Raw genomic sequence first — 62,949 nt, 5'->3', positions numbered from 1 at the left:
TTTCAGATACACAACATCCCAGCGAGGCGAATTAAATTGATGACCTCACATATCTTAAACCATTTCTTTGACCACCAGAAAAACAAAACAATTTTATCATCATGAATTTAACTCGTTTTCATATTTAATTGATCACTACCACCTATGTTTTCGTGTTTTTTATTCAATGTTTTCTTATTTTTCATATTCTTTCTTGTTATTTCTATTGTCAAATTTTGTGGTAATCGTCAGTCATCATTATTTTTACCGTCTGGTTCTTCGCTATACTCTTTTTGTTCTTCTCCTCGTCAATTTCTTCACATTCTTCCACTAAAAAAAATTTTTTTAGACTACCACACAACTTATTAATCCATCAAACTCCAAGAACAAAATGATTTATTTTCTCATAAAAATAAAAAATAAGATAAGTTTGAACCTTTAAAAAGTTTCAATATTTATAATATTTTAAAATTTTAAAATTATAATATTAAAAAAAATTTAAAAGCTAAGAACTTTAAAAAGTTTCAATATTTATAATATTTAAAATTTTTATAGTTTTTTGAAACTTTTTAAAGTTTTAAGTTGATCAAATGAAAAACTAGATCAAACCGAATAAAACCTATAAACTTGGACGCCTGATAAATCAAGCTTTCCTGCTCATTCGTTGTTGAAAGCATATTAATCTTACTTATATTGGTTCTGAATCATTGTCTAAAAAATTTCTAGACCGATATGGGATATTGTATATAGTTCTTTTATTTCCATAAATTTAAAATTTTCCTTTTTCTAAAAAATTCTGGAAATTTTAAAAATGTTAATGAATGACATGTCAAATCCTTATATGTTGTTTAAAACAATTCTTAATATAGAAAATTCTGAAGATTTTTTAAAATGTTAATTAGTGAGGTGCCTAATCACTATTGGTGGTTTTAAAGTTTAGGTGGACGCGTGAGTTTATTAGATATATTTTGATAAAAATTATATATGATTGATGACGGTAGTAAAACATTATCTTATTAAAAAAAAATTAGTATTATCATTTTCATTGTCAAAATTGTGGTAATTTTCATTGTTACTTTTACCGTATGGTTCTTCGTTATACTCTTTTTCTTCTTCTTCCTCGTCAACTCTTCACATTCTTCCACTGAAAACTTTTTTTTTAAGACTACCACACAACTTGTTAACCCATCAAACTCCAAGAACAAAATTTTTTATTTTCTCATAAAATTTGTGAAATTCATGAAGAGCAGCATAGTCAACACATGCATCCAATTATTGATAATTTTATCCATATGCTTATTTTGTTTTAGATCCACACGTTTAGAATCTTTTCCAACCAAAATCCTTACTTGGTTTATAATAAACATAATAAAATATACTAATAATAATTTATTTAATATGAATCATATGATATATAGAAATATGAGTATACTATAAGAACATATTAAGTATAAATAAAAATAATATCAATTATATTATATTATCAAATAATATCAACTATATCATATTCTCAAATAACTGTAACCGTATATAACCATAACCGCTTGAACCGGAACCGTATTTAAACCTAACCGTATAACCGTTTATTAAACGATTATATAGTTAAGGTTAAACAAAATTTCTAACCACAACCGATGGTGAATAAACCATAATCGTGACAACCATAACCCTGGTCATGTTTATGTATAGCTAATAAAACATGTGTGTTTGTCGTCCATCTTTCTTCTTTAAACTCCAAAACTTGACTCAAACATAAAATCAAGGTCTTGCAATGTCAATCCTTCTTCCTTAGACCCAAAAATTAAAAATTAATGAAAAAATATCAACTCATCTATAAAATCATACACAAAAATATGTTTTATAGTCATAAGAAATAAAAAACACAAACGTAGATAAATAAGATAATTTATGTTTTACATCAATATTTATAGTATTTTAATTTTTTAAAAGGTTTTGAAATATAAGATTTGAACCTTTTAAAAAGTTTCAATATTTATAATATTTTAAACTTTTAAAATTTAAAAATTATAATATTTAAAAACTTTTTAAAAGCTAAGAACTTTTAAAAGTTTCAATATTTATAATATTTAAACTTTTAAATTTTTTTAAAAATTATAATATTTTTTAAAAACTTTTTAAAGTTTTAATTTGATCAAATAAAAAACCAGATCAAACCGAATAATTTTTAAACTTGGACGCTTGATAAATCAAGCTTTCCTGCCCATTTGTTGTTGGAAGCATATTAATCTTATTTATACTGGTTCTAAACCATTGTCTAAAACTTTTTTAGCCGATGTGGGATATTATGCATAGTTCTTTTATTTTCATAAATTTAAAATTTTCATTTTTCTAAAAAATTCTGGAAATTTAAAAAAATGTTAATGAATGACATGTCAAATCCTGATAGGTTGTTTTAAAATAATTCTTAATATAGAAAATTTCTGAAAATTTTAAAAAATGTTAATGAGTGACATGTCAAATCCCGATAGGTTGTTTAAAATCCTATGTGGACAGCCTTAGAAGCTTATAACTCCTACTTTTATTTAGTATAGATTGGCTTTAAATTGAGTCATATTTTATGAATTGCCTAGCCATAAAATATAACCTTGTTTTAAAACTTTGTGTTACATAATATAAAATTTCGATCTCCGAGAGATCTACACCTTTTTTTTGCTTCTTTCTGGTTATAATTATATTTCTGATGTAAAACGTTTACATCAAAAGAGAGAAGTAAACAACTTACATCTACATCTACTATAATTAAAATAAGACAAGTATAAGTGCAAACTAAATGAGGCCAAGAAAGGAGACAAAAAACGTTTGAGATGGACCCAAAAACACTGTAAGCATTGTCCCAGAGATCACCCATCATGGTGTGCCCACCTGTTTAGCCCATCCTTATTAGAGAAAAAAGAGAAGAGAATTTCTTAACAACTGTCCTTTGATTGTGTAACTAAACCATTACCAAATAATCATTTTTTCTCCCTTTCTCAACTCTTAAAAAAAACACATATCTTTGCCTTGTCTTAATCCCTTCCTAGATATGAATATTTAGTTAGTTTTCATTATCAAAGTAAAGTTACTTTTTGGAAGGATAAAAAATAAAAATAAAAAGAAGAAGAAGATACAAAAAGACATTGGAATTGATTATTCCAAGACGAATGCGAAAGCTGGGCTAAAAGCTAAGAAATTAAATTATTTCAGTGTGTTATATTTTTGTAACAAATTTAATGTAAATGCAAATACATAAATAAATGGATACTAGAATTGGGGGTGAGTGTCAGTTTGGTAGATGGTGAAATGAGAAAGACGCCCGATTTTTGTAAATCTCAATCCCGAGAAACCAACCAAACACCTCTTCTCTTCGTCCCCTCCTTGGAAACATATAGTATCATTCATCATCTTTAGTTCTCTACTCTCCCTGCTCCTCCTCCTCCTCCTCCTCATCCTCCTCCTCATCCTCTTTTATTTATTTTGTCTTGCATCTAAAAATCAGAAATTTGTTTTAGTGTTGTTTATAAAAATAAAAATAAAAAATAATCTTAACCATTAAATCGTATTAAATCTTCTGTTTTTACTTAGCAAAATTAAGATGTTATCAGTTTTCTTTTAGTATAACTTTTGTTTCACAATAAAAATTTAAAGCCTCATATGGTATTAATACTAAATCCGGAATTAATCAATACTGAGTAACATTTATTATAACGGTTTGATGTATTAAGATGTAAGTCGTATAACATGATATCTCTATTAATATAACACTATATTCGAATCCAATAACATTAACTTCCTTGGCTTTCTTCTTGTTTTTTGGCCGTTTAACAAAAACAAATACTATAGATACATATATTGAGATTGTTGTTTATTCATGGTTAGAATTATGGGAGATGGGGGTCTTTTTATTACATAAAAAGAAAAAGAAAGAAGAGTTGACAAAAACAAATACTCCATTTGTCTCTAAAAAATTGAAATGATGTTTAGAAGCTTTTAGACAGTTTAAGAAAACAATAATTACTGAGTTTAAATATATTTTTTCTTTGACTAAAGAGATATTATTTAATTTTAAACTAATAACAATTCAAAATTTTAAATATTTTCAATGATTACTTTTTGATTTTTACAAAACATTAATCTTTGTAGGACACAAAAATATTTTAAAACATCCGAGTAAAAAAGATGAGAAGACATATTTAGGAGCTCAGTGAGGTGGGGACCCAAAAAGAGTGCCACGTGGCCACCATGCCCAATAGATATCATGTGGATGTGATCCCTTTAGTTAGTAGGATTAGATCCTCCCCTCCTCAATTGTACGAACTAGGAACTAGTTCACTATCTATCTATCTCTTAAAAGAGTATCTATCTATCTGATCTCGATCTCATCCCATCTACTATATTACTTACAGTCTGTAATGTGTTATCTGTAATGTGTTATTAAGGAGACTAGAAGAGAGGAGGAGGAGGCACATGGGAATGGGGCTTCGAAGATGGAGATATTCATGTGAGCGCACATGTGCTCTCTCCTTCTCTTTCTTTTCTTTTCTTTTCTTTGGTTGTGTGGATCCCATTTCTCTCTCCCTTGTTCCCATGCACCTGTCCTACTTGCTGGATCCTTTCTCCCCTTCTTATCTCCACGCGCGTCGTGCTTTAATTTTTGTATCGTCCGTACTACGTTATTTACTAGCTTCTACTTATTTATACTATACCACTACTACTACTACGCACCACCCGAATGGCCTATCTATAACCATAACTGCATAACTAGCATTTATCGTCGTCTAATTGATTTTGTGTAACCTAAGCTCCTTTTTCTCTTCTTTTACACGTATGATAACTTAAAATCTGTAGTAGCTCCTTTCAAGTTATATAACGCTTAAACAACGTATAGCTCCTTTCAGTATATCACTGTTAAGTGTTAATAACACAAAATAACGTATAGCTTTTTTTAAGTTCTCTTTCTTTCACCGTCGTTTAATTTTATGGTATATTATATGAATTATTTGCTTCGTTTTCATGTGTCTTCATATATTCATGGCTTAGCCTAAACGGGATGAAACTTTAGCAAGATGTGTTAAGAATAACAACACCTTCTCTTAACAACACATATGGCATAAATACAAATATTGAATCATTGATGTATAATTTAGTAGATCAAACCTCAAGCTAGCTATTAGTAAAACAAAATAGAAAAATAGAAATACAAATATAAAATCTCATTTATCAAACAGAAAATAATCCAATCTACATGTGAGCGTGATCCACTTAAGTGAGTGACGTGTCCACTAAAGTCTCAAACCAGTCGACATGGCGCGTGAACTATCATGTCTCTTCTTCAAGATCCAAATCTCTGGAAATGGAACCCCAAGTAAAAGCAAAATAAAAATGAAAAAGAAAAACCTCCAAAATCCGAAACACGAGGATAATAAAAATAAAAATTAACGTACAACTGGACCCAGCTTTGATGGCCAATACCGCCCATTAAACCAATTTTTCAATTTCTAAAAATAGAATTTATTTTATCGACTTTCACAAATTTACATCGTTATATTTAGACAAACCAAACCACAAAATTCCTTCATAACCGAACCTTCTTCACTAATGTATTGTACACCCCAAAAAAAATGTAACATAAAAAGCATAAACAAACCAAACCATAAGCAATAATAAACCAAAGTAAAATCAGGTTAAACCGACTAAATTTAACCATACGCCATTTTGTCTATCATCATCATCACTCAAATAATATATATACAACACACACTTTTACACACATCCACATTCCTAACTTCTTTCATTATTCTCTCAAAACTACTCATCATCATTCCTTCCTCTCTCTCTCTCTCTCCTTCAATGGAAGAAACTCTAGCCACCCCCGACACCACCAGACGCTCTCTGTCACCGTCTTGCTCATCCGCCGTGAAATCACGCGCCGCTGGTTTCGAGCGCAGAACTAAACGGAGATTGTCAGAGACTAACGCAACCGTACGTGAAGATTACCAAGAAGAAGAAGAAGAAGACGAAGTTAAGGAGAAGATCGAGGCTTTGCAGAGGATTATTCCCGGAGGAACGGCGCTTGGTGTTGACGCGCTCTTCGAAGAGACAGCTGGTTACATTATGTCTCTACAATGTCAGATCAAAACTATTAAAGTTCTCACTTCGTTTCTCCAACGCTTAGATCAAGAAGACATGAAGTTCGGAGGTTGAAGATGACCGACCACATCAAAAGATTTGTTCTTCTTCTTTTCTTCGATTCCCCAAAACAAAAACAAAAAAAAGGAAAAAAAAAACCACATTGATCTTTTTTTTTTTTTTTTTTTTAATTAACATGGTCTTTTTTTTCTATTTAGCTTTGATTTGATATACGAGGAAAGAGATCTCAGCATTTTTTTTCTTGGAAATCTTTTTTCTTTATTAGGACTATATTATTAAGTTCTGGTTAATTTAAGCCGTTTCGTAGTTATGAGAAGTGTTCCCTAACGAAAATTACCATTAATGTAGGGAACGATCAGTGTAGTTACATAACTTATTTAGTTGTTGAGGCCATCAAGATATTAAATTGGATCACGAGGTAGCACTTGCATTTGAGATTTGGCATTAATGATATTGAGAAAGTTTAGTTAATATAACGCGTGGCCCATTTTTAATTTTGGATGAGCTCATTCCACATGCTTTATAACAAAGATTTCCAAAGTCGGTCGATACTTATTTTAAGCTTATGATGATGAACATACTGAATTTGAGTTTTCCCCTGTGGTCCAGTCGAAAGATAGAGAGTTCATGTGTACATTATTCCTTGTACATACAAGACAATCTTTTTAGTCGTGTAAAAGTACTAGCTAGAGAGCTACCATCTACCCACATTTTTTTTTAAGTTAACCGCTAACAAAAAAAAAACATTTGGATAGTTATAGGATTCATTAGTACGTACATATTCCTCTGACTTTACAATACTATTACATTGACACTATTGACCTCTTCAATAGTGTCAATACTATTACATAGCACTATAGTCAATAGTGTCAATACTATTACATAGCACTATAGCAGGAAAATATTAATTTCTTACTAACCTTATTTATTCAAATTAAAAATATTCTTGAATCATCGAATTTTTATACAAAAAATCATTAATTTGGAAAAGCTCACAAGACTTACTTAAAAATTAAAATCATTGATAAAGTGAGTCATAAATCGTATAAGTTCTGTATTAGATGAAGTTGCTATAACTAAATAGATACGTAGTTTACTTTTAAACTCTTAACACATACGTATTAGATCAGTGTTACATTATAATTAGGTTTATAAGTTATAACTAATCACCAAATCCTGCATGGCTAGTTAGTTTGGCTACAGCTACAGACTACACGACTCAAAACGTTTTGCTTTAGTTATGTTTTTACTTGGGCTTAATGTAACTGGGCCTGACCCTTAAATTGTATAGTTGGAGTCTCTCTTTAACTCTTTTAACAACGCGCGCGGCAATATTTGTCAACTACCCTCCGATCGATCGTCAAATCATTCCTCAACCGTCCGATTTCTCCACTCAAAGCTAAAAAAAAAAGAAGTAAAAACCCTAAAAAGTCGATTTTTATTTTTGTAAGGAATTCGAATTCGAATTTGATTTCTCCTGGAAAATTAAAAATCTCGTACTGTGGAATGTGGATTATGAAGCAGAGGTTCGAAGAGATTGAAAGTGAGATGTGGAGATGAGACGGCGGTGGAGTTGAAGAAAGGGTTAACGGATAAAGGTGAGAGCTTTGAGAGTTATGAGAAGGAAGTGGAGACTTTGTGGAAAGCGAGATTTGAGATTGAGAAGGGAGAGTTACTTAGCGATTTGGATATGGGATAATTGGGGTTTTGGAAGTGAAGGATATGGAGGAGAAGAGTGAGGAACTTAAGAGTAGAAGAAGAGGTAAGAGAAAGGTAATTATAAAGATGAAGAGATATACAAATTGCAGAGGAAAGTCTCTGGCTTGAGACTGCAAGTTAGTGATGGATATGGGAGAATTGTAAGTTCGAGAAGAAGCAGACAGAGGACTCGTTGCAATGGAGATTGAGTTAAAGAAGGTTGAGTTGTTGAAGAAGAAGAAAAAAGGTAACTTTATCGAACGAGAGGATTTTTGGAGCCTAGTAATGGAGTCAGAGCTACAAAGGTTGTAACTTGTTATGGTGACCGAAAAAAGTTTCTTGGAAGGAGAAGTATCAGTTGGAGTTGCTGGTTTGGTGGCAGCGAAAATGTTCATATGCTATTCAGAACGAATGTGATTAGATAGTATGGAATGAAGGATTAGCTAAAGACCATAACTTTTGGAAGTTTCAGGGTCATCTAGGTCCCTAAGATTTTGCCTGGCTTTCGTTGAGTTTGTGATGTTTCTGGTTTTTTTATTTGTTTGACGTGATCGATGCATCCTTGGCTTTTAGGTTGTGATATGTGAATACATTTCATACCGGCTTGTCATCAGTTTGCTGTATTTCTGTTGAATGAATAACAAAGAGACACTTGTTGCTAGATTGCTTGACAGTGCTTCGTTACACTTACACACATTCTAGCCATTGCTTAGAAACTTAAGAAAATGAAGAACAAGAGCAACTTGCTAATAGAAACCATGATGTGATGAGTACTAGAACAACTGTGTCATATCTCTATCTGCTATGAATATGTCGCTCTGGCCTCTAGGGTGTAGTGCTTATTCCGTTTATTCCTTATATTCTGCATAGATCTATTCATTGCAGAATCTTGGTTTTCTCTGGGTCAACTTTTTTTGGTGTCTGAATATTATGGATTAGCTGCCCGGAGAAGCTGAAGGAGTCCACAACAATTCTTCCACGAAGTTAGTTGCTGCATGGGGTGCTTACGACGCAGTAGAGGCATCTGAAAAATGTAAGGATAGTGTTTTAATATGCAAATGAGAGAGGGTAGAGCTACAACTGAATTGGTGGTGTTTATGGAGAACGATGTGTCATAAACTTGTTTAGTTTGAGTTGCGAACCTGATTTTCATCTTTAGGTACAGTAGATTCATCTTGATGGGTATCAAATTCTTCGACATAAGTCGAAACCGGTAAGGACCCATCAAAATAATACTTGGAAAGGCTGGAATCAAGGTCTGAGTTACTGGATGATTCATCATCGATATCCTCACTTGAAGCTGATGATGACTTTCCTTCTACTACTTCCTGTGAATTCAGATTGACTTCACCAATATCGGAAATCTCACTGCTATCTTTCAAACTGTGGAACACTAAACTTGTTTGTTCTGTTTCTGTAGGATTGTCTTCTTGGAACTGAAGTATCATCTTTTCAGACTTGTTCATGGATGGGAAGTTGTTTCGCTCGGTGACCTCAGGTATCAAACCACTATGACGTCTGAAAAACGCGAGAACCTTCTCTTCGTCCTCCGTATCAGATTCATTGAAATCAGGATCAATAGAGGCGACAGTGTGTGCGTTAGATGGACCCGTGGAGCCTTCTTTAGAATCTACTGGATCAACTTGATCAGCAGCTGTACCTCTGATATTTTCAGCTTCCTTATCACTCCTCGTCTCGTCATCGTCTCGTCAATTGAATCGTTTGCTTCTTCAGTGGTCCTCTCCTCATCTTCACCTACCTTTTCCATTCTTCTTTTGGTATGTTTCCTCTTTCTCTATCTTTTGTTCTACTTTGAGCTGCTACGGTATGGACTCCGTTCACGGACTCAATATATCTTGAAGGCTGCTTCATATATTAGTTGCATTGTTATAGTTCAAAACTATAAGTTGAAAAGTAAAACCAAACAAAGAAGATAAAGAAGAGAAAAAGAAAATCTTATGATGAAAACTTTGAAGAGTAGTTGAGAGATGAAAAGGAATGGCTGATGGAATAAAGGAAGAAACATTCACACTTTTTGTTTTTGACTGGTTGGTTCAATGTGAAAACAAGACTTGAGCAACTTTAGAAACAAATTTTCGTGTGGACAAGCAGATTGGATCAGATATGTAGTGGAACTTAGAGATGATCTTGTTGAACCGTTGGTTGAGAAGAGGTTTAAAGCCTGTACATCATTATTTGCTATCTGATATGATGCAGTGCGTTAAGGATCCATAAAATTCGTAAGAAGGATTCTCGCTTAGCAAAAGCATTTATACATACACATATGGTACTTGTGCTAGTTACACTGAAATAAAAAGAGTCAATACAAGTCTAGCACTTGTGGTGGACTTTGAAGATTGCATACATACACAGGGTATAACATACATACTCATGTCTATTCTATGACTCCTTGGAAGAGATTTTGATTGGCATTCCAAGGGTCGGAAATGGGAGAGGATCCATGCTGATTGTCTCATCTGGGTAAACTAAGGACCAATCGTAATTGGTCATGACGAAATGCAAGAAAACGAGAATGCTGATTTTTGCTAGTTGGTGACCTGCACAAAGCCTTGGTCCACCTCCAAATGGAAGATATGTATACGCTTGTATTGGCTTATCAAATCTTGTTGGATCAAAACTCATTGGATCTTGAAATATTTCAGGATTGTAATGAGTTCCATAAGTTGTCCATAGTATCTGCATTCAAAAAAAGATCCGGAGGTTTATTTTATTAGCATTTCTTGAAAGAACCAGAGTGTTGATTAGAAATTAAAGAAGCTAGGGGGAGAACGGAGATGAATGGATGTCTTATACTTATACCTTCCAGCCTTTGGGGATTGTGAATCCTCCATAGTCAATATCAGCAACTGCTTTCCTAAAGGAACCGAAGATTGGAGGAGATAATCTCATTGTTTCACGAACAACTTGCCAACTATACTTCATCCTTTTCACATCGTCCACTGTAAGATGTTCTCCTTCCCCTTTGTTTGCTTTTATCCGAACATGTTCTGAGAGATGAATCAAGAGAGAAATTTAGAGTTGACTTTTCTGATAGTGAAAAAAAAATATATATATATATATATATATATATTCTGAGATTTATTTGATTGTTACCTTGAAGGAGAGTGTCACGGCAAGTTGGGTGCTGAGCTAACATCTTGAAAGTCATGGCCATGGCGTAAGAGGTTGTGTCATGAGCTGCAAATACTAACAAAACCATATTATCTACAACCTCTTCTTCGGTTATCAGGCCTTTGATCAACTCTTCTATTAGCCTTGAGAAAAGCGTTGTTGTGTTTGGCTTCTCTGCTTCTTCTTCCATTTCTCTTCTCTTGTCTCTAACCTTGGCAACAAGAAATGTCTCTATCTCTAGCCTTGCCTTCTTCGCTCTAGCAAACTTAGAATAAGGAAACTCAACCGGCATAGCGAACACTCCGTCTAAGACCTTCTCAAAGATCTCTAACATCCCAAGCTCCACTTTAATCCCATACAAACACTCAAAGACTACAGTGAACGTAAGTGCTTTTGCAGAACGGTAGAGGCTAATCTCTTTCTTGCCTCGCCATTCAGTTTCAAGATAAAACTTAACGGTGTCACAGAGCTTAGGTACTATGGACTCTAACCCGTTGTAGCTAAGGCTATTAGCTACAATCCCTCTAAGGACACGATGCTTCTCGCCTTGCTTAGCCATGATGCAGTTCATTCCCATTAGCTGAACAGAGGATGAAGGCCATGAGCTCACCACCAAGCTAAACTCATTGGACAATATCAGCCTATTTGCTTCAGCTCCATTGACTACTATTGTTGGTGATCCCATGATTTTTGTCTTGAGGATGTTCCCATGTTTGATGATCCTTGGATTTACGAAATCCTCAAACACTCTGTTGCTTTTTTGAGCTTTGTAGAACTCCATTGTTTCGCCAATCCATGGAAGCCCCATTTCTCCAGGAGGAAGCTTCTTCGTCTTCTGAATCTTCTTTGATATGAACCGGTGATGTTTCTTGCGGAAGAAGAAAAGTGTGCTGGAGACTGTTGCAGCTATGCATAAGAAGACCCATGAGAGAACGAAGTTTGGTTCTAAAACCATTTTTTGTTTGTTTACTTTACCAAATGTTATTAATCAAGTTTTGCATAATACAGTATTGGATTATGAACTGAGTATTTATAAGTAAGATATTTTTTTTTTTGAAGGTTAAGGTCAAACCAAGTGGTATTATTCTAATTCCCTTACTTTGTTATTAAATTTTCATTCTTGTTCGTTCTGAGTTCTGACACATGATTGATCTTCAAGATACAGTTCCTTTAGAGCTCAGACTACAATATCTTAATACATTGGTTTGCAGCAGACGGTGATACTAAACACATGATTAAACAAAAAAAGTCGGTGATACTAAACATATTATGCATATGCATACAAACTAGATTTTAACCCGCGGTACACCGCCAAGACAATTTTTTAACTAAAATTTTTAAACTTTATTTATTTATTATTTTTTTTTCTTTTTTTGTATTTATATTGTATAATTGTATTTTGAATGTTAATTCTAGAATTTCACCCGTATACCACACAAAATAATTTGTTTTTTACAGTCGTAATTAAATCAATTTTATTTACTATTTTTATATTCAACCGTTAATACATATACAATAAAATATTAGTCTAGTTACAGGAAAAAAAAATCCTAAATTATCATATAATTACATGATTATCATGCTCACATATTACTCTATTAAATCATTACAAAGTACATAGAACATTTAATAGTCACTTTGGAATCAATTAAACAATTATCATTCAACAAATACTTTGAACAACTTCGCCAAACTCATCTCTTTCTTTTCTCCTCCTCCAACATATTTTCCTCCTTTGTGGCCTCAACATAGGCCCCCTTTAATTTACTCCCAATTGTTTGAAAAGATATACAAATGGATCAAAGCAAAATCCTGGGGTGTACCAAAAACCGAAAAGCTTAGTAAGTGCAAAAGAATAGTATATATACAATAATAAATATAAAGAGGATACCTAGAAAGGTGAGCAGCTCACCGTGTGCTAAACTCAGACTGGTTTCTTTCTCAACATGCATTTGTGACATAAGTACATAACTACATGAAGTCCAAAACAAAAAATTAGTGTAGATATGAAATAAATCAAGCAAAAAATATATTGATTATCCACTAACTGGAAGGTTGCATGTTCACGTGAAACCAAATCTTCTTTTTTTTCAAATAAATGGATTTTAAACCATCTAAGATAAGAAAAGAAGGGTATTAGAGATGAAATAAAGAAAGTATAAACATTTTGTACCAATAAATTAATAAAGGAACAAATGTGCACCTGTTTATCGCCAAAACCAAATCAAGTGTCTCAACCGGGAAGGTTACTTCAAATGTATGAATTGATACATTTTTATATTGCTATTGAGACGTTATTTATATAGTCCTTTGAAGATGGTAAATTAGATGTGATATGAGATCGAGAATATATTGGTAAGCAAGCAAAAAATCTAAAAATATATATGGCAATTTTGAATTAATGCAAAAGGTTTACCATCTTGTGTTTAGCTATGCGGATGTAGGTTTTGGTTGTGGGTGTTGTGTTTTTCTTTTGAAGTTGATATTTATAATTGAATAAATGTTTTGCTGAGCAAGGTGTCAAACGATCCTTAGCAATAAACACGAGATTTTTCTGTATGTCTAATGGAGTTGTGAGAATATTGCAGAACTATTTTTAGTTTCTAAAAGAGATATGTACAGAAATAAATGTAGTTCTTGCTTACAAAGTTATATATTTGCTAAAATGTGATTTCCTTAATTTTTGTTCTCGTGTTTAAGGACGTTATCTACGTCATAATAATCTTTGATGTTGTAATCTTTTATTTCTCAAAATGGGTTGATTTACATTAAACATATCATAAAGATGTATTAAATAAGTTTTGAGCATTTATTCTTGATATCTTAAATGATGGTGTCATGCTATGTATGGCAATAAGCATTAATAAATTTGAACCATTCCTATAGTTCCATTAATTGAGTTAATTCGAAATGTTAGTTTAGGAAAATCTGTAGAGATTAATTAAGTAGAAATGTTATTTTAAGAAAATCTGGAGGGGTTAATGTTGTAAAAAAAACAAATTAAATAAGTTAAATTTTAAGGGCATAACTTCAAAAATGTTAATATAGATGGTTTGCTTCATATGTTCTCTAATGTACATATCTTCTCTTTGGTATCTTCTTACTTAAAACAGAAATATTAGGAATTAATAAATCTGAATACGTATCCTTAAAAACTTTAGACGAGAATAATGTTGAAACAACTAGGTGGTAACTGGGAAAAAAAAAGCCAAAAAGTAAATTAAATTCAAACCATAGCTTAAATTTTATGTTTTATTGGTATAACTCCAGTATTTCCAAAAGAATATAATCCATAATTTACGTTTAATTAAAATCTATATGAATTCATCAAATGTCTGATTAATAAAGAACTAACAAAGCTTATATGTTGACTTCCGAATATTGAAAAATAATTATGTTGTAGTAGTATATTTTATTTTCTTCTATTGTTGAATTTGGGTAAGAAAGAGGGAGATATATAGAGAGAGACAAGTGCATGTGCTTGGAAGTTGGAATATGCTATATAACCAAGATTTGTAAATGAATGTATCACAGATGAATCTGATCCCCATAATCTGCCTCTTAAATAATTTCGTAATACTGTGTATCTTTTTTTTTTATTTGTTCGTGATAAATATGACTATATGTAAAGACACTTGCTGACGAAATTTTCATTAGAGTAATATTATACTTTGGAAAAATAAAATTAAAAATTATACGTGAATCCCTAAAGATCTGCTGTGGCCGGCTGCCTCTGTTATGTCCAAGTTACGTTGCAAACTGCGTCTGAGAGATTGGTGTGTATATCACATACATTAAACTAATCTTACGGTATATAGACGTCCAAATAATCGCATAATCTTTAGTCCTTTGTGTATACTTTTGGGCATTTATCTTTACATATATCACTCTTGAACGTTACATTATTTCAAAATTTACAAATTATGTGGACGGTATTAATTATTGAAATTTGGACTATTCATTTTTTTATTGTTCATGCACCTAAGATAGAATTTTCTAATTTTGCTCGCAAGTCGCAACAGTGAGGATAATTTCGAATAAGGAATAATTGGTTAAGAAGTCGCTAGTTATAGAATCCTTGTGAAAAAACGTCTTATCATATCAAACGAATTTTGGAGAGTTATTATTTATACTGTCGCAGGCCTCGCGGCATTAGGCATATATGATGCACTTTACGTCGTCGGTTTTGTTATTAACTTGCATAACAAATTAACCTCTCATAGAAACAACAAAATAAGAAAAAGATTTGTTTAATAAATTAAGCTATGAGCATCTTTTCCTTTTTTTCTTTTGATCAACCAAATTATGAGCATCTTAAAAAATAGTTTCGCTCTTGGAAACTAGATGCCTAAAATTAGGCATCATTACGATGATGATGATGATGATGATGTTGACATTGAAAACAACAATTTATAAACGTATGATGGTCGTCAATCATCATCAATGGTATTGTTGTATATATATGATCGTTAGCGAACATTAGTATATTTACATATTAATAATTGCTAACGTTTTACTCCAAAGTATAAATGTATAATTATAGCTTTTGCATATACATAGGCACACACATGTATTTGTATGTCGAGACATGTTTAAGTTTTATACTTATTTGATAGTTTAAGACATTGATTCTTTCAATGATCGGGACTATTAGTGCGTTTGGTTGGTCGGATCGCCTTGAACGCTAAAACAAACAGACAATTTGGTCCATATGTGTTACCCTAGTTTTGGAGTAATTTATTTTGGACCGTTTTAGCCATTACTGGAAACCACCTAATTCTTTCTATCAAATATTCCTTATTGTTGCACATACGGATACATTTGATCCGTAACTGATAGAAAACCTTGTGTTCGTTGATTCTCATGAATAGCCGAACAGAGGAGTTTGTCTTGTGTCGTTGATTCAAAGAATACCGAACAAAAGATAAGCTTGTAGATCGTTGATTCAAAAAGAATAGCCGATAAACAAGGAAATAGAAAAGTTTAAAGCTCTGAATTATTATTCAGTAAAAGTTGTCTTCCTCCTTCAAGCTAAGAGGATATTTATACAAAAGAAACAAAGAAAAAACCCTAGGTTGTAAACCGACTAAAACAGAGCAAAAGAAAACGTAAAGCCCAAGATAAACGTAAACGTAACAAAGCCCACAAGAGAAAAGAAAATAGAAGACGAATGCCTAAGATGCGCTGCATCAGGTCCCTCCGAGTAGAAAAAGATTCGCCTCTAAATCTGGTTCGTCATTGTCACCGTGAAACTTCGAGAGATATTTGACGTTAAACACATTAGAAGTCTTCATATGAGGAGGCAATTGAAGACGATAAGCATTATCATTGATACGTTCCAACACCTCCATCGGACCAATTTTACGGGACCGAAGCTTATTGTATTCATGCGAAGGCATACGATCCCTAGTAAGAACAACCCACACCTTATCACCTGGTTGAAAAACTAACTCCCACCGTTTGACGTCGGCTTTGTCCGTGTAGCGTTGGGAAGAGAGTTCCAATTGTTCACGAGCCTGCTGATGCGTAATCTTCAAGGCATCCATAAATTCTACCGCACGTCCATGCAAACGACGAGGATCCGGAACTGCCGTTAACTCCAAAGGACCTCGCAACAATAAACTGTAAACGATCTCAAAAGGACTAAAACCAGAGCTACAGTTAGCCGCGTGATTATGCGCAAACTCAGCCTGACACAAACGAGTTTCCCAAGAACGTATATTATCACCAACCAGACACCGCAACATATTACCCAAAGCAAGGTTAGTTACCTCTGTCTGCCCATCGGTTTGCGGGTGATACGCCTTACTCATGTCAAGAATGGTATGTAACAATTTCCACACTGACCTCCAAAAAAGACTTAAGAACCTCGTGTCCCGATCAGAAACAATGGAAGTAGGTAAACCATGCAAACGGTAAATCTCTTGAAAGAAAAGCTGAGCAACACGTACCGGCTGAGCAACACGTACCGCATTCGTAGTACGTTTACATGGCACAAAATGAGCCATCTTATAAAACCGATCCACGACCACGAAAATAGAGTCATTACCACGTTGAGTGCTAGGCAAACCCAAAACAAAATCCATACTCACATCCGTCCAAGGTTGAGTTGGAACCGGTAAAGGAAGGTACAAACCAGCATTCGAAGTCGTTCCTTTAGCAAGTTGACAAGCACGACAACGTTCCACAAATCTTTCCACATCACGATGTAAAGTAGGCCATTAGTAAGACGAGGACACAAGCTGAAGAGTGCGATCACGACCAACATGTCCTTCCACATGTAACTCTTCAATCATCTTTAAACACAAACTACAATCTGGAATACAAAGTTGGACCCCACGGAAAAGAAAACCCATCTGTTATAGTAAAATCAGACCGTACTCCTCTCTTCACATCAGCCAAAATAGTACTGAAAAAGGGGTCCATCTCATAAAGATCCGAAAAGGATGCAAAACCCGGAACCACTACATGCAACGTCAAGAGCAACGTATGGCGACGACTCAACGCATCAGCCACGCGATTCAACTTTCCTACCTTATGACGAATAGAAAACGTAAACTGCTGCAAATACGCAATCCAAGAAGCATGACGAGAAGAGACTTTAACTTGAATCTCAAGATGTTTGAGAGCATCATGATCGGTAAATAAAATAAACTCCCGATGCACAAGATAGTGTCGCCAATGCTTGATGGCTTGAACCACTGCGTAGAACTCCACATCATACGTACTATAACGACTACGAGCACCGGATAATTTCTCACTAAAGTAAGCCACGGGACGAGACTGTTGACTTAAAACGGCACCAATCCCTAATTTAGAAGCATCACAATGGAGCTCAAACGGCATTTTCAAAATCAGGAAGTATCAAAATTGGAGCGGTCGTCAACTTATGCTTTATCACGTCAAACGCGTCTTGTGCCGCCACATACCAAAAAAATTTACCCTCCTTCATACAGTCTGTTAATAGAGCCATTAAAGAACTGAAATTAGGCACAAACCTTCGATAAAAAGACGCTAAACCGTGAAAACTACGGACATCTGTCACCGTCTTTGGTATTGGCCATGACTTAATCGCTTCGACTTTACCCAAATCCATGGATAAACCCTCGGAAGAAACCACATAGCCAAGGAATAATACACGATCCACCCCCAGCTCACATTTCTGTCTTGCCACATAAAATGCTTCCCGAAGTAAGACTAGTAAAACCTCTCGGAGATGATCTTGATGTGCCGTAAGCGAAGAGCTAAAAATTAGAATATCATCAAAATAGACCACCACAAAATTGCCTATGAATGGCCTCAAAGCTTGATTCATGACCCTCATGAAGGTACTAGGGGCATTCGAAAGACCAAACGGCATCACCAACCACTCAGACAAACCTTCTCTAGTCTTAAATGCTGTCTTCCATTCATCTCCAGGACGAATGTGAATTTAATGGTAACCACTTTTTAAATCAAGCTTTGAAAATATTGTGGCACTCCCAATTTGGTCAAGTAGATCATCTAAACGCGGAATAGGGAAACGATAATGTACCGTGATCTTGTTAATAGCACGACTATCAATACATATGCGCCATGAACCATCCTTTTTTGGAATAAGGAGAGCTTGAACTGCGCAAGGACTCAAACTCTCACGAACGTGACCTTTAGCCACCAGATCTTCGACTTGACGTCGCAACTCTTCATGTTCTTGAGGACTCATGCGATAATGCGGTCGATTGGGAAGAGATGCATTGGGTATAAAATCGATTTGGTGTTGAATGTCACGAAGTGGAGGAAGTTTATGAGGGAGTTCATCCGAAAAAACATCAGCAAATTCAGTCAGCAAGTCCGTAATCCAAGGAGTCAACAACGACGGAGAATCAAGTGACGGAGTTGACGAAAACAACAACACCGCAAAACCCGTGTCTTGAAACTCCTCCTCAAAGGCAGATGCTGAGCAGAACAACACCTTGTCTCCCTGAGAGACCATGACCTCCTTTCCCACACTGTCTTGATCACAACGAACCAAAGGAGTAGAAATATTGTCTTGATTTGGAATCAATACAATACGTCGGTTATCAAAGACAAAACTGTAAACATTAGTTTTGCCACTATGAGCGACATCACAATCGTATTGCCACGGCCTTCCCAATATCAAATGTCCCACGTCCATGGGGACAATGTCACAAAAATTTTTGTCTTTGTAGTACTTGCCGATGGATAAGGACACCAACGCCCGCTGTGAAATACGAATATCAGTACCCTTGTTTAACCAAGTAAGCTTATATGGCTGCGGATGCACTTCTCGTAGTAGTCCTAACTTTTTAACAGCCTCCTTGGACAGCACATTGCGGCTACTGCCTGAATCATTAACAAAGCGACAAATCTTGCCTTTTATAGTACAAGTTGATTGAAAGATATTAGTGCGAAGCCAAGGCTCTTCAGCAACCACCGGTGCCAAGCAAACTCGAGCTACCAGCATAGCCCCAGTATCCCCTTCGTTTCGTTCTTCTTCCAAGTTATCCTCATCGCCCCTTGGCTCATCCGATTCATCCCACACAACATCCGAATTCTCCATAAGCAATCCCCGACGATTTTTCTGAGGATAAGCCGTCATAAGATGTCCGGGTTCCCCACAAGTAAAACCACGTAATGCATTTGGTCGTGAAGAACATCGTGGTTGTTGGGCTTCCAGTGGGGTAGTACTTGCCCCTCCTCCTCCAGCCTCAACCTCCCTTGAAACAGAATGTGGGTTTTTTCCGCCATCGAGGTTAGGTCCTCCTATGTTGCGTGAACGATTTGTCGTAGCCCAAGTAGTGTTAGCTTTAAATTGTTGCTCAAAAGCCAACGCCCTCCGATGAGCCTCTGCAATAGTTGTAGGATCAAATTGAGTCAACGAGTTCTGAATTTGAGGTCTCAACCCGCCAATGAAACGAGAAACCAATTGGATTTCACTATCAAAAATCTCGTTCCTTGTGATTAGCAAGTAGAATTCATCAGCATATTCACCGACAGTACGAGCTCCTTGTCGTAAATTTTGTAGACGAGTGTACATCGTACGTTCGTAGTTTTGCGGAAGAAAAGAAAGTCGAAGGTGTTTCTACAATTTTTCCCATGACTCAATTTTTTTCTTGCATGTACGTGATCATGTTGTTTTCAGCTGCGTCCACCACGACGCTGCACGTCCCCGGAATTTTGTAGCCACCAAAGCAACCTTCCTCTCTTCCGGAACATGTTTGAATTCCATCACTTCATCCACCGCGGTGAGATAATCTAAGAGCTCATCACCACGAATACCACCATGGAACTCCGGTAAATCAAGTTTAAAACTCGACTCCCACCGATTATCTTCACGATCTTGCTCTCGCCCTCCTCCCTTGTGATACCTTTGCTTTGGTTTGCAGTCATGAGCAAAAGGGTTATCACAACTTTCCTCCGAACTTTCATAGTCATCACCTTGATGTGGAAATTGGTTGTGCAAAAACCGTCTCTGTTAGGGCTTGGAAGGACTGGACGATGGTCGTTTGAATGCTTTCTTGCATCACCAGTAGTGTTTGACGAAGTTCGGCCGACTCGTTGAAGGGGTCCTCGTCACGTCCCTCTGTTTTTTTGGAGTTGCGAGCAGGAGCCATGTTCGAAGAATCTAACACGGGATGTAGGTCGTGTTAGGCTCTGATACCAAAACTGGCGCAGCGTAACTGATAGAAAACCTTGTGTTCGTTGATTCTCACGAATAGCCGAACAGAGGAGTTTGTCTTGTGTCATTGATTCAAAGAATACCGAACAAAAGACAAGCTTGTAGATCGTTGATTCAAAAAGAATAGCCGATAAACAAGGAAATAGAGAAGCTTAAAGCTCTGAATTATTATTCAATAAAAGTTGTCTTCCTCCTTTAAGCTAAGAGGATATTTATACAAAAGAAACAAAGAAAAACCCTAGGTTGTAAACCGACTAAAACAGAGTAAAAGAAAACGTAAAGTCTAAGATAAACGTAAACGTAACAAAGCCCACGAGAGAAAAGAAAATAGAAGATGAATGCCTAAGATGCGCTGCATCACAAACGATGCTATTTTGTTCGCACCAACTTCACCATTGTAAACGCTATTAAATATTTAAAATTTTGAAGTGTTGCCTTATTGGGGGATAAGTACCCAGTATATTTGTATATTCATGTAATTAACGAGACAATCGATTTCGTATTAATGCTTTCACGCATTACAAAAGTCTTTAAAGACTAATACAATAAGACACAAAGAAAATGATAAACATGAAAATATTCGGCATTTGTCCTAATAATGAAAGCAATCATCTATTTTACTAGCCAAAGGCATCTTTGACTCCCAAGTGTCAATGGTTTTGAATTGATAGACCAACTATATACAACTTTCAAATGTCAAGTCTTGACTCTTCACTCTTGTATTACTCTCAAAACCGGTAAGAATGAGAATATTCACGTGGTGTCTAGTGTCTACATAAGTAAAGGAAATTAATCAAAAATTTGTATTAACAAAATTGATTGCAAGTTTGTAACCCTATGGCCCAAACAAATCGGTCGGGCGCTACAATAGTCAATAGTGCGTCGGAATCCTAAAAGGCTAAAAACTGACTCAGACCAGCTTATGTCAATATGGTTAGCGCTTAGCGGAATAGTTGGCAGATTCAACTAATTCTGAATTCATAACATTTTATAGATGCTTTGGCGATTTTTAAACTAGAATGGTGAAAAAGTGGTTGAGTACAGAGTTTTATTAGTTTATTTGTTTTAAAAATAGAGAAATAAATCAAATAAAAAAGTTCCATCTATTAAAAAACGTCATAATTCCAACAAAAAAAAACTCAATCGCCAATATCATCTCTGGAAAAATTATTTACAAATGATTAAAGGTGAAATAAGTATTCACATTCGGAAAATATTGGAGAAGCCAGATCGAGGAGCAACTCCAGAGAAGTGAAAGTGTGTGCATTTGTTTTGTGAAGCATTGGAGCTGGTTCAGATTTCAGACCCACCAAAACCTACCGGACAATGTTACATTTATTTATCTCTCTTTTCCTTTTTTAAATCTCTAATCAAATGTTTCATCTTATTTTTTTATGTTACTTTGGTAGGTCCTCTTCGACCTCTGCATCTCACATGCTATACAAGTGGCATCGCTGTATGTATTATTTACCACTCTCTTATTGTTGTTACTCAAAACTTAAATGTCACTTGAATGCAAACTACTAGTATATATTTAGGTGAAAACCATATCAAAAATAGCCAAAGGTAAACCCAAATTTTTTGCTAATTAATTAAAAAAACTTGAAAAAAACACACTGTCTATTACAAATTGATTTTGATCCAATCTTTGGTTTTGCTTTCCATAAAAATGAAGTCGAGGGAGAGGGAGAGAAGTGAACCTTAAATGTAATAAATGCTGCTTGACTTCTCTTTTAACGTCAAGTAACCCACTAATTTAATCATCTCCTTAGCTATCTTAGCGCAGCAAGCACAAAACAAAAGGGTCTACGTTACTACCTAGATTCTTGATTTGAGTCTTGATGACCACTTGCTTCTTCTGTCTCAAGTCCTAAGAGTGGAAACTTACTGGATTAAATTAGCTTTCACATGATCTCAGAGCTAGCTTTGCATTTTAGATGCAAACATGTCCTGCAATAAACATAAGCAACCTACTGAGTCATTGATTGAAACGTGAATAGTAATACGGATTGAGAGATGAATCATTTCATATGGGAGACAGCTTTCTCATACGCGTCCACGCCTTCGCATGAAAAATTATTTAAGTAGTACATACTACTTTTCATTTTTCTAAAAAATATATTATTGCAGAATTCTAAGTGTTATTGCAATCACCAGTGGTATTAAATGGGATAGTGTAAATGCACCTGCAACATATCAACTAACCACACACTCCTCCACCTGTTTGTATTTACTTCAAAACTTTTCAAAAACCCTTTAGTATATGCTTCCTTCCCTCTATTTATAAACCTTAGTATCCGGTTTTTATTCTACCACCAAGGAACACACAACACTATTTGCAAAGTTCTCTTTGAGTCTATCATCAGTGAGTTTCAGAAATGAGAGGGATGAAGAGTTTAGCCATTTGGGCTCTCTTTGCTGCTTTACTCTCACAGCAGCTCTTTGCTTCTGTTGCTTCCATAAGGTTCGAGGATGCGAAAACATACTACTCTCCTCCTGACCCAAATGCAGGAACTCCTCCCCCTGGTAAGACAAAAAAAAACAGAACACATTGTAACATTTTTTTTATTCATTTGATGTAATAAGAATCTTGACTAAGCATTTCTTTTCTCATGCAGTCTCACATGGAACTCCTCCATCACACGGTGGAAGCTACACTCCAACTCCTTCGACTCCATCATACACGCCTCCTTCTAACTGTGGAAGTCCACCTTACGACCCTACTCCTTCAACTCCATCTCACCCTTCACCTCCATCACATACTCCAACTCCATCTCACCCTTCACCTCCAAAACATACTCCAACTCCATCTCACCCTTCACCTCCATCACATACTCCAACTCCTTCCACTCCATCACACACCCCTCCTTGTAACTGTGGGACGCCACCTCACGATCCTTCCACGCCTTCACATCCTTCAACACCTTCACACCCTTCAACGCCTTCACACCCAACGCCTTCAAATCCTCCTTCTGGTGGATATTACTCATCTCCTCCCCCAAGTACTCCAGTCGTTGTGACTCCACCAACACCCATTTGTTGACCCAGGCACACCCATCATTGGAGGAAGCCCACCAACTCCCATTATTGATCCAGGCACTCCTGGAACTCCTTTTGTTCCTGCTCCATTCCCACCAATCACTGGAACATGCGAGTAAGTGACAAACGTTCTCTCTAACACAAAACATCATAAGACAGATGATGATATCAACTATATCACACTTCATGAGTTTTGTTTTTGTTTTTGTTTTGTGTAGTTACTGGAGGAACCACCCTACGTTGATTTGGGGTTTGCTTGGCTGGTGGGGCACTGTTGGCGGAGCTTTTGGTACAGTCAGTACCTCCAGTAGCATTCCAGGGTTTGATCCTCACATGAACCTTCTTCAGGCACTTTCCAACACCCGCTCTGATTCCATGGTGCTCTGTACCGTGAAGGCACAGCGTCTTGGCTAAACTCCGTGGTCAACACTAGGTTCCCTTTCACAACCCCTCAAGTTAGAGACCACTTCGGTTGCAGGACTTTCCTCAAACAAGGCAGCCACAAAGCAGGCCCATACCTTCAAGCTTGCTAATGAAGGTCGTCTACAGCCCAGAATCTGAAATTAAGAGAGTCTCATTTCTCAGTTTGTTTGTTGGTTTATATCATGACCAGTCCTTAATTTATTATCTTATCATGTGTGTGCTCATCAGTAGAGTTTTAAGTGTCCTATAGACTCTAGTAATATTTGTGATGGATACTCTTTTATATCTAATGTTGCTGTTTCAAAATATTTCTTGATCTTAAAAAAAAGATTTAGTAGCTCCTCTGTTTCTCAATCTGTTCAAGAACGTCCAATGAAATGAAACGCTAGCAAATACTTAAACTGAAACGAAGAAAATATCTATAACCCGAACAAGAAACTATAAATAGGATCATATAACATAAATATTAAAAGAGACTGGAACAAAGGACAAGCATAATTTAATGTATAGACCAAGGTACAGAGAAGTCAAAGTCCAAATGTAGATTGACATGCCTGTAGACCAACACAATGCCATAACTGCTCCATTAAATTGTTCATGAGCATTTTAAAAATCAGGCCTAAGTGATGTGTCACCAACGGGAAACAACTAGATTAAACTCCAGAAACGACAAGTCCATGAGAAAGAGAGAGAAGGAGCAAATATTTAGATTTAGCATTAAAGAAGGAAGCAGTACATATCAGAAGTGTGGTGTGGTGTCCTGTTACTGTAATAAACTCTGTGGAGTAAATATTGCAAGATGGTCTCCATGCATTCAAGTTTAAAACCCCAAGTTCTACCCACCAATGACTAATATCTTTAATGACTCTCTCTCTATTAATGTCTGGAATTTGCATTAATGATATTAAGTTGGTGTGTCATGGTTTTGGAAACACATCATCTTTGGAGGTTGATAAATAGTATCTCTATCCAAGTTTATCTTTACCCAAGGATGTTGGTATTCTGAGTGAATTAAACAAATCAAACTTTGATACAATGCATCTTGTTTTCAGAATAAATTATTTTGAAGTAACTTGAAGGAGTAAAATCTTGAAATTGTGATCTTTTCATGTAATGATCAATGTATGAACAGAGGATAAAGACTTATTTGAGTTGTCATTACATCAAGTAGATTTGCTATAGTTCTAGCTCTGCAATTATGTTTCTTCAAGAATTTCACCTTTTTTTTCCATGCTAGATTGAATGTGTTCGATCGATTAGTTTAGGCTTGATTTGTTCATCAGCATACGGAAATTTCCGAACAGAGCTTACCAAGTGGAAGTGATCTGTTTTAAACTAATCACATCCTGCATTAAGGAGGCAAAACTTTTTTTTTTGTTTGGAAACAATCTCCTCAGATTAAGACAGATGCCAGAGCACATGGAGAGCAACAAACAACATTTAGCTATAATAGTTTTTCACTCAATGAAATGATAGGACATGTAGCTTGTTTGCTTGCTCTGTCGCAGTAAAAGTTAGGATATTTTTTGGTGCTTTGTAACATGAATTTGGCGTCAAGAAATCAATTGTTGGTTTTACTATAAATTATGGTGAGAAGAATGAATATATTACCTCCTTCATTAAGTTAATTAGGAAGGAGCTGACAACGGAATTGAGTAAGTGAGGTTGAAGTCATTGGTAGATGGTACATCACTGAGACTCTAAGCTCCATTTGCTTTCAAATCTTCTGCCATTTCTGTTGTTTCAGGTTTTTCTTGATAAGAGGAAGTACTAATGGGCAATTACTTTGCTATAAATATTCCCACTAAGAGACCTTTCTACCTCTCGTTGGACTAATATAGTCTCATATACTGCAGAGCTTGAATCCAGGGACTGCATCTGTGGCAGCCAGGAGCTTTCTAACCGCTCGCTGTTGAAAATCTTACACACCTTCCTGTATCTCTTATGACGTGACGCTGGACTAAGATCTTGATCCATTGATCAGAAAGTGTCTGAGCTCAGCTGATAAGAGCAAATAAAGAGACTGCCCTCTGCAGTCTGAAAACAGGATGCAAAAAAGGTTTGGCCTATAGCTCTCCATGTCCATAGTAATAAGGATTTAGAATTAAAGATGTTTAGTTAGATGTAACTTGGGATCGATTCTATGCGTATGCAGCTTTTGCATCTCAAGCTGCATCTCAATAGTGTTGTAGAAATTGCATTTGTTTTTTTTGTGTCACATCAACACATTTTGATTTGAATATGTAATACACTAACTAGCAATAAAGCTAGCTACAGCTTGATATCCTTTTTATTTTTGGATATCTTGTCGTATATTATTAGTCTTATAACATACATAGTCAAAATATATGTAAAATTAGGTCCCTCTCAAATCGTTACATCTGCAATTTTAAGTTTTTAACAGTAAGTGTAACATGAATATATATATATGCATAAGATCAATCTCACATGAGAAAAGAGCTTATGTTGGACTTCAATTAAACAAGTTGCAGAGGTGGCTGGTCGTGGTTGGAAGTATTCTGGTTCGGTTCAAGAAGGTTAACCGGAATATAATTCCGGTTATACTGCTCCGAATGGTGAGAAGAAGTCACACCTGACTCGTAAACCGTCCCTTGATGTATCGCACCCGATTCCTGCTGTTGTAGTCCTGCCCTTTCAGTTATCTGCATAAATATTTAGAATTTGCACATCAAGAGATTGTCCTGCCTGCCGAAAATAATAATGATCAAAATGCTAAAGAGAGTTATATAAAACCTTGGAGCGGAGATACATGTTATCGTTTTGCAGCTCGATTCCTACAATGAACGATGATCAGAAAGAGAAGTTGCAAAGTAGAGTAAGTTAACTTGTGAAGGAAGATAGGGTTTACTTTTACCCTTTTTTGCATGTATTCAATCTCTGCAACTAACATCTCGTGCTGGAGATAAAACCAAACAGAACAGGCAAGAATCAGATGGAGTTGTGAAAAAGATACACTCAAGCAGTAAGGACATTGATGGAAAATCAAGTATAGTGAATTTGTTAACCTTCTTGGAGCGGACACGACTGATTCCTTTCTCAAGCCTACTTTCAAGGTTCTTGAGTTCCTTAAAGTTCAAGGAACCAAGAGATTCACCAAGAATGTGTCTGTTCAGATTCTGAATGTCCCGAATCTGTCTCCGAAGTTTAGACGCCTCTTGCTGATAGTACTGCATCGATCCATGGTTCATACAAGAGGTCATATAAAAAAAGTCAGATAATTAAAGAAGAATTAACGAACTAGTGAACATTAAAGTAATAATGAAGCTAAACCTGAGTATTAGCTTCGGTGACTGAAGGAGGGTTAACGGCGTCGGAGCAAGCTTTCTTATACCTTTCTATTGTTCCTCTCACACTTCACCAAACATTACCACAGAGGAAAAAGATTTAAAATTTTAATCAGTCATTAGCTAATAATGGATGCAACCAATGAAAATCTACGGTCAAACTTAATCCACACCAGGAAAAACAAAGACGCACAAAACTATAAAATATCTTTGGATATATAAAAAAGACACACAGAGAGACGTATGTAACGGTTTTGAAACAGATCTTTATTGTCCGGCCATAACCTTAAATTCAACCGATCGACAAAATAGAGGGATTGGACCAGTAATAGTAGTACCATATGATTTGTTTGACCAGTAATAGTTATTATTGCCTATATCTATTACATATAGTCCTAATTTGAAAACGCACAAAGAAAGAAAAAGTAGCAAACTGGAGAAGAAAAAAAAGAAAAAGAAAATGATCAATTACATTTGCTCTTAGTTAACTGGAATTGGTCCCAATGTGTCCAAAATTTATGTACGACACAAAATCCAAATTATATTTTTCGCTAGTAATGCCTAATTAGGTTCAAAAACACTACTAGTTAAGCTTTAAGAAAAATAAGTGATCTTCAGGTTAAGTTAGATTCCTCCTATTGATAATTACCAATTTTAATTATTTTGGTAATTAATCATACAAGTATATTTGTACAAGTATATTGGTACAGCATACTTAATGCATTCTTCTTTGAAATGTCAAAAGTAAGACACTAAAGCCATGAGGATGTTTGAAATAAGAAACTCAACTACATTTTTGATAATATAAACATATAAATCACGTTTTTCCACATACCTAATGCATTCTTCTTTTGTTAATCAAATTAGTTGGAAATTGAATTAAAGGTACTTTTAAGTCATGATTATACACCGTTATCATGTATATATAGATTAATTAGTTAGTGAGAAAATAATTCTTTAGTCTTTGTGAAAATTCACATTGTAACTACAAATTTTCTAGTTTTAACTTAGATCCATGATATGAGACTTGACTAATAGATCATAGACTCATAGTCATACATCACCCTTAACATTATAGTCTTAATACCACTAGCTAAAAACCAATAATACTAATAAGAAAAATTCCAAAATTTTTATCACTAGCTAAAAAAGCAGACAAATAATCCAAAATGGTGAAATGAACATGAGCTGTTTAATAGCTGGAAACTTATAGAGAAATAATGGAAATGACAAGTTCCCAACTTGGAGTGGAGAAAATAAGTAAATAACAATCAAAAAGTCAAAATTTTATGTTTTCATTGGTTTTGTTGATTGATTAATTAGTGACTCAACAGCAAGCTTTGTCCCCAAAAGAAATTTCTTGATTTAACAAACCGATTAATCACCAAAACATTAGAGAAGTGTCAGAAGACAAACACCTACTAGTCTTCCCCTAGTGAATCAATTTTTAAGGAATCTACATATAGCTTTTATATAATAATAGCCCAATAAAAAAAAAATATTATAACTTATCAAGAACCCTACTTTTTCATTACTATGATGGAAATCTAATGATCAATCTGCAGAAATAAAATTTTATGGACCATCAAATTGATCGAAGTGTCTTGTAGAAACTGACATACTAGTACATAGATAGATATACATATAGATGCTGTTTTTAAGATTTGTGGAAAAATAAAAAAGTGACTGGAATAAGGTATGGGGATGCTCATTAATGGTCAGGGAAGACCTCACAGCTTTTTTTACAAAGAGAGAGAGAGAGAGAGAGAGAAGTTAAAGTAATCAAATTTTGCCCCAAATACAAAACTAGGGTTCCCTAGTTTAAAACAACCCTAAATCTGAGGATTTCAAAAGAAAGCTGATCATCAGAGGAACTTAATTAGTAAAACCCTATAAATCTCACCAAGCATATACAGATTGAAAAAGCCACCCAAAAAAAAAAAAAAAAAAGTTCGAAACTATACTCTAGAAAAAAATCAAGATCTAAAAAAGATGTACCTGTTGTTGGCGTACTCGTAGAGACGGCCTCGAGTGGAGAAGATGACAAGAGCGACCTCAGCGTCACACAAGACAGAGAGCTCGTAAGCTTTCTTGAGCAAACCATTGCGTCGTTTGCAGAAAGTAACTTGACGATTCGTAGTGTTCTCTATCCTCTTGATCTCTATCTTCCCTCTCCCTATCTTCTTGCTGCTCTCTGCTACATCATTACTACTCGCACCACCCTCCATTTATCTAAACCCTAGCTAAGTGTATAAATTATGAACAAAACACAATCAAACACACGACACACAAGTAAGAGAAAAGCTTGTAAGATCAAAGTCTTTTTTTTTTTTGCAAGTTCTGAGAGATTTCAATGAGAAAAGGCATACCCTTTTATTAAAAGAAATAAATGGTTTAAAAAAAAAAAAAAATTGTATTTGATGAAAAGCCCTAAACTGATGAATGGAAAAATAAAAAGGAATGCTTTTTTATATATAACCAAACTTGGATGATCAATAAGCATATCATCAATAAGTAGTATACCTGGGTTTGCAAAATTATGATCAGAAAGAATTAAGGAGAAGTGAGAAGGGAATTGATGAAATCTGAGAGATTTAAATTTGTCTAAAGATACTATTCTTATTATCTCAGTACCACTTAACTGCTGCTTGTGCTTTACTTTTTTTTTGTTTTGGTTTATAATTTTCTTTTAGAGGAATATTTCTTTGGAAGTATATAAAAACCCCATTTGCAGAAAACAGAAGGTTTGGTAGTTTTTTTCAAACTGCAATGTTAGAGACGAAAAAAAGAAAGAAAGAAATTGGACCATTAGTCTAACATGCATTAATTTAGCCAATTTATCTCACACACCTAATCCTTTAAATTCTCTATGTATGCATTTAGATTGAAATTTGAAATTGATTAAGACTTAAGTGGTAGAAATTATCAAAATAGGAAAAAAAAGAAGAAGAGTTGGGTTTGGATTGGGTGGGGAGAGCAGGCATTAAAGGAGGACCATCCAATTTTTCTTTCATGTTTTGGGGGAAAAAGAGAGGTATGGGCTCTGTTTCTCATCAGAATCACCTTTTGGAAAGTTTCCTTTTTTGGTAATCGTTTTTTTAATTCTCATTTTCTTTTTATTGCCCTACTCAGTATATACGTACGTCTTTTAATTATATTTACCTGGAATATTTTTTATTATCAATTTTCAAATTTAACTATGATTTACATTCACAATTCATGTTATATATATATATATATATATATAGAGATAATTGTTTGTGTTCAAAAATGGCTTGATAAAAATGGCAATCTAAAAGTATATAGCGTAACTAGTTTCGTGTTAACAAATTATTATGTTGGAGAGTCTTATTCTTGGACAAGAAGTTAGTCCAACGGCATCTTGAATATTAAGGATATTAGTTATTTTAATATACGTAATTTAGACAAAGAACGACATCATATAAAACGACAATATAATTAGAGAAGACGAAACTAATAAAGTTAAATGAGGGCAGAGAGAACCCACGTACGGCGAATGACTAATCATCATATGTATAGTCATTATCCATATGACCCTTTCTCAGATTTGCATTAACTAATTGTAGTTACGAAAGGAAACTCTTTTGTGTTTTGCCCATACCTCATCATTTTCATTGTACTTACTTCAATTTAATTTTTATTCACGAGCAAAAGCATCTACATATATATACACTTTCACATTCATGTCGAATTAATTTAAGTTTCAAATTTTGCAAAATTCATTTCAAGAAGGAACTTGAGTGTTGGTGGGGCTTTGATGATTGACTTTCGTGGTAAGCATATAATTTAAGAAAATATACCATGAAATTTCAAAGCTAGCTAGTAATTAATTTGAATGATCTGATTCTCGTTCGTGGATAGCTAATTAGCGTGAAATAATATAATTTCATATTGGCAAAAAGTCTTTATCATATAGACTACTAATGAAGAAAAAGGTAAATAATAAAATACATTGTGTAAGAAAGATGAATTAGATAAAGATTACTTTTACTAGCTCGGTGACAAAAAAAGTTAAATCTTGATAAAATTAAAACGTTCGCTGGTGAACGTCAATTTCATGAAAAGAAGTATATATATAAATGGGTAAGAAAGAGAGATTCTATAAAGACGTCAAATTAAAAGGAAGGACATGTGATTTACTCAGAATTTAACAAAGTCGTGGACCAAAATATCATAATCAAAACTGTGTAATACGTCCAATCCTCATTAATTAGTGCGTAGTTTCTTGATCACTAACTCTTGTGAAAAAAGAAAAGAATCTTGTTTACCAAAAATATATTCCAAAGTATCATTCATAGGGATAGATAGGGATACTAAACCTAAGACTTGGATTTCCCTAATTATTAGTCTGAAATTTACCAACAATTACTTTGAAATATTTTTTCTTATAGAGAAGAGGAATGGGTTCATATGCTAACGTATCAACAGGTTGGAGATTCTTTGCCTGTGCTTGTTGCCTTAACTTATACAAAGATTCTTGCTTCAAAAAAGATTCAAGCTGTTGTTGTGTATATATTCATCGTCACAGTGCTAAAGACGTTTGTGTTCACAGAGAAGTTTCCATTGAAAGAAGAGATAGACAGAGTAAAAAGAATTACTCAAAAAATGGGTGTCATTATTGTGATTGCAAAACGTATTGATGCTCTCATTGGGTAGGTTTCAATTTTTGTCTCAAATATAGGATTAAAATAATTAAACTCGATATTTGTTCAAATTTTAACATTACTTTCTTCTTCTTTTTTTGTCTTGTTGCATGCAGGCCTGGAGTCATGCTTCTATATCCTCTGTAAGTGAATTTAAATCTAAATGCTTTGTTTATAAAAACTAACTTGAAAGTAATAACAACTGAATGGATGGATGATATGATGATTAATTAAGGTATGCATCGTTTCGAGCAATAGAGAGTCCAACAATGTTAGATGATCAACAATGGCTAACATATTGGATCATTTACTCCTTAATAACAATATTCGAGCTATCCGTTTGGAGGATCCTTGCCTGGTAATTATATATACTAATAACATTCCCAATCAATTTTTGTTACGAATTCAGAATAAAGGACTAAAAAACTCTTCTCTGTTCTATTGCATTTTGTAGGCTACCATTCTGGCCATACTTGAAGCTTTTGTTCTGTATGTGGTTGGTGCTACCAATGTTCAGTGGTGCAGCCTACATTTACTCCAATTTCGTTAGACAATACGTCAAAATTGGGATGAATGTTGGGGGAGGAGCTAATTATACAGATGAACAGAGAAGAGTTTTACAGATGATGAGTCTTGATGCTAGAAAATCGGTTCAAGATTATGTTGACCGGTTCGGATGGGATTCTGTTGAGAAAGCAATTAAAGCGGTACACTTACACATCAGATCTTTTTTGTATACATTATAATCAAATACATAAAATTGGGATTTTAACTTCATCGTATGTGTGTTTTAATAGGCTGAAAAGGAAACAAGAAGGCATTGAGATGGATCGGAGGATCAAGAATCACGAAAATATTACTCTTTCGTTTTTATGTTTGTACATTGTATAGAGCAAAACTTTTATAAACGGTGAAAAAAAAAAAAAAAAATAGATGTTTAAATTTGTGTTCTTCTTTAGAGAAGCAACGTCCTCTATCGTAACAAAAAAAAAGAAATCGGATTCTATTTTGGATGGCTCTGAATTTGATTAGGAGACAAATTCGAATAAAAAATAAGAATACAACAACACTCTGTGACAAACTATAAGATGGAAGTCAGGAATCGCTTCACTTCCCTTTATAACCCAAATAGTAGAGAAGAACAATGCTCCTCTGCTTTAAGTTATCACACATTAAATATGTGTTTTGTTATTTCCTAATTAATTTGTTTTGTCAACTTTTTAAAAAATCACTTTGTTGGCTCAGATAAGCTAATTTAATCATCAGTCAGATTAGGCCTTAAAATAAACTTTTGGTTTAAAAGAAAAAAATCCAAATTTAAATTCAGAGATCCATGAATGATAAAACTATTAGCCCCAAATCTCCATAGCCACACACACGAAGAAATAAATAAACTTTCCATAGCAAAAAAAATTTGATATATGACGTCAGAAATATAATACATATTTATCAGTTGTTTTAATTTACTGGTAAAAAAAAGGAAAATTAGTGGGGAAAATTAAAAAAAAAAAAAAAAATTCCAAAAAAACCCCCCTCTTGTCAATAGATTCAAAGCGCATACTCTTAATTTGACTCAATCTAGGGTTTCTCTGGTCACTTTGAAGCTTCTCCCTTAAACCTGGTCTCTCACTCGTCAACCCTCTTCCTCTTCCCGCTGTCGCCAAGATTGAAGCTTTGTTTTTAGGTATGAATCCCATCTTAGATAATTGGGTGTTTGAATTATTCCGACAAACATGTCCTAGACGCTGTCTTCCTTGTGTTGATGTTCTGTTTTGCTTTTTCTCTTATCTGGGTATGATTACTAGATCTTTCCTAGGAACTTCTTCTTACGGCCATGAATCTGATTGATTGGTTGCTGTGATGTTTATGAAAACGATGGAGAATATAAAACTTCACTGCTTTTTTTTTTTGTTTTTTGGCCTCTTTATCTATTCGATTAATGTTCTTGTGGCATGATTTTATTCTAAAGCAGTTTGCTTTCATCTGTTATGCTTAATCTCGTTGCATGACTACAGTCGGGTGGTTGTGTTACAAAAAATTTAGACTTGATTCAGTTTGAATAGTGTTTCTATCTCTAACAAAGCTCTTAAACTAGGTCCCTATGGTGTAGTAGAACTTATTGGTTTTGAGGAAATGCTCCAGCTGATTATGATTATTGTTATTCTGCATTTGGGGATGAAGAGATAGAGAATATTGACTTTACATCTTTTCTGGCAATCAGTTCTGGCTTCACCGGATAATTAAGGAATTCAGTAAGAAATAAGTTCATTCTGTGACAACATGGAGTCTAAGAATGAGAATTCTGATGTTTTACACGCCGAGGAGTTCAAAAATCAGGCTAACGAAGCTTTCAAAGGTGTGTATATTTATTAAAAACGTTTAACAGAATCTTGTGGAATCAGCGTTTAACAGAATCTTGTGGAATCAGTTTAAACTCATTTTAATGTGCTCTTTATCTTTTTGCTTTGAGTTAAGAACAGCTCACTTAATTTCGTTTGTTGCTTACAGGTCACAAATTCTCCAGTGCTATTGTTCTATATACAAAAGCTATTGAACTCAACGGTAACAACGCTGTGTATTGGGCAAACCGTGCATTTGCTCACACGAAACTGGAGGAATATGGCAGTGCTATACAGGATGCATCAAAGGCCATTGAAGTTGATTCAAAATACTCTAAGGTATTATTCTGTGACAAGTTGTTGTTTTTTTCTTTCTGTCACGTTTATTCAACCTTATTCACTGATTATCTACTGAATTTACAGGGCTATTACAGGCGTGGTGCTGCATATCTTGCCATGGGAAAATTTAAGGACGCCTTGAAGGATTTCCAACAGGTTAATGTTTCTTGCACGAGCATTGTGCCATTTAAGTTTTGTTTTTTCCGTCTATATTTGCTAGCTGTCCATCTGATAGTTCTCGTCTTATTTATTACTTTTTGAGTGAGCAGTCCGCTCATGTTGAGAAATGTCAAATTACGAAGGAAAATATGTTGTAGTCGTGTACCTTGAGGCACCCAAAAAGGTCATAACTTGATTGTTTTGATCTGTGACCAAGTGATAGGAAACTTGATAGTGATCTGTGGAAATCCAGTTTTGTGGTGGACTGTCTTTGAGTGAGAGAGATTCGTGTTACAGTATTCCTGACATGGTCTGCTATTTTTATTTTAGGTAAAAAGGCTTTCTCCTAATGACCCCGATGCCACAAGAAAGCTAAGAGAATGTGAGAAAGCAGTGATGAAACTCAAATTTGAAGAAGCAATCTCCGTACCAGTATCCGAAAGGCGTTCAGTAGCTGAATCCGTTGACTTCCACACAATAGGTATTCATCACTCTGCTTGCTTATTTTTCTGTTGTCTTATAGCTTGCAGTGTGTTTTGTCATCCCTGGTTCTTTCGTCTCCTGTTATGCCATGCCTTTGATTCAGTAGTTGACAAATGGTTGAATGTAGCTTTAGACTAGTAATCATTCTTCTACCTATTGTCACATAATAGGGAACAAACCCAGATCATCGTTCATGCCCACCAAAACGGCTTTAGCAGCAGTTGTTGCAGCAGTAATGGTGGTGGCGGTCCGGGGATTTGCCACAACTGAGATACTCATGGTGTTGGTTTCGGTGGTATTAGGGGCATTTTGGTGGGGTAGCTCTGGTAGTAGTGTCTTTTCTTTGGTTAAATCCTCATCCTAGGATCAATCTGTATCGTTTTTATGCATATCAAAGCCTGGATATGTTTCCTTTCTTGGAGTCTCAGTTGAGAATTGAAAAGTTCAGTGTTATTGATGTGAAACCCATCTTAATAAGAGTGGACATTTCACAGACGTACAAATTTCTCCTTTTCTTTTCTGTTAAGATGGCATACCTCTTTTGCTACATTTTAACTCTTGCCAGTAAAATGTGTCCATGGCTTGTAGTTTTTAGCATTTCATTGAAAACTGATGTTCACTGTTATAGAGGTTTTAACCCTTTATCAATCTTCTAATATTCTATTCAATTTCATTGTAGAGGTTGAGCCACAGTATTCTGGAGCTAGGATTGAGGGAGAGGAAATTTCCTTGGATTTTGTGAAAACGATGATGGAAGATTTCAAGAACCAAAAAACATTGCATAAACGGTACATATTTTTTTTTAGTGGTACTCAGCTTAATTAACGCAGTGATCATCTCTTCTTACTTAGTCAGCATTATATATTTGTAGGTATGCGTATCAAATCGTTTTACAAACAAGACAAATCTTGCTAGCACTGCCGTCTCTTATCGACATTAGTGTTCCAAATGGCAAACATATCACTGTATGTGGTGATGTGCATGGTCAGGTAAGCTTTGGTTTCACTTACTCTCCGAGTATAATTTTTCTCCTCTTAGATGAATCTGCAATCTTTCAGTTCTCTTGTTTACATGTGTAGAAATTTTCAGTAAACCAGTATACTATATCTCTGGAATTGGACTTTATTGTGAATCTTTCTACTTCTCATATCTTGATTTTGTTGGCTAACCTTCTGCTCCTTTTTGCACTACAAGGGGCTGTAGTGTCATTGTTGTGTTGTGTCTTTGACACGTGAATGTTTTTTTGCAGTTCTATGATCTACTAAATATCTTCGAGCTCAATGGCCTCCCTTCTGAGGAGAATCCATACCTCTTCAATGGTGACTTTGTGGACAGAGGCTCATTCTCTGTTGAGATCATCCTCACACTCTTTGCTTTCAAGTGCATGTCCCCATCATGTAAGCTCTCTGAACCCTTGCTATAATAATTCTTTGATGGTCAAGTTCTAGTTGCGTTTGCTATCATTGGCAAGGATTAAATGATCTACTATTGTCTGATGGGTTAAAAGTTCCCAATCAAATTGTAAATCGCTATTTACACATGTTTGTTGAAAATTTGCAGCCATATATCTAGCCAGAGGAAACCATGAAAGCAAGAGCATGAATAAAATTTATGGTTTTGAGGGCGAGGTTCGATCCAAGTTGAGTGAAAAATTTGTGGATCTCTTTGCTGAGGTTTTCTGTTACCTACCGTTGGCTCATGTTATAAATGGGAAGGTCTTTGTGGTACATGGAGGTCTGTTCAGTGTTGATGGTGTGAAACTGTCAGACATCAGAGCTATCGACCGTTTCTGTGAGCCTCCAGAGGAAGGTATGTTTCATCATATACGTCTTCTGTAAACTTTTTCTGTAATTGTGTTTTCTGTTTCTTCGTCTAATCATGATAATGTTCAGGGCTAATGTGTGAACTTTTGTGGAGCGATCCTCAACCTCTGCCTGGAAGAGGCCCAAGCAAGCGAGGGGTTGGTCTATCGTTCGGTGGAGACGTGACAAAGAGGTTTTTGCAAGATAATAATCTAGGTTAGTCGTTGTTGTGGTATTATTGGGTTTGGTCTCTGGCGCCAGTTTATTCTCTTGAGATATTAAGTTGGATTTTTATGAATGTCATAGAGTTGCTGGTCCGCTCACATGAAGTAAAAGATGAAGGCTATGAGGTTGAGCATGACGGTAAACTCATCACTGTCTTCTCTGCCCCAAATTACTGTGATCAGGTAACTCAAAACTTCACTTATTCAATTTTGAAATAGCACCGAATTACATGGTTCTTACTTAACATGGAATTTGTATTGTTGTAGATGGGCAATAAGGGGGCTTTCATTCGTTTTGAAGCTCCTGATATGAAGCCAAATATTGTTACATTCTCAGCAGTGGTGAGTGTAGTCTACCTCTTACACAGCATGTTCTTGTGAATGTTTCACAGATTTATTTAGACTCATTTGAAAACTCTTTTAATTCTTTGATATATTGTCACAGCCTCACCCGGATGTGAAGCCAATGGCATATGCAAACAATTTTCTCAGGATGTTCAACTAACCAGCAAAAAGCTTCTTCTACTCAAATGCTATTCTAAAGACTCAAGACCAGAAGTGTTTCAGAAACATAATGATATAAGTTTTTTTTTTCCTTCATCTTCTGCAGTTTTTCATGTTGTTCCATAAAAGGGAGCCCATGATAATTAAAGGTACAGTATCCGGATTTGATCGGTTTTTTCTTTCTTTTTTCCTTTTTGATAAAATGTTCCCTCTTCCTCTTAAGCTTATCCATCAACTTTTGTCCCTTTTGTCTTATGTTGTAAGAGGGGTAATGGATCATTCTTATTTTAGATGAAAATCTTGTGATTTACTCAACAAAAGAGTGACCAAATGACCCCAGAAAACTCTCTGTACTTAGATGGTTTCTTGAATCAAAAATCAAAGGATGGTTTCTTAAGCTTCTTGTCTGGTCCTTCTTAGACCTTGGATTCTTTTTTAAATAGAGTTTGATTCAAATATTCAGGCAAGGACATCAAATAAAGAAGACAGAGAGGTCGACAGTGTAGAGCTCTTGCAACAGTAATTCTCATGTAGATTCAGTTTTGCCCCTTCTCTGATTTGAGTGTATTGTACAAATGGTGAGCTGTTTATATACAGTCTAAAGAGAAAGCTAATAACACTATTGTTTTCTCTCCACTCTACATGAGCCTGTTTCAGATTAAAATACCTGCAGATTCTCATAAAATCCCCCCCTCCATGAATTTTGCAGAGAATTTCGACAAAATATATGCTTTGTTGTTTAACAACGACTTAACTACTACTGAATCACAGATTCATAAAAAGCCATCCTTTGTATTTAAACATAACATGTGGGTAATCTGAGGAACTATCATCCATGTGCATACTGAAACAATGAGGTTTTATAATAATGGTATATGATAGTGACTATTGTATATCTATCCTATGCATAGATACATAAACTAAAATGTGGATTCTGGAGAAAGCAAAAGGAGATGAAAATAGAAGAGTGGTGTCAAATCGTAAAGCACTGATGAAAGGAGTGAGAGATCCAGAAAGCATTATTACGTGGATTACATAAAACAGTTACAAAAAACAAAAGCAAAAAAAGTTATTTTCTTGGTGTTTAACAAATTTGACAAGTGTTTGTTTCAAGGGAAGTAGAGATTTAGGTTTAATATGATGTTTAGCGCTTCGTACTACTAATCCAGTGACTTTTATGACCATTTTGATTAATATTTGGGGTAGGGGAGGGGGGCATGTGATGTGGATCATGCTTGAGTTAGATCCGTACGGTAAAATAGTAGGTGTCTGATATTACCCGTCCAGACTCACAGTCCAGGGCTAAAGATTAGATAGATCCTTCCCTACATATAATACACACCACACCACATAAATATCATATACATTGTACATTTTTGCAAAACATCTGCTGCATTATTGCCAAGTGTAGTACAATTTCTTAACGTTTGAAAACTTTGACCTTATTCTTTTCTTTTTTGTACTTCTTACAAATTTACGTTTTATCTTTTTATTAACAAATCAATAATAATGATGATATAAATATGTTACTGCAATTCTTTTAATTAGTTGGTTTGCACTATAACAAAACATTGTACGGTTTAACTCGAAAACCCAGAAAAACAAAAAAAAGGCCAGAGAAAAAAACAAGTCTCTTTGAGTTGTTTCCGATGTTTTGTAGTATTAAGGTACAAATAACTATGATTTTGTCTGGAACAATTCAAACTATGAATAATAAAATTTCAGAGAAATTTTGAAAAAAAAAAAAAAAAGAAGACATGAATAATTGAAGACAGTAAATAGAGAGACATACTATGCCCACCACTTTTCATGAGCATTTTATATAAAAAAAAAAAAAATATCTAAAGAGGAAAGATGATTTGAAAATACTTGATAGATTAAAAAAAAAAATCAAAACTATTTTTGTGAACAGTTAAGAAACTATTGTGGGTGATTTTTGAACAGTTTGGACCAACTATTGTATTGTTATTGTCATGTGGTGTGCGTTGCGTTGTCTTTTGAACCAACCATCAAATTGGTCATCTTCTTACATCAAATCTTAAACATGACTTGGTTTTCGTAAACTAGCTAGTTTTCTTTGAAATTGATGTTTGCTTATACCTTGATCATTAGTTCTTCCTTACTGGCTTGAAGTAGTATCATGTGTATACGTATTTAGATTCAAATTATGAATTTTCAAACTAGTTGAATGTGAAATGTCGATCCCTGTCTTACTATTTATGATACTTACTTCGGTCTCATCTTATTTCCTATATATGAGAAACATCTTCATTTACAATAGACATACAAAATCACTTCCTTTTTTAGTATACATTTTCACATAGACTATGAAAAATACCACATGATTAGATTTAGAAAGTAACACCGTAATACTGTACATATATTTAGAGAAGGACAGAGACATAAAACAGGAAAACCGCTCCACAGAACCTGAGAGATTCGAGGAGCTAACGTATCCACGAGACTACCCACCAGGCCACCAACAAAGACAAGTCCCTAAAAAAAAATTTGTTCGAACAGAAGTGTTTTAATAAAGGAAGAAACATGTGTGTATGGCCCCTTTACAAAACCTATCAAGTACTCTTTTTAATTTGTGTCTTCTCTTTTCTCTTCCCAATCTCTCATGTCTTTGAGTCCCTACCTCTTTGTCTCTCACGTCCCCACACGTGTCACTTTCAATCACTTCCATTTATAATTGCATCTCTCTCTTTCTCTCTCTCTATCACTCACAGTCTCACACACTCAAAAACCTATTCGTATTCTTTACTAGCTTTCTTCTAAGTCTTCACTCTTTTATCATACCTTGTTTAGATTCTGATTGTTCACGTGTCTCTGTCTTGTCTTGTCCCAAATCCTTAAACATTTTCACTTAAAACTCGTTAAAAGCTTAAACCTTTTCCCTAAGTTTCTCTTTTGGGGTTTATGCTCCTCGATGATGATCTAATGTCACTTTTTACGCTCTCTTCTCAAAGATTCTAAATAAACATTGCATCTCTCAACTCCTTTGCATTGGAGAAATAAAACTAACGAAAGAACTTTTGTGAATTCTCAGTATAATATCACCAAGAAAGAAACACACACTCTTTGTCTCTCTCTCTCTCTCCTCTCTCTTACACCAAAACCTATGACGATGAAGAGAGCTTTACCATCTCCTTCCTCACTGCTCTTCTTTCTCCTGATAACATCACTCTTCCCCTGTCAAGGAAACAGAGTCTCTGCCTCAATGCCTTCATCTGAGTCAGAAACTCTCTTCAAGATCATGGAGTCAATGTCGTCTGATCAACAATGGCGTCAGTCACACCCAAACCCTTGCGCACCTGGCTCATCTTGGCCAGGCATTGAGTGCAAAACCGGTCCAGACCACTTGTCACACGTCTCTCGACTCGATTTCGGCTCTGCTCCAAACCCTTCTTGTAAACCCTCTGCTTCTTTCCCTTCTTCAATCTTCTCTCTCCCTTTTCTTCAATCAGTCTTCTTCTTCAACTGCTTCACTCACTTCCCAACCACAATCATCTTCCCTATTAAGCTCCTCCCCAACTCCTCTCTTCAACAGCTTAGCCTCAGATCAAACCCTTCTCTCTCAGGCCAAATCCCTCCTCGCATCTCTACTCTCAAATCTTTACAAATCCTCACCCTCTCGCAAAACCGGTTAACCGGAGATATCCCTCCGGCGGTTTTCTCACTGAAAAGCCTCGTACATCTCGATCTCAGCTACAACAAGCTCACAGGTAAAATTCCTCTGCAACTGGGGAATCTCAATAGCCTCGTCGGCTTAGATTTAAGCTACAATTCGTTAACCGGTACAATCCCTCCAACGATCTCGCAACTGAGTATGCTTCAGAAACTCGACCTGAGCTCGAACTCTCTCTTCGGAAGAATCCCAGAAGGAGTAGAAAAGCTTCGTTCTTTATCATTCATGGCGTTAAGCAAAAACAAACTCAAAGGAGCTTTTCCAAAAGGAATCTCGAAACTTCAGAGTTTGCAGTACTTCATAATGGATAACAACCCAATGTCCGTTGCTCTCCCCGTTGAGTTAGGGTTCCTACCTAAACTCCAAGAGCTCCAACTCGAGAATTCAGGATACTCCGGCGTGATCCCGGATAGTTACACCAAGCTCATGAACCTTAGCTCGTTGTCTCTGGCTAACAACAGAGTAACCGGGGAGATCCCATCTGGGTTTGAGTCTTTGCCTCACGTTTTCCATCTGAACCTCAGCAGGAACTTACTGATCGGCGTCGTGCCGTTCGACTCGAGTTTCCTAAGACGGTTGAGTAAAAATTTGGATTTGAGCGGGAACAGAGGGTTGTGTCTGAAGCCAGAGGATGAGTTCAGTGTCGTTAAGACTGGAGTTGATGTCTGCGGGAAGAATATTACTAGTGGTGGAGCTGGAGCGTTGATGCAGCATCCAAAGAAGAAATCACAAGCTACTTCCTCTCGGTATTATAGATCTTGTTTCTTCTCAAGTGCTCTGTTTCAGTTTGCTCTGTTTCTGGGGTTACATCAACGATTGGTTCTCTAAGGAGAGATAAAAGACAAAACGAAGAAAAAAAAAACAGAGAATAAATATTTGTATCAAATCCCTAAGAAAAAAGAGATTAGTGTTTGTTCCCAAAGTAGACGATGATTTCTAGGGAAATAAATTTATTATTAGTAGTCGATTTTGATGTGTATTAGTTTTCTATTTAAGCAATGTACCTTAATGTTATTATTGTTGTTTTTTTTTTTTTTTAATAATACTGTACTAGTAGGACTAGTATTTTATTTTCTTTCAGATTTTTGAATATGGATTGTACTAAAAAAAAAAAAAAAAAAACTTCGAGTCCATTATGAGTTTTAGGTGTAAATATGGATAGTGAACAACTTCATAGCTGTGTGTATAAATACGTGTTTGTATACAAATGGAAAATAACAAATGAAGACAATGTTTTGTTGTTTTCGATTGAGTTTGAGTAAAGTTTATTATAATAGATAGAGAAGAGCATTGAACAAAAAAAATAAAGGAGCAGTTTGGGATAAAGAGTGTCCAGTGGAAGAAGAAGTGATAAAACGACACAAACCTGATTCAGTCTGACCATGATGCAACTAAATTTTAAGAGCTAGAAAATTACAAGTAATCTTTTAAAATTTGGATTTCAAACAACCAAACCAAACCATCTTAAATTTGTTTTAAAGCGATTAACTCTCATTTAACTTAATTTTGTTTTATACTCTCAGCTGCTATCATTATGTAGGACCCTATATATCGCAGAGCGTCATGGTAGTACTTCACGTTAGGACTCCCTCTGATCGTATCGTATCTAATGAGAAAAAAAAGAAAAAAAGATGATTGATTAAACAAATTTTGGGTACATTAATAATCTTCTTTTGTTTTCTTTATCGTACACATCTTTCGGATGTGATGTGACTAATGATAGGTTAAAGTTTTAAACATATTTTAACATGATAAACACCATATATATATAGGGGAAACTAGAAGAAAATAATATATATATATATTTGTCAGTCATCTGTCTAAATCCAACTACTTTCTTTTTTTTTTCTCATGTTTTTTCTTACTGCATGCGAATTATATTGCATTACCATTGCCTCTCTCACACATTTCCTCTGTCAATATTTCTTATTTATAATTTTTTTAGCGTGAAAAAGACTTTGTTTATATTTTATAAAATATTACATATCAGTAAAATCTAATTTTCAAAATGGCGATGCTTGAATAACTAAAAATACAAGAGATGTAAATTGTGTTATTGTAAATCCTATATAAAAGTAGGAGTGAACTTCATTCATTGAGATCTTTCAGATGTACATGTAAAAAAGTTCACACATTGAAAGAGATATGATTGAGTGATATTAGTAAATAGTATGGTGGTCTTCGAATTGTATCAATCAGTAAGAAAAGAAAAAACAAGAAGAGTGTAACGTAACGTTCCTTATAATTTCATGTGTTGAAAACGGAAGGAGAGGGAAAGAAAGATCTAATCCTATCTATCACTCTCAGATTCAGAGCCTCACGTGGGGGAGGAGAACCAACTTTAGAATTCCATTTTTAGGTACGAATGAAACTATTCGACCCATCGCTTTTAACATCTCATTTATTATACCTTTCACTCTCACGTTTCTCACCACCATTAAAAACCAAAAGCTAACTAGAGCTACATATATTCCCCATCGTAAACTTAGTAGTATAAGATTAATAGCCTACCTAGTACACTAATTAACGTAAATTATACAAAACATTATTACCATATCTTTGGCAACTATTATTTTGTATATCGGACTACTATTAATAGATAGAAAGAACATCCATAAAATCATGATTTGTCTTTTGAACTTGTACCGTTGTACGCAATATCATAGTTCACCATCTTGGTTTAGACTGTAGTTCTAGTCATTTTTATTGTGATTACAGTTATAGTTGATCGCTCTGTTTTGAAACTAGAACTTAACTGGTAATGAAATGTTTGGTTTGGTTCCAATGGTAAATGAGTAAAGAAGCTAATAAGAAAATAAAGGCGAACCGTGTCAACTAAAAAAATAGGCCGAAAGAAACACTTTTAGATACTATTGGGCCGAAAGATGCTTATCCATAAAGCCCATAATCAATCAGGATTTAGCAAATCGAGGTAAGCAATTGAGACTCTTTTTTAAGATAATGCTGATGATGAGTGTGGGTCCCCATATTAATTCTGACAAGATTAGAGATACAGAGGATCAATCCAAGTTGGGTCAATCGAGGGTAGTCTCCGGTGTCTTTCGACCGTTCGATATTAGCATATCCGTTAGATCATATACATGTGGACACTAGTCAAATACTCCTGCCCTCAGGGGATCGAGACACGTGTTGTTGTTATTTAACGAAGAGTAGAAGAAACAAATGGTTTGCTTCTTCGCTCCCTTTCTTCTACTCTTCTTTGAAATTTTGATTTTTTTGTTTTTTGTTTTGGTTTGAAATCGTTGATTAATGGAATTATCAGATAGAGTTAGAGCTCGACTAGCTGTTCTCTCAGCTCATTTGACTGAAGGAAAACAGGATTCTCCGGCGATCGAGCGATATTGCACGTCGGCGGATACGAGTGTCGCCGCCGCACCCCATGGATCACTTAAAGGAAGCCTGACGATCGTAGACGAACGTACCGGGAAGAAATACAAAGTTCCGGTCTCAGAGGATGGTACTGTTAAAGCCGTTGATCTCAAAAAGGTATTGTTTCTCTAAAACAAATTCATAATAAGTAGAAAGTTTTTTTTTTTTATTGGGTTTGAATTGAATGATGGAATCAAGCGTAATGGAAAAAAGTTGTTAGATTTATAAAATTTTTGTTGTTTTTGAGTTTTGATTCTGTGCTGAGAATTTGGTCTGTTTGCGTGACAGATAGCGACGGGGAAGGAAGATAAGGGGCTTAAATTATACGACCCTGGTTACTTGAACACGGCACCTGTTCGCTCTTCGATATCTTACATCGATGGAGATGAAGGTATCCTCCGTTATCGTGGCTACCCTATTGAGGAAATGGCTGAGAACAGCACTTTTCTGGAGGTTGCTTATCTTCTCAGTAAGTGGATTAGATAATATTGTTTCCAGCTTTGCTAACTTAATTTCCTAGTATTGCTGCTTTGATTTCCGTTTTAGAGCAAAACTATGTCACTGACCACAATTTCAAGTGTTGGATAGGATCGAATTAGATTTTGATGAAAAGCTTCCTCCTTTACTATCTATTTTTTTTGTCAGTGTATGGGAATCTGCCCTCTGAAAGTCAACTATCTGATTGGGAGTTTGCAGTTTCTCAGCATTCAGCTGTGCCACAAGGAGTATTAGTAAGTCTCTCTACTCCTTGGTATATGAATTTCAATTTCCATGTATCAATTGTTTCAGGACTTTAGACTTAACTGTTCTGTGCTTGTTATTGTCATTGTCTGTTCAATCCTCAAGATGTTTATGTACATGTTTTTAAAAAGGTTTTGTGCTCTATGCAAATCTATCAAACAATATATTTCTCATATCTTACTCCAGTTACTTGATAACTTTTTGTGCAGGACATTATACAGTCCATGCCTCATGATGCACACCCAATGGGAGTTCTCGTGAGTGCAATGAGTGCGCTTTCCATCTTTCATCCTGATGCAAATCCTGCTCTTAGGGTAGGTTTCCTTGTCACTCAATAGTGGATTTAGCTCTTTTGAAATTGTCCGGATAAACATGTTGACTAATACTCTACTGGGTGCAGGGCCAGGATATTTACGATTCAAAACAAGTTAGAGATAAACAAATTATTCGCATTATTGGAAAGGTATATTTTGTTATCAGTGGTTACCTTATTTCTTCCTGTATATATTGTGTCAATCGCTCTAGTCACGCATATAACATATATGGACTGTATTTCCTGGAGGTCTGAAAGAAGAAGCTACAATCTATGCAACTAAACGTGTTTGAAATTTGCAGGCACCAACAATTGCAGCAGCTGCTTATTTGAGGATGGCAGGGAGGCCTCCTGTTCTTCCTTCAGGCAACCTTTCTTATGCAGAGAATTTCCTCTATATGCTGGATTCCCTGTATGTCTACACTATCTTCTTGAATTAGTTAGAAACTCAACTTTAAGTTTCTTTTTTTGGATGATCGCTTGACGCTTCTGAGCACTGGAAGCTTAGTTGTTTGTTACTGTACATGACTTGCAGCGTGCCCTTAACACACTTTTTATTTTCTGTTTCTTACAGGGGAAATAGATCATATAAACCTAATCCTCGGCTGGCTCGGGTTTTAGACATCCTCTTCATACTGCATGCTGAGCATGAAATGAACTGCTCCACTGCTGCTGCTCGACATCTGGCCTCTAGGTACTCTTTGGTTTGACTCTTAGTAACCTGGATAGGAGATAGATATACTGATTAGGAAATGTCTTCTTGTAGCGGTGTTGATGTGTACACTGCTGTTGCTGGAGCTGTGGGAGCGCTTTACGGTCCACTTCATGGTGGTGCAAACGAGGTATGCTATTTATTCTTATGTCATATGTTACATCTTCTGATGTATTTGCATGCTCCATGGTATTTGAAATTCATGTATTTGGTTCCATTAGGCTGTGCTTAAAATGTTGGCAGAGATTGGGACTGTTGAAAATATTCCAGAGTTCATCGAGGGTGTGAAAAACAGGTAAACTCAATTTTTGAAACTATATGTTTCTGTTTTCTGGATTTGTGACCAGTCTTTTCATTAATATTCTCATCTCTTTGACATCTTAGGAAGAGGAAGATGTCTGGTTTTGGACACCGTGTGTACAAAAACTATGACCCTCGAGCTAAAGTCATCAAGAACCTGGCTGATGAAGTATTTTCCATTGTTGGAAAGGATCCACTAATTGAGGTACGCTATGTCCGAGAAGTTCAAGGTTATACAGAAACTTGATGCACACCTTTTCCATCGAAGTGTAATTTTTCATGTTTCCTTAAAGTGAATTTGTTTGATTCTGGTGTCTGCAGGTTGCTGTTGCACTTGAGAAGGCAGCTCTCTCTGACGATTACTTTGTTAAGAGAAAGCTTTATCCAAATGTTGATTTCTACTCTGGATTAATATACAGGTAAAAGTTTGAATGCGTTGCAGTGTTTATCTCTTCCTGTCAAATTCATCTAAATATGCTATCTTTCACCATTAAAATAGGGCAATGGGATTTCCACCAGAGTTCTTCACGGTCTTATTCGCGATTCCTCGCATGGCTGGATACTTGTCCCATTGGAAAGAGTCGTTGGATGATCCTGACACCAAGATCATGAGACCACAACAGGTAGTTAGCCTCTTCCCAAGAATAATAAGAGGAAGATGTTTGTTCGGATCAATTTGATTGAAATGTTGAATGTTGAAGGTGTACACGGGCGTGTGGCTGAGGCATTACACACCAGTGAGAGAGAGAATGATGACGGATGAGTCGAAGGAGTCAGACAAATTGGGTCAAGTCTCGACTTCAAATGCAACAAGAAGACGTTTGGCTGGAACTTCAGATTAGGCGTAGGCCCTTTTAGGGTCCATATACTATATACATCAACCAGACCGCAAAGAATAAAAGAGATTGGATTATCTATTAGCTTTTGAATAAAAGAGATTGGATTATCTATAGCCAAAAGCTAAGAAAGTCTCCAGTCTTGATTTGATCTTTCTTTTAAGTGAAGATTTCTCATACTGTAGGCACAATAAAACATATATTTGCTTCAATCCATCCTTGATGGTGTGTTTATTCGCCTTGTTTGCATTATAATCAGAATGTGTTTATCGTATAAAAAGATTTGCATTCTACAAGGACTTTTGTTGTGAAAATTTCTTGGCCAAAGCAACAAGTAGAAAACAAAGCATTTAAATAGGGTATCGTCAAGCTACAAAGTTTCAAAATTCGGAATTCTTGAAACTTGGAGCAGCCATGTAAATGATACACTTAAAGAAAAAATGATCTGTAAACAAAGCTTTATATGTTTTTTTGTCTGGAGGCTGCATTTTTCGAAGTTGAAGGAGCAGTTCCAGGAACGCTGTTCATCTTCCTTGGAGGTAGCCTTTGTCCACCAGAAGGGATGCTTCTTGAAATTGGAGGCGAATTTACGGTTAAGCCAGTCCTCTTTGGAGCAGAAATACTAGACAAGACATGATCCGTCAAACTGATCAAGTTTCGAGGATAAAGAATGTGGATCAATATAGATATAGAGATACTGAGTTCATATTTACCTGAAACTCTTTTGAATCGTGTTCCTTTTAGTTTCAGTAAGATTTCGTCCACCATAAGGAATGCTTCTCGAAGTTGAAGGCGCATTCGCAGATAAGCCAGTCCTCTTTGGAGTAGGAACACTAGACAAAAAATGATTCATCAAACCGATCAAGTTTGGGGAATAAATATTGTAGATCAATATAGATAAATAGATGCTGCTGAGGAGATGATACCTGGAACTCTTATGAATCGTGTTCCTTTTAATGGCAGTAAGATTTTTCACTTCTTGGCTGTATAATCAAAACCATCGGAAACTTTGAATTCAGAAATAGATTGTTGCTAGAAACCTTACAAGTAAACCTTGTAATTGCGCATTTTTGAAGTGTACCTCTTCAACAGATCTATTTTTGCCTTTTTCATGATATTGCTCTTCACATGCCCAAGATTGTAACCTGATGCAGTATTACCTGCAACGAATCGTTCAATATAACCGTTACAAAACCCTGAGGGACGAAACCAATATATGCATGGAGCATTTGCATAATGTTTTTTCAAGACCTGACAAGATGCTGCAAAATAATCATATAGATTAAAAAGGAATTACCCCAAAATGGTCTCTTGCTTGGAGGAGCTTTGGAGCAGACCTTAGTTTGTCGACTTTGTTTTCCTGACAAAAAAATAATTTTAAAACGATTACAAGGGAAAGGAAGAAGAATAAATTTTGGTCTAAGAACATGCTTCTCATTATTGATCTAACAGCCATAGATGAAAAGACATATTCGTAAAAATATCATACTTTCATCTTCGTTCTTGTAACGTTGTTTCAGTCGATCAACAACTTCCTTTTCCTTCTCTTGCACGCTTATAACCTTAGCCTGCACGAAACCATATGCATATATCTTATAATTCAACACCACTTATATATGTATCTACATCAAAACCTGAAAAATAAACCAAACCTCATATAAATCCCTCCATTTGAAATTAACTTTATTCCGCTTCATCCCCTCCATAGTGTCATTCAAGGCCTCTTCACCAAAGTGCTTCTCATAGAATCCCTTCCAAAAATTATCGGTGACTGGACTAAGATCTGTGTCCTAGCAAAACAAAAAAAAAAAGACAAGGAAAAAGCATAAATTAAGATGGAGAAACCTTCAAAACATACAAGAGATAAATCGAGCCATATGGTCAGTGAGAATCAAAAGCTTATTACTTGAGTAGAATCCTCAATGTGCTTCAGCTGTTCCAGTGTACAGTGTTGCATAATCTGTTCAAGGAGATGAAGATCAACTCCACCAACATATCCAATGTACTTTACATTATCAATGGCTTTCCTAACGCAAAGATCAACAAGCGAAGGTGGTTTCCTGGTATGCCCCTCAAACAACATCGCAGCCTTCCCAAAACCTACAACAAGAAACACACTTTCAATATGATTTCACAAGAAGACACCTGTAGACTATATATATATATATATATCACTTAAGGTACAAGATACAGAATTCATCAGCTTATAAGAAACTTGATAAGGACAAAGTCTGAAACTTTCCTCAAATATAATGTGAAAACGTCATCTAGATAACACAAAAACCTGCTTTAATCATTCAAGCAAGTTCCTTTATACCAAAAAAGGCCATCCATCATAACTCAAAAGAAGGATCTTCATAAACTGAGAGCTACATCTATCCAAATCTAAATTCAAAGGATTTTGATAAATTGAGATGATCCAATCAATCAAATACCTTCCAATCAATCAAATACCTCAAGTAGAATTCACAATTGAATCAATCCATCAACAAATCGAAAACACTAGATTAGATGCAGAGGATGAGTTTTACCAATAAAAATCAAACAGGGAGCTGAATCGAAAATTGACCCAGGAAGGAATGAAGGAGACAGATCCAAAGAATCTCTTCGACGATCGGAGAAACCCCTTTTTGTCTTCCCGGTAGAATGATGATAGCGGTAAACAGACGCCGGAGTTTTCTGAGTTTGTTCAATCGTATGTGTATACCCACCCACACCACAACGACGATGATGATGAGTTGAAAACAATTGGCTAACGCTATTATTTTAAACGTGCGTTTCAAAATCACGATTGTAGGTCTTGGTTTATTTACAAACACGCGCCATCTTCACCGGTTTCACGTGACGACGTCGTTTAATGTACAGGATACATAAAACCGAACCAAATCGAACTAAGTTAACCAACCGAATATTACAACAAACTATAGGTTAATTCTTATACCGAATCATACATAACCGAACTAAACAAATCAAAATTCAATTACATAAATACAATCTAATTTATACAATCGAATTTTATTTCGGTTTGATTCGTTTCAGGTTTGGTTTGACTTTGATCTGTTTCCCAAAAAACTGGAATCGAACCAAACCGGAGAGAAACAAACGGACAGGACTCACTGATGAGAGAGCTTTTAAAAGATTTGGGCAAACTCTCTGTTTCAACGGAGATTAAAGGAATCATTTTTAATGGACGCATTGGGAGGTTGCGGCGGCGCTGGTGGTTTTTGGGGATGGAATGGATTCGATCAACGGAGAAAGAAGAAACCTTCCGGCGATAGAGGCAAGCAAAGGAATTCTGGATCTTCGGATTCCGTCGACGTGAGCAGAAACGCCGGCGGTTATCGGTTTCCTTTGAAGCAAGCTGTGACGGCCGGCGCACTCACTTTCACCGGTGACACGATTGCTCAGCTATCTGGGAGATGGAAAAAGAGAACCGCTCTTAAACAATCATCTTCTGAGCTTGACGAGGTTCGTCTCACGAAGTTTTAGTGAGTATGATTTAGTGATACACCTTAAAAATGAAATTGGATCTTTTGTATAACCAAAAATGTTTGTGAGTATGTTTGATTAGTGTGTAGTGTGTACAGTCTCTTTATTAAGTTATGTTTGATTTGTGTTATTGTTGTTTGGGGTAGTTCATATTTACTCTCTTGCAAAATGTGTTTTCGTACATTGGTTGGAAACTTGGCTTGTGACTAAAGGATTTGTGATTGGATCGTTTTACTTAGGGGGAGTTGTGGAACATTTTCTCAGAACATGACTGGATTCGTGCACTGCGGATGAGTTCTTACGGGTTTCTCTTATATGGCCCTGGCTCGTATGCATGGTATCAATTCCTTGATCATTCTTTGCCTAAACCAACTGCCACAAATCTAGTGCTTAAGGTACTATTACCTCTGAGATTTGTTTTGTTAATCGTACTTAGGACATGTTGTGATACAGTGTTGACTGCTTATACTGATCCCCTGTTAGGTTCTGCTTAACCAAGTGATACTCGGTCCATCTGTGATTGCTGTTATATTTGCTTGGAACAACTTGTGGCTGGGAAAGCTCTCTGAGCTGGGAAACAAGTATCAGAAAGATGCTCTTCCAACGCTTCTTTATGGTGAGTTACCAATTATAGAGAGTTAAAGTTTTACCATTACATAGAATTGTTCGTATATTTACTCGTCTTGGGATTTCTGCAGGATTTCGCTTCTGGGTTCCCGTTAGCATACTTAACTTTTGGTATGGCTCTCTTTCTCTATCATTATATCACTTGCATTTGTAGGGTCTTTATATAGATGTATAATAGGATCAGTGTGGTACTTGGAATTAGCATTTTACATTGAGGTCTGATGAAAGGTGAAATTTACAGGGTAGTTCCGCTTCAAGCTCGTGTAGCTTTCATGTCCATGGGGTCGGTGTTTTGGAACTTCTACTTATCTTCAACCATGAGCAAGTAGATACATAATATATTTGTATTCTTCAGCCTCACAGAGTGATAATATTTCATTCTGAAAGTTTTCAATACCAACCAAAGTAAGTCAATCCCGCAGCTCTTTCTCTACCGTTTCAACTTCGTATTCTAGTTGTCTTGATAGTAATCTGACAGCCCTTCATGTGATCTGTTTTGAACTTACGTTGCAGGCCGACGCGGAACCTCATCAAGATGCAGTTTAAAATCTCTGTCAAACTCTCTTAGGTCTTTACGGTTTTTAAGAGAAAGATAGGTTTCAGATTGTTAAATGTATTTCTGTTTAGAAAGTTTATTGTTGTTGTTATACCTCTCTTGCATCTTACAATGACGATTTTGATGTTATAACTGGTTTACAAACACCTGCCGTAATTTAAGCAAAAAAGAAAAGAAAAGAATATAGGTCGCAAATATATATGTTTTGTTTATATCAGAAGATATACATCAATAGGCAAAACTATCGATTTCAACATTATCCCATCTTTAATTTTTCTTATAAAAGTTTTTTTTTCCTCTTTTTTTTTTTTTTTTTTTTGTTTATAAAAGCACAAGTAAAATTCTACAATACCTGAATGAATAGTATAACAATGACAAACATAGAGAATGACCTAGAAGAGCGTCTGCCCCTGAAAAAACGACTTTGTCGTCGTTTCAAGCCAGAAAGTCAATACGTCGTCCATGTAGAGCCACAACAACAAGTAGAAGAGGAAGAGCTTGAAGCGAAGCGAGAGCTGCCCGAGAGGTTAAAGAGGAAGATAATGGAGATGGAAGGCACGGAGGAGACTTAATAATGGAAAAGCCATTGACTAAGACCGACGTGGATGGAGGTGAGTCGCGTTTGTCTATTCCCATGAGTAAGTGTCAAAACAGAGAATTGCTCTGAATGTTTTCTTGTATCCATATCAAACGTTTAGAGTACAATATATAGGCTAGCAATAGCTTGAGCCTTAAGTAAATAAATAAGATCAAATCTAACAAATATTGGTAATCCTAATCTTCCCAATATTTGTATATATCTTCTCCTATTACTCCCCCTCAAGATGGCGAGTGTGGATATCCCGAACTCCCATCTTGCCAAGTAGATAAATGAACTGAGCCCGTCCTAATGCCTTTGTCAAGAAGTCGGCGACTTGTTCCTTAGTGGCGACAGACACAGGAGTAAGTTCACCCGATTGAAATGCATCACGGATGATATGACAGTCATTCTCTATGTGCTTCGTGCGTTCGTGAAAGACTGGATTCTTCAAAATCTTGATAGCTGCCTCATTGTCACAGTAAAAAGAAACCGGATCCGGATGACGAATGTGAAAGACAGGAAGCAACTCCATGAGCCATTGTATCTCGGAGTAGGTAAAAGACATCGACCTGTATTCAGCTTCAGCGGAGGAACGAGATACAGTCTTCTGTTTCTTAGTTTTCCAGGACACCGGAGAATCCCCCAAAAGGACAACATAACCAGTGATAGAGCGCCTAGTGAGTGGACACGCCGAGTAAGCAGCATCACAATAAGCATTAACATGAAGATCCTTATTGGAACTGAGGAAAATGCCTTGGCCAAGAGTTCCCTTAAGGTACTTGACAACACGAACCACATCAAACCAATGACGTGCACGAGATTTAGCAAGGAACTGAGCAAGTAGATGAACAGCATAACTCAAATCCGGACGAGTAACGGACAAATAAACGAGGCGACCCACTAGACGGCGATAACGAGACGGATTGTCAAACAAGGGACCGTTGTCACGAGCTAGATTATGATTCTGTTCCAAAGGAGTATCATAAGGGCAACAACCAGTCAGACCACACTCAGCAACAATATCCAATGCATATTTCCGTTGACAAACAGAAATCCCATCATTGTTGCGGGAGATTTCCAATCCAAGAAAATACTTTAGCTCCCCGAGATCCTTCATAAGGAAACAATCACTGAGATATGCTTTAAATTTCATGATAAGAGCAGAATCATTCCCACCGATGATCAAATCGTCGACATAGACAAGCACATAGAGACACGACGAACCATGATGATAAGAGAACAAAGAGTAGTCTTTCTTATTTTGAACAAAACCAAACTTGAGCAAAGAATCAGAAAGTTTGGCAAACCAACAACGCGGAGCTTGCTTAAGGCCGTAAAGAGATTTGCGCAGACGACAAACTTTGTTTGGATCGCTCGAAGTATAACCAGGAGGAAGTTTCATATAAACCTCTTCCTCGAGATCACCATGAAGGAAGGCATTATTAACGTCCATTTGATATAATTCCCAGTTATTAGCAGCAACACACTTGAGGAAGACACGCATAGTAGTCATCTTGACAACCGGAGCAAAGGTTTCGTCGTAGTCGGAGCCTTCTTTTTGTCGATTGCCACAGACAACCAAACGGGATTTGTGTCGTTCTAAGGTGCCATCAGAGCGCAATTTAACTTTAAAAACCCATTTGCAATCAATGGCACGTTTACCAGGAGGTAAATCCGTGACATCCCACGTTCGAAGTTGTTCCAAAGCGGTAATCTCAGCCTTGGAAGACAAACGCCAATGCTCATGTTTCATTGCCTCTTTAAAAGTCCGGGGTTCTGTATAGAGATCAACAACAGCCAAAAAAGCTTTGTGCGAAACAGAGAATCTATCAAGAGTCATAAAAGCTGACAACGGATAGAGACACTTACTTGAGGACTTTGATAGAGTAGGAGAAACGGAGGGAGGAGGTTTATCATTGACGATGGCTGTGTTGGTGACATACGGTTCAAGACGTGTGGACGGTCTTTTTACACGGTGACCACGACCAAGTGCTTCATCTGCAACAGGCAGTGGTTCATGTTGTTCGGGGACAGTAGCAGGCAAAGACGGATCCGTATCAGGTACTACTGACGGTTCCGTAGAAGGCAATACCGACGGTGGAGGTGGCATAGGAGCAGGAGAAGGAGAAGTAGACTCCCCCTCAAGCACAACGTCCTCCGCCGGAACATCAACAAGACACGGCTCATGAGAAAGCACCGTAGTGTTTTGACGACCAAACATATCACTGGACGGAGAAGGATGTGAGGCCTCAAACGGAAAAACATTCTCGTAGAACTGAACATCTCTTGAAACAAATACAGCCTGTGTCTTGAGATCAAGGACAAGCCACCCCTTCTTACCAAAAGGGTAACCAAGAAATACACAACGAGAACTCCTTTCTGCAAACTTATCTCCGACTTTAGGCATTCTAGTTGCATAACAGAGACAACCAAAAATGCAAAGAGTAGAGTAATCAGGAGGTCGTTGGTATAAAAGTTCATACGGAGACTTGCCATTAAGAAGCAGAGAAGGCGTCCGATTGATCAGGAAACAGGCAGCCTGAATACTTTCTCCCCAATACTTGATAGGAAGATGCGATTGGAATAACAGAGCTCGTGCAATGTTGAGTATATGTCTATGTTTTCGCTCCACCCGTCCATTTTGTTGTGGTGTATAAACACATGATGTGTGATGAGTTATACCATGTTCAGCGAAATACGAACGCAAGGGTAAGAACTCAGTACCATTATCCGAACGAACTGTCTTAACCTTCTTCCCAAATTGTCTTTCAACCCATGAGACAAAATTCTTAACTACAGTGGTGACTGCAGATTTCTCACGCAACAATTGTGTCCACACGGCACGAGAAAAATCATCAACAATGGTAAGGAAGTATGTAGAACCACAAGTAGATTTCGTTTGATACGGACCCCAAACATCACAGTGAATCAAACTAAATAAATCATCAGCTTTATTAGAACTTTCAGAAAACGAGAAACGAGTCTGTTTTGCTCGACAACAAATATCACAACTTGCTTCTAAGTTACTAACACCAGTAGAAAAATTGCCAAAACCCGATAGTAAAGTGAGAACTTGAGACGAAGGATGCCCCATTCGCTTGTGCCACAAAGCACGATCATCTAGCTTCCCAATCCGGCATGCTTGAGGAATAACAGCACCAGCAAGATGATAAACCCCGTCCCGTGCTTCACCCGCACCAATCAAAGTCCTTGAAGTTTGGCCCTGAATCAAACAAAATTCTTTGGTAAATAACACAGAGCTAGCAATGTCATCAAGTAGTTGAGAGACGAAGATTAGAGTAATATGAAGTTCAGGAGCATAGAGCACTCGTCGTAGAATCATCTTGCCACCAAGGTTTAAGGTGCCTTGATGTGTAGCCCAAGTGAGACCATTATCCGGTAGTTTGATAGGGCACGCAACAATGGAAGTAAGCTCACTTAGCAAGTTAATGTCACCAGTCATATGATGACTAGCACCGGAGTCGATGATCAAATCATAACGACTATGCGTACCATAAAGAATGAGTTTTTCAGTCTTACCAGAGAGTTTTTCACCAGAGGATTCCTTTTTACTCTCAAGGAAACTAGCTAGAGAGGTCCATTGAGCCGATGTTAGAGATGGGATGCCAGCAGGAGGTGTTGTTGTGACTTGATTAGCAACCGCTTGGGAACCACGTCCTTTGTCTCGTCCGCGTGATGAGTTCTTCCCACGACCAGAACCAACGCCGGTTCCTTTGTTGGAAGTTGTTTGATCAGGCCACCAATCGGGATAACCAACAAGTTTAAAACACTGTTGTTTTTCATGGCCAACACGACCACAGTGAGTGCACAAAAGAGACTGTTTGGAGACGTTAACCGACAAGCCAATCGCTGTAGTGGGCATCTCGTCTTCCTTTGTCACTGTAAGATGACGTTCTTCTTGTACAATTTGCGAGTACACTTGCCCTATGTTGAGGTCAGGTAAGCGTGCTAGCAAATTTGAACGAGTAGTTCCAAACTTTCGACCATCTAAACCCATCAGGAATTGATGAATGTGAATAGCTTCTTGTTTCTTGTTAAACTTCACCATCGAAGTACAGGTTGATTTCTTGCAACAGCAGGAAAAACCACTATCAAACGCAGCAAGGTCATCCCACAGCATCTTCAATTTGCCGTAGTATTCTTCCACGGATTGTCCGTCCTGTTTGGTCTTGCGTATATCCTCATGAAGTTGATGTTCACGAGTTCCATCATTCACCAAGAATCGTGTTTTGATGTTCTCCCACATGACAGAAACATCATCAACAATAGAGATAGATGAACGCAATTTTTCATCTATACTTGCCATGATCCAGCCGATGATCAATGAATTCGCCATATCCCACCGTTCTGCATCCTCGCTTCCATCTGTAGGTCGCTGCATGGTTCCATCAATGAAGCCCAGTTTTCTTTTTGTACGGAGAGCGTTCATCATGAGCTTCGACCATCGCTCATAGTTCTCTCCATTCAACAACACTGCGGTTAAAATCTGGCCGTTGTGTTCACCGGGTTGAATCAGGTAAGATGAAATCAACGCCGGTTCTTTCTTTGTATCATCTCCTGACATGTTCGTCAAAGTTTAGAAATACTCTGTTTTCTTGCTTTTGTTTTGTTTTTTTTTTTTTTTGAGAGCAAAACTGTGTTCTGTTTTTTTTTTTTTTTTTAGCACAGGCCAAAAGTAGGCTCTGATACCATGTCAAAACAGAGAATTGCTCTGAATGTTTTCTTGTATCCATATCAAACGTTTAGAGTACAATATATAGGCTAGCAATAGCTTGAGCCTTAAGTAAATAGATAAGATCAAATCTAACAAATATTGGTAATCCTAATCCTTCCAATATTTGTATATATCTTCTCCTATTAGTAAGCTTTTGAACCACGATTTTCTGACTTCAGATGAAAAGACAAAGACCTATAAAAGAATTAAAAGGGATAGAGAAGGAGGTTTAAGCGTGGAAGTGATCGATCCAAGGTTACAAGTATGGAAGTTGAAGATAAGAGGATATCTTGATATGGACAAGAAAAAGAAGACGAAGAAGGGTGAGAGCGCGATGTATCTGTTGGCGTATAAGTGGAATCATGTAGTTAAAGCTAATGGTCTTAAAGAAGGTAATAACTTGCAGCTTTGGTCCTTTAGGTCACAACAAAAGCTATGCCTTGCCCTCGTCTTGCGTTAAATTAGGGTTTTGAAATTTTGCTTATATTTTGTTTGTCAATTTGTTACCTTAGCTCATATTTGACGGATGTCCTGTGAGAGTTTCTTAGTTGACTAGGATCTTTTTTTTTTTTTTTTTAATGTTTAGCATTGTTGGTTTAAATATCTCTAGGTTTTGTTAATTGTTATTAACAGTTTTTGTTGAATGAATATCTTCATCTTTATAACAGTTAATTAATAATTTTCTTATAACAATTGGGAACAATTTGCTATATGGCTTGAATCGTACATAGCACTACTCCGTCGTACTAATTTATTGTGATCAATGAATCATAATCGATTTTATGAACCTTCGACCACGGAAAACAACCGCTCCGGTGCCACGTCACCACATTCGGAGAATCCCACCTCATAGATCCAGCTGAATCTGTTAAAACCTACTTGTCCTAATACAAATAGGTACAAGTATTTTAAAAACCACGAAATGTAAAGAACCAAGGCTGGAATTTGACTTCGGCCTTCAAACTGTTTGATTGTACGAAAAAGATCAAACAAATTCTATAAAATGTTGTTTTCTAATCCTAGAATAAAAAATTCAATTAAAGAAAAAAGGGTTTAAATTAATAAACCATATGGAATGGAAGGCTCTTCTGATACTCACTCATTCATTTCTTTGAGTATATATCGCACAATGTGTTACTATGAGACTCGTGGAACAAGATTATGAAAAGTTTAGCTTGCGACGTTTTTCTTGAGTCACCTACTTGTGGATATATGTTGCGGATCCCTGGCTAATTTTATATAAACTATTTGACCATATTAGATTGATTTGTTTTTTCTTATTAAAAAACTGATTAGCCCCGATAACCTGCTTTGCTACCTAGTTTTACTATTATTTTTTTGTCATGACCGGAGAATTCCAAAACAAAAATCAACCTAGTCTCCTCCTGTCTTACCAAAAAAAAAAACTAGTCTCTCCTCCTTATTAAGAACCGAGTATTGTGGATGTCTAGATTGACCATCTGCTATACCATATTAAGTGTAGCTAAAAGAGCACGTATATGTAAACGAATACTAACCAACAACTATTTATTTTGTTTGGTTTTGTGGTTGAGATATACAATTAAGGTGCAGAGAGAGATAGGTGGGTCACTTTTAGGTATGAGATGGACATGTCTTACCACATGTTAAATATGAAAAATAATTGCTAATAATCATAACGAGTTGCTATATGTAGGGAGTAGTATATTATTTGTTTATTTCATAATTCAACTCTTTTCTTTACGCTCCCTTCCGCGTCCACACACATCTAAAAGATATTCGAACCTTCGAAGAGCCAAGAGGAAATATATGTACTTTTAATATACGTTGTAAATATATATTTGAAATCTTTTAATATGTTTTGAATACATCATGTACGCATTCAAACGAAAAGCTATAATTTATGAAGAATTTGAATTGTATAACGGAAAGAAGAATTTAATTAATCAACAACAATATAATGGTGTATGATGACTTTATGAGTTTGACTGACCCATTCGAATTTGATTGCGCTGTTTAGTAGTGTAGTGTGTTGTGGAACAAACGGGTCCACACGTAAATTATTCGGAAGCGAAAGGTAATATTACATACGTAGCTATATTACAAGGTTTAAATACCTACTAACGCTATTTCTTCCTTCATCATCTTTCTCCAAAGTCCAAACACCCAAAAAGCATAGAAAAAAAAAAATGGATGGAGAGGAGTTGTTGAGACTGTTTGACCAAAACTGGTCCGAGAGACTAATTCTCAAGAAAGACAAAGAGAATCTGAATGGAAAAAGTCGAGAGAAGCATGAAGAAAGAGAGATTCCAAAGAAAAGAGAAGAAGATGTGAAGAATTTTCCGGTGAGCTTTCTTGTAGAGAAGGCTATGAGTGATGAGACGATGATGATGAAAACGACGAGTTCTAAAACAAGTTTGTTTAGTTCTTCATCAGATGATTTATTCTTGTCTCCTAGATCTGTCTTACCAGTTAAAGCAACGGCCATGAAGCTTCAGACGATTCTCTCGGGGAAAGAAGTGAATGAGTTTAGGATTGCGGAAAGGGAGAGAGTACTTTCGGAGAAGAAGATGATGATGAAGAGTAATGTGAGAAGAAGAAGAAAGGGAAAGAGTATGTCGGATTTGGAGTACGAGGAGCTTAAAGGGTTTATGGATCTAGGTTTTGTCTTTTCCGAGGAAGACCATAAAGACTCCGACCTTGTTTCGATTCTTCCTGGATTGCAAAGATTAGTTACGAAAGATCATGATGGATTAGTGCAAGTAACAAAGGAAGAAGAAGGAGAAGAAGAAGACAAGAGCAATATAAACAGAGTAGCGAGACCATATTTGTCGGAAGCGTGGGATCATTGTGGAGGAAGAAAAGGGGAAAAACAGATCACTACGAAGATAAAGTGGAGAGTTCCGGTGCTGGCGGCTAAGGAAGTTGACTTAAAAGATAATCTAAGGCTTTGGGCTCATGCCGTGGCCTCCACTATTCGACGATAACACAAGTTTTGGGATTCTATTAAAATGCATGCGAACTTTTTCTGTATCAATAGTTTTTGATCATTTTGATTTTCAAAATTCATGTGAATAAATGAGAATTAGTATGCTCGATCTCTCTACAATGCACTACAAAAAAAATGATTGATTTACATCATTTATTTTATATATTTTTATCATGTTTAAATGATGCAAAAATAATTTACATCACTTTGAGATAAATATTTGCTTCAATTAATAAAATTGATGTTTGTTTACATCAATTACAAAAAATGATATAAGATTTACATCATTTTTACTAAATTGATATAAAATATTTGAATCATTTCTCAAAACTAATGTAAAATATTTCTATCATTTAAAAACTGATGTTAAATTCAATATTATAATAATAATATGAAAAATAATTTTGTCTGAGTAATATATTTATTATTTATAACCTTTAATCATTTTTAATATATTATGGTAACTACTAACTAAAATTTTAAAATAAATTAACTTGATAAAAATAAAATCAATTAATTACCTGATTTTAAGGCTTACTATATTGAACCAGTTATCTTAGAAATAGGCAAACTAATTTGGTATTTATAGAAGATATTGTCTCATCACATATTAGGAAGTATCCGATGTGGGATAATAGAACTTATCTTTTTTTTTTCTTGTTTACAAACGAAAAAAGGAAATTAAATATAAACAATTATTAGCAACATATAAAAATAAGTAACTACTCTTTAGTTTATTAATTCTCTCTTTGACTACTAAATGGATTATTCCAATCAAAATAAATCATACAACTTACTTGATGATGATGAATAAGGATCCTTAATAATCCAAAGAAAATGAAGATACAAATTTTTTTTTTGGGCAAAAGAAAATAAAGATACAGCTAGGTTTGCTTTGCAGCTGCTATAACTTTTGATCAATCAACTTTTTCAATATTTATCTTCTAATTACGTTTTTAATATATATATATATGTGTAATTTTTAAGTGATAAATTAAAATTTATTTAACATCAGTTTTAAATGATGTAAATTTTGTATCGTTTGAAAAAATGATTTCACACCAAACATGAATAAGTACATCAATTATCTAAATGATGTAAATTTTTATTTTGAATCATTTTTTTAAAAAGTGATACAATATAATAGAAACTGAATCAATTTTAACTAATTGATGTCAAATTAGATAATTATAATATCATTTAAATTAATTGATGTTAAGTTGTATATATGTACTTCACTTCTCAATAAATAATTTAAAATTTCATCACTTAGTTTTGAGATACACTTGAAGTACTACAACAAACTCCTTTTTTTTTGTAGTGATGACCATAGTAATGACCAAGAACATATCCGTCCTTGTCCTAGATGAAAGAATCTATGATGAGGTTTTTTTTAGTGGTGGGCCAAAAATCATATCCAATAATGTTCAACACTTGTCATATGATATTTTTTGCCACCTCATTTATCAACAAAATTTTCACATTGTTATGCAATAATCATGTTAATAACTATTACATTTCTTCCTATTGAAATAACTAAAATATTATGGAATAATATTCAACTTATTTTTTTTGTCAAGTCGCTTTTTTCAATCATTCAATTAGAGACATCTATTTACATCCATAATCTGCACAAAACTTACTCACTTAAATATCTAGTAAATATGGTGGATTATTTATTTTCTACTAAAAGAAAACTATCGTTGGATAAAAAATTTAAATGTTGAATTTTTTGACTATGTTAATCCACTATGTTTACCTGAGAATCAAGTAACCAAATTATAGAATTGATTAGTTGGCTCCATGGACATTCTTTAAAAAAAAATAATTCTTGTATAATATTGTTGAATAATAATATTCAACTTATTTTCTTGTCAAGTCGTTTTTTTCAAGCATTCAATTAGAAACATCTATTTACATACATAGTCTTATAGTACACATTTCATTTAATTTACATAAAACAGTAATTACTACATATATACATAAATAACACTGTACATAACTTATTCACTTAAATATCTAGTAAATATGGTAGATTAGTTATTTTCTGATAAAAAAAATTATTGTTAGATAATAATTTTAAATATAGCATTCT

At 35.7% G+C, this 62,949-nt stretch overlaps 10 protein-coding genes and 3 pseudogenes across 22 annotated transcripts; 8 read left to right on the top strand and 5 right to left on the bottom strand.

Moving 5' to 3' along the window:
• Positions 1-5,638: 5,638 nt before the first annotated feature.
• On the top strand, positions 5,639-6,436 carry LOC104793215 (transcription factor PAR1 pseudogene; annotated as a pseudogene). Its single transcript, XR_015560164.1, has one exon. The product of XR_015560164.1 is annotated as a transcription factor PAR1 pseudogene (transcript).
• Positions 6,437-8,458: 2,022 nt separating this feature from the next.
• On the bottom strand, positions 8,459-9,723 carry LOC147943104 (uncharacterized). The gene is given in 3 exon segments (XM_087454011.1): positions 8,459-8,848; positions 8,967-9,536; positions 9,539-9,723. Coding segments are annotated over 3 exon segments (720 nt in total). The 5' UTR covers positions 9,593-9,723; the 3' UTR covers positions 8,459-8,752.
• A 338-nt stretch (positions 9,724-10,061) lies between these two features.
• On the bottom strand, positions 10,062-11,911 carry LOC147943103 (taxadiene 5-alpha-hydroxylase-like). Its single transcript, XM_087454010.1, has 3 exons — positions 10,939-11,911; positions 10,645-10,832; positions 10,062-10,521 (listed from the first exon to the last, which is right to left on the bottom strand). Exons 1-3 carry the CDS (start codon positions 11,909-11,911, stop codon positions 10,225-10,227), a joined length of 1,458 nt encoding a protein of 485 aa, XP_087310136.1. The 3' UTR covers positions 10,062-10,224.
• Positions 11,912-18,388: 6,477 nt separating this feature from the next.
• On the bottom strand, positions 18,389-19,993 carry LOC147943102 (uncharacterized). The gene has a single exon (XM_087456276.1). It carries the CDS (start codon positions 19,991-19,993, stop codon positions 18,389-18,391), a length of 1,605 nt encoding a protein of 534 aa, XP_087312402.1.
• Positions 19,994-22,951: 2,958 nt separating this feature from the next.
• On the top strand, positions 22,952-24,405 carry LOC104699412 (protodermal factor 1-like; annotated as a pseudogene). The gene is made up of 3 exons (XR_015559595.1): positions 22,952-23,161; positions 23,254-23,789; positions 23,893-24,405. The product of XR_015559595.1 is annotated as a protodermal factor 1-like (transcript).
• Positions 24,406-26,384: 1,979 nt separating this feature from the next.
• On the bottom strand, positions 26,385-30,232 carry LOC147943101 (agamous-like MADS-box protein AGL5). 5 transcript variants are annotated; one of them, XM_087454005.1, is made up of 7 exons: positions 29,926-30,232; positions 29,401-29,645; positions 27,389-27,470; positions 27,124-27,285; positions 26,973-27,014; positions 26,852-26,892; positions 26,385-26,760 (listed from the first exon to the last, which is right to left on the bottom strand). In XM_087454005.1, exons 2-7 carry the CDS (start codon positions 29,628-29,630, stop codon positions 26,757-26,759), a joined length of 561 nt encoding a protein of 186 aa, XP_087310131.1. In that variant the 5' UTR covers positions 29,631-29,645; positions 29,926-30,232; the 3' UTR covers positions 26,385-26,756. The 5 variants fall into 5 exon arrangements, with proteins under 5 accessions (XP_087310131.1, XP_087310135.1, XP_087310132.1 ...); XM_087454009.1 differs by having other exon boundaries at positions 26,852-26,907; positions 26,969-27,014; positions 29,926-30,092; XM_087454006.1 differs by having other exon boundaries at positions 29,401-29,641; positions 29,926-30,090.
• Positions 30,233-31,800: 1,568 nt separating this feature from the next.
• On the top strand, positions 31,801-33,008 carry LOC147943100 (HVA22-like protein f). The gene is made up of 5 exons (XM_087455486.1): positions 31,801-32,075; positions 32,183-32,209; positions 32,302-32,424; positions 32,521-32,773; positions 32,864-33,008. The coding sequence occupies exons 1-5, from the start codon at positions 31,834-31,836 to the stop codon at positions 32,888-32,890; spliced, it is 672 nt and encodes a 223-aa protein (XP_087311612.1). The 5' UTR covers positions 31,801-31,833; the 3' UTR covers positions 32,891-33,008.
• A 367-nt stretch (positions 33,009-33,375) lies between these two features.
• LOC147943099 (serine/threonine-protein phosphatase 5-like) lies at positions 33,376-38,313 on the top strand. 6 transcript variants are annotated; one of them, XM_087455482.1, is made up of 14 exons: positions 33,434-33,750; positions 34,288-34,422; positions 34,575-34,744; positions 34,829-34,900; positions 35,234-35,384; positions 35,557-35,712; positions 36,066-36,174; positions 36,258-36,375; positions 36,636-36,783; positions 36,947-37,195; positions 37,279-37,404; positions 37,495-37,595; positions 37,680-37,754; positions 37,858-38,313. In XM_087455482.1, the coding sequence occupies exons 2-14, from the start codon at positions 34,347-34,349 to the stop codon at positions 37,915-37,917; spliced, it is 1,611 nt and encodes a 536-aa protein (XP_087311608.1). In that variant the 5' UTR covers positions 33,434-33,750; positions 34,288-34,346; the 3' UTR covers positions 37,918-38,313. The 6 variants fall into 6 exon arrangements, with proteins under 6 accessions (XP_087311610.1, XP_087311608.1, XP_087311606.1 ...); XM_087455480.1 differs by having other exon boundaries at positions 35,557-35,715; XM_087455483.1 differs by having other exon boundaries at positions 33,611-33,750; positions 34,162-34,422.
• Positions 38,314-40,428: 2,115 nt separating this feature from the next.
• On the top strand, positions 40,429-42,682 carry LOC104793207 (receptor like protein 29 pseudogene; annotated as a pseudogene). The gene has a single exon (XR_015559535.1). The product of XR_015559535.1 is annotated as a receptor like protein 29 pseudogene (transcript).
• A 2,053-nt stretch (positions 42,683-44,735) lies between these two features.
• LOC147943098 (citrate synthase 3, peroxisomal-like) lies at positions 44,736-48,179 on the top strand. The gene is made up of 13 exons (XM_087454002.1): positions 44,736-45,114; positions 45,286-45,466; positions 45,643-45,728; positions 45,948-46,052; positions 46,139-46,201; positions 46,354-46,463; positions 46,626-46,745; positions 46,818-46,893; positions 46,985-47,058; positions 47,148-47,268; positions 47,385-47,482; positions 47,563-47,686; positions 47,765-48,179. Exons 1-13 carry the CDS (start codon positions 44,878-44,880, stop codon positions 47,903-47,905), a joined length of 1,536 nt encoding a protein of 511 aa, XP_087310128.1. The 5' UTR covers positions 44,736-44,877; the 3' UTR covers positions 47,906-48,179.
• A 20-nt stretch (positions 48,180-48,199) lies between these two features.
• Positions 48,200-50,729, bottom strand: LOC147943097 (uncharacterized). Its single transcript, XM_087454003.1, has 9 exons — positions 50,431-50,729; positions 49,806-49,999; positions 49,552-49,689; positions 49,389-49,467; positions 49,197-49,259; positions 48,981-49,059; positions 48,826-48,882; positions 48,613-48,732; positions 48,200-48,521 (listed from the first exon to the last, which is right to left on the bottom strand). The coding sequence occupies exons 2-9, from the start codon at positions 49,980-49,982 to the stop codon at positions 48,359-48,361; spliced, it is 876 nt and encodes a 291-aa protein (XP_087310129.1). The 5' UTR covers positions 49,983-49,999; positions 50,431-50,729; the 3' UTR covers positions 48,200-48,358.
• Positions 50,730-50,881: 152 nt separating this feature from the next.
• On the top strand, positions 50,882-52,766 carry LOC147943096 (uncharacterized). The gene is made up of 6 exons (XM_087455479.1): positions 50,882-51,367; positions 51,628-51,783; positions 51,872-52,004; positions 52,087-52,126; positions 52,257-52,420; positions 52,529-52,766. The coding sequence occupies exons 1-5, from the start codon at positions 51,086-51,088 to the stop codon at positions 52,342-52,344; spliced, it is 699 nt and encodes a 232-aa protein (XP_087311605.1). The 5' UTR covers positions 50,882-51,085; the 3' UTR covers positions 52,345-52,420; positions 52,529-52,766.
• A 7,170-nt stretch (positions 52,767-59,936) lies between these two features.
• On the top strand, positions 59,937-60,965 carry LOC147943095 (uncharacterized). Its single transcript, XM_087455478.1, has one exon. It carries the CDS (start codon positions 60,055-60,057, stop codon positions 60,850-60,852), a length of 798 nt encoding a protein of 265 aa, XP_087311604.1. The 5' UTR covers positions 59,937-60,054; the 3' UTR covers positions 60,853-60,965.
• The last annotated feature ends 1,984 nt before the right edge of the window (positions 60,966-62,949 follow it).

The sequence above is a fragment of the Camelina sativa genome, chromosome 6, assembly GCF_030686135.1.
Source record: "Camelina sativa cultivar CO46 ecotype springtype chromosome 6, ASM3068613v1".
NCBI lineage: Eukaryota > Viridiplantae > Streptophyta > Magnoliopsida > Brassicales > Brassicaceae > Camelina > Camelina sativa.
Note: the sequence above shows the minus strand (reverse complement) of the source record. Positions and strands in the feature narration are given on the sequence as shown.

Bases quoted from the DNA above. Each gene is read 5' to 3' on its own strand.
- LOC147943096 (XM_087455479.1), top strand. From the start codon at position 51,086: ATGGACGCATTGGGAGGTTGCGGCGGCGCTGGTGGTTTTTGGGGATGG. The intron at 51,784-51,871 runs GTACTATTACCT...ATCCCCTGTTAG, and splicing joins CCACAAATCTAGTGCTTAAG to GTTCTGCTTAACCAAGTGAT. The intron at 52,005-52,086 runs GTGAGTTACCAA...GGATTTCTGCAG, and splicing joins TCTTCCAACGCTTCTTTATG to GATTTCGCTTCTGGGTTCCC.
- LOC147943102 (XM_087456276.1), bottom strand. From the start codon at position 19,993: ATGTACACTCGTCTACAAAATTTACGACAAGGAGCTCGTACTGTCGGT.
- LOC147943097 (XM_087454003.1), bottom strand. From the start codon at position 49,982: ATGTTGTTTGAGGGGCATACCAGGAAACCACCTTCGCTTGTTGATCTT. The intron at 49,260-49,388 runs GTATGATATTTT...TTTTTTTGTCAG, and splicing joins TTACAAGAACGAAGATGAAA to GAAAACAAAGTCGACAAACT. The intron at 49,060-49,196 runs GTAATTCCTTTT...GATTCGTTGCAG, and splicing joins AAGCAAGAGACCATTTTGGG to GTAATACTGCATCAGGTTAC.
- LOC147943098 (XM_087454002.1), top strand. From the start codon at position 44,878: ATGGAATTATCAGATAGAGTTAGAGCTCGACTAGCTGTTCTCTCAGCT. The intron at 45,729-45,947 runs GTAAGTCTCTCT...CTTTTTGTGCAG, and splicing joins CTGTGCCACAAGGAGTATTA to GACATTATACAGTCCATGCC. The intron at 46,894-46,984 runs GTATGCTATTTA...TGGTTCCATTAG, and splicing joins TTCATGGTGGTGCAAACGAG to GCTGTGCTTAAAATGTTGGC.
- LOC147943099 (XM_087455480.1), top strand. From the start codon at position 34,347: ATGGAGTCTAAGAATGAGAATTCTGATGTTTTACACGCCGAGGAGTTC. The intron at 35,716-36,065 runs GTAGTGTCTTTT...ATTTCATTGTAG, and splicing joins TTGGTGGGGTAGCTCTGGTA to AGGTTGAGCCACAGTATTCT. The intron at 36,784-36,946 runs GTAAGCTCTCTG...GAAAATTTGCAG, and splicing joins CAAGTGCATGTCCCCATCAT to CCATATATCTAGCCAGAGGA.
- LOC147943101 (XM_087454009.1), bottom strand. From the start codon at position 29,630: ATGGAGGGTGGTGCGAGTAGTAATGATGTAGCAGAGAGCAGCAAGAAG. The intron at 27,286-27,388 runs GTTTAGCTTCAT...GGATCGATGCAG, and splicing joins TCACCGAAGCTAATACTCAG to TACTATCAGCAAGAGGCGTC. The intron at 26,761-26,851 runs GTTTTATATAAC...ATATTTATGCAG, and splicing joins ACATGTATCTCCGCTCCAAG to ATAACTGAAAGGGCAGGACT.
- LOC147943100 (XM_087455486.1), top strand. From the start codon at position 31,834: ATGCTAACGTATCAACAGGTTGGAGATTCTTTGCCTGTGCTTGTTGCC. The intron at 32,076-32,182 runs GTAGGTTTCAAT...TGTTGCATGCAG, and splicing joins CGTATTGATGCTCTCATTGG to GCCTGGAGTCATGCTTCTAT. The intron at 32,425-32,520 runs GTAATTATATAT...TGCATTTTGTAG, and splicing joins GTTTGGAGGATCCTTGCCTG to GCTACCATTCTGGCCATACT.
- LOC147943103 (XM_087454010.1), bottom strand. From the start codon at position 11,911: ATGGTTTTAGAACCAAACTTCGTTCTCTCATGGGTCTTCTTATGCATA. The intron at 10,833-10,938 runs GTAACAATCAAA...TTCATCTCTCAG, and splicing joins CCGTGACACTCTCCTTCAAG to AACATGTTCGGATAAAAGCA. The intron at 10,522-10,644 runs GTATAAGTATAA...TTTTGAATGCAG, and splicing joins CAATCCCCAAAGGCTGGAAG to ATACTATGGACAACTTATGG.
- LOC147943095 (XM_087455478.1), top strand. From the start codon at position 60,055: ATGGATGGAGAGGAGTTGTTGAGACTGTTTGACCAAAACTGGTCCGAG.